Source organism: Panicum virgatum, chromosome 6N (assembly GCF_016808335.1).
Source record: "Panicum virgatum strain AP13 chromosome 6N, P.virgatum_v5, whole genome shotgun sequence".
Classification (NCBI taxonomy): domain Eukaryota; kingdom Viridiplantae; phylum Streptophyta; class Magnoliopsida; order Poales; family Poaceae; genus Panicum; species Panicum virgatum.
This window is the reverse complement of record NC_053150.1, coordinates 24,671,230-24,743,318: the sequence shown is the minus strand read 5'-3', so window position 1 is coordinate 24,743,318 and position 72,089 is coordinate 24,671,230. Positions and strand designations below refer to the sequence as shown.

Here is a 72,089-nt window from a genome sequence, read left to right as displayed (position 1 = left end):
TCACCTGTCATGGGCATGGTCGCACATTGGCAGAAGATGATCACGTGCAAATCTCCCATCGACATAACCTCACTGGTCACCCGCATTGCGTGGTATGTCGGTGTTTTGGAGAATGCACAAGTCACATATCTGCCCGCAATGGATGAGTACCGAACCTTCATTGGTCTGGACCACTTTGTTCACGCGCACATGATGCGTGAAGGTCCCGGGAACTCAGTCTTTATGTGCTATCTGGGGTATGAGAAGGAGTTCGAGCTGCCATGCCCGAAACTCTCGCTCTACTCCGTGAAACGTCTGACCCTCCAGATGGAAAAGAAAGAGCCAGCACGCCACAGCATAGCTGGTCCTATGACATGTGGCAGAACTCGGCGTGACGCACAGTTGGCCGAGGGTAGCACATCATGGCTGGCAGGAGTTTCCCGTCAGGAAGGCATATCCCGCCAGGCAAGAATTTCTCGCCAACCAGGAGCTTCACGGCAGGCCCGTGCTTCTCAGGAAGCCAGACCATCACACGCTGCACCCTCGCCAGATGCCTCAGCACAGCCTCACCCAGACACCACTCACATGAGCTTCGAGGAGGCCTACGGGTTTTACAACCAAGGTGGCCAGCCCTCGTACCAGCCTGAGGGTAGCACGGGGTATGGGCACGACTAGGGGTTTTACTATCCTCGGGTATGGGGACCTCCCATGGCCCACAGGTTGACCCATCTGCATCAGCACGCTTCGAGTATGACAACCCGCTCACACGAGAGTTGTCAGGCCTCACTGCCCGAATGGGCGCCTTAGAGTTACATCAGGAGGAGTTGGGACACAGCCTCGATCACAACACCAGTCTCACACAGGAGAGTTGAGGGATGTTATCCTCCTTGTCCTATGATTGGCACCATGGTGCATACTACCCCCGCCACATCCAGACCAGTAGCCCTGAGCTTCGTTGAAGCTTGGGGGAGAGATCGTCAGTACCCAGATAAGTCGTCATACCCGCTCGTTCAGTCCAGCTTAGTTAAAAAAAAAAGAGAATTGCCATGCTTAGAATAAATGTGTGGAAATCCGTGCAAACTCTTATCTTGGAAATGATGAATAGTTGCTCTGTTTAAGCATTGCATGTGCCCTGTTTACAGCTTTTTACCCATCTAGTGCCAGAGCTAGTTGGCACATAATAGACACAATTTAAATCTGCTTGTGTGGGAGCATTAACATGATTTCTAAGTCTAAGTTGTTGTGGGATTCGAGATGGCCTACATTGGAATTAAAGCTGTTTACCTCAGTAAGGGAAATTCTCGGAGTAATATTAAAATATGATAAAAGGTTTCCCTGTTGGTTTATATGTCCCATCCAGAGCCATAATGATATTTCATGCATGAGCTACCACAGGCTATCTTGATTTACTTTGAGCTTTGTCGAATGGTGAGTTCGCTTGAGAAAAGGTACTTGTCATCTGCCGGTCTTTCTCCTTTGCATACCCATCTCTTTGCTAGCCTCAAAAAGTATAGTACGACAATTACCTACTCTGGGTATTGTCATCCACTTTCATCCAGACAATTCCACCACAACTCAGCCCAAAATCTCCATTGTGTGCCTATCCACTTCAAAAAGGGTCAAAACAATTCTTCAAAAGCTCCCTCTGAAAATACTAAATTCAGGAAGGACATGGGGTGATCTTCTTTAAAAAAAAAGAAGAAGAAGAAGTGCCCATGATACTTAGCAAAAATGGTCCAAAAGAGGAGTTCAATAAAATGACCCAAAAACATTTCAAAAGTGTGAGTCCATTTCTCCCTCTCCCCTGAACATTTGTGATTCCATAAGATCGGAATTTGATCAAGTACCTACCTCTTGCGAACCACTCTTCGGCTTGGCAACATAGGTAATCAAGGTAAGTCACAATCTTCCAACCCATAGCTCCAGATATCAGCCTTAGATTAGGAAGAAGTTGGTCAAGTTCTTGACCTTGGTGAGGAATCATACACCTCGAGAAATTGAGAGTACCTCCAGGGAACCTTAATCATATGCATACTCAAGAAATATTCCAAGAATAAACCTGAACAGGGAAGACAGGAAAATATTCCGGTGAAGGTTGTTCAGTCCTCCAACCGCTCAAGACAAGGGATGAAATGTGAAATAAGCCCCATCATCCAGAACATATAGGTATGAGCCAACTTACTCAATGTACATACGGATAGAGTAATATGTTGTGCACAGGGTACTTGTAGAGGGCAAACATCAACGCAACTCCTGATCCACCGAGCCTCAGCATTAAGCTTTGCTCCAGGACGAGCAAAAGTTTAAGCTTGGGGGGGTGTTGACGGCCATTATCTCACGTTTTGACCGTCAACTTCTCGGGAATAAATTGAGTTTTGCACCATGTTCCATGCATATTTTATTTGATTCTAATAAGTTTCACAAGTTTTGGATGAGTTGCACTTGCAGGAATCCACTGTCCAAAGATGGTCAAAATTAGAGAAAATCCCGGCCGCCCGGCACATTCTGTGCCGACCGGCCTGACACCTCCACATACATGGGTCCAATACTTTCACTGGAGCAATGTGACACGTTCATAAGGTTCCAGAACAAGGCAAACATTTCATATCCTATCAGTGGACCTGGAAGGCACAAGGTTCAACTCAAAAGCCCATATGCTAGTGCCAAGATCATCAAATGGTGAAACCACCCATTCTAGAAGCAATGTGGAGTGCTGTTGTGCAACGTCGGCGAAGCGGAGGGCTGAGGGGCTCCGGAGGCAGGCCACCCAGCCCAAGATGGAAGCATCCGAGGAAACCACCCAGAGAACAGACGTTCAGGAGAGATCAGGAGGCGTCCACGGGAGGTCAGTGGCCAGATGGCACACCCCTAGGCCGGCTGGCCTAGGGAGGGCCGTCCGGCCCCACCTTGCAGAGACACAGCTCCCGACTTCGTGTGGATGTTAAGCACCACCTCTACAGTTGCGAGCACCAGCCGCTACCTGAATTACCGGCCTCCTACCGACCTTGGAAGCCTATAAATATTACTCTCCCCCTCACTTGTAAACACACACTCAAAGGAGCAATTCTCTCTTCTCAAGTCTAGAGTAGGTTAGTAGTTGGGAGTTAGAGTCGAGTCGAGCTTGTCTCGGAGATCCGGAGTCGTCATCGAAGCTCGGTAAAGCTCTTGTATCTTTTCCTTTGACTATTTTTAATATAAGTTATCTTCTTTATTTACTTGAGTCAGCTTTACTTTTCGCAAGTTTTTCCAAGTACTAGTACCTGTCTGTGGGAGTAAGTTTTACCTCTAGTTCAGTTTAAGTTCCCTTTCTTGCTTGTCGGAGTTAGTCTTTTGGATTTTCTCGCCCGTACTAGTGTAACTCAAGTTAATTCACTAGGTTGAGGGGGATTTCTCTTGAAGGCCTCTAGAGAAATCCTAGTACCGAGAGCAGACGTGGTGTCTGACTCAGTGGTAGTTAGAAAGTATTTTCCACCCCACAGTACCGCAGTGGTAGGCAGCAAGTGGTGACAGCCTTGTTCGTCCCTCGTAGTCCACCACGTTCGTGTGTTTTCATCGCAGTAGGATTGCCAAAAGTATGTTGGCCCCCTTCTCACCCCTGTATGCGCCCTTCGCTTAGGTCGCCGAAGTAAGCTCCTGGTTCCGACATCAAGATAAAAACTTAGATTAGTTCTAGTGAGGCAAGCTCAGTAGTTTAGATGTGTTTTAGGAGTCCTTTCTCGCTCGTTGTCCTCCCATCTGCTACCTCTCTAAGATATAGAATCTCCTGTGTGTCGCGCGGTCATAGTTTGGCCATTTATCTCATCAGTTATCTGGCTTTCCCCTGCTGAATTAGTCGGTCGATAATTTCAGTAAAGGTTGACACTACAATTTATGATACACTTTACCATAGTGCTTCCCTGAGGATTTCACGATATCCTGGAATACTCCAAGGTGAAGTGCTGCACTGGTGAATTCTGTGCGCTTGCAGAATACCTATTCAGATTAAGCATAAGAGACACCAACATCGGGCTTCTAGCTGGAGCCTCTCATCCTGATCTACTGAAGATCCTTTCTGCGCACAGCCGAATCCTGCGCGCCGAGTAGTCGTAGCCGAGTCACCAACCAGGGTAGTCTCCCGGGTTCGGGGACCCCACTCGGCAGGGAGGTACATAGATCTACCTCCGTCAGTTACTCCAAAGAAACACCCTACTCACTCGCTTGAGTAGTTTGTATATCGACTGCTTATCCTATGATTTCATATCAAGTTTCTTAAGATGCATCAACAGGATAAAACAGTGATTTATACAACAAAAACAAGACCGTAAAGATCTAAGGAGCTATTACAGGCAGATCATTCTACCAGGTTCTTCAGGATCTCCTCAGTAATTGTTTCTATTTCCTTACAATAGCCAAGGAAATCCTGATCTGAGCAATCAGCGGCAATTCCTTTTGCTATTGGAGCTAAATTATGCTGAGGCCAGTAAGACTTCACAACTGCAAGCATGTGTGACAGATAGTTCTTGGATGTCGCCGTCATGAAGTCAATAATCTTTCTGGAAGCTTCTTCTAAGTGCTCGACTAGAGATCTACTATTCGACGCTTCTCCTTCTTGAGGATCGACCACGTCCACAATCGCTTAAGCTGCGGCTACCAGCCGAACTTGTTCACTTGAGGGACCTGCCAATGGGCATTCTAGTGATTTTGCAAATAATGAGTAAAGACAATCAAGTGCAGTTCAAGTACTTACAGGCCTGGGCAGATTGCAGTTGCTCCTGAAGATTGGTTTTCTCTTCTTCAAGACTCTTGATCTGTTGTTTCATTTCATAAATTTCTCGCGTGTGCTTTCGGTTAGCTTCATAAATCTTGTTCCGAGCAGCGAGAGCTTGATCAAGACATTTGGCAATTTCGGCATTCTTTTGAGCCAAGGTGTTCCTGTTGTCCACGATCTTATACAAAGCATGAGACTTCAAGAAAGACCGGTTGGCAACATCCTATAAGACAAAATATGATATGTCAGAGCTCACAACTACTCGATATTGGGCAAGAACGCAAAGAAGAAGACTTACCTTGGTGAATTTGAAGCTCCACTACATGTAATCCGCAAGCTTTTGTACATTCTCCACAGTAAACAGAGGATCATCAAAGAGGATCTTGTGCCAGATTTACCCGACCCTCCAGCCTCTCCATCGCCAGTACCAGTAGCAGCAGTAGTGGCGACATCACTAGCAGCTGCAGATGGAGGAACTTGTTCAGCAAATGGGGAAGATTTCTCTACCCCAGGAGCATCTTCAGTTGATGTGCCAGAATTACCTACTTCCTGGCATGCTGCAGCTTCAGAGTTCTCGATCAACCCAATTATTGGTGAATGTTGGTGTCTCTTATGCTCAATCTGAATAGGTATTCTGCAAGCGCACAGAATTCACCGGTGTAGCACTTCACCTTGGAGTATTCCAGGGTATTGTGAAATCCTCAGGGAAGCACTATGGTAAAGTGTATGGTAAATTGTAGTGACAACCTTTACTGAAGTTATTGACCGACTAATTCAGTAGGGATAAGCCAGATAACTAATGAGGTAAATGGCCAGTCTATGACCGCATGACACACAGGAGATTCTATACCTTAGAGAGGTAGCAGCTGGGAGGACAATGAGCGAGAAAGGACACCTGAAACACTTCTAAACTACTGAACTAGCCTCACTAGAACTAATTTAAGCTTCTATCTTGAAGTCGGAACCAGGATGTAACACCCTAATTTTAAATTTCAGCATTTATTAATAAATTTAATTGGCTTTATTTAATTTTCTAAGGGTTATTGTGTTTAGTATGGCATTTAATTCAATTTTGTTCCTTAAGTAATTAAAATCTTATCATAGGTTTAAATTTTGGTGTTGCATTCATGCTGGTGCATTTTTCTTTTTTTACTCATTTGAGTGTGGTTTGAATTCAAATTTTATTTGAATTCAAATGTGTTTGATTGTTTTAGAATTAGAAAGAGAGAAATAGGAAACAAACCCAAAACCAAACTCAACCCAGCACCAGCCCAAACCTGGCGGCCCGATCTCTCCCCACGCCGGCCCAGTCTTCTCCCCGCACGGCCCACACCACAACCCGGCCTGCTCCCGCGCACCCTCTCTCCTGGGCCGACTCCACCCGCACACACTCGGCCCGCCCAGCGCGCAGCGGCCTAAACGCGCCCCGCCCCTGCCAACTGGGCCCCGCACATCAGCGCCTGCAGCCGCCCGCCTCGCGTCGCCCTCGCGCCCCTGACAAGCCGGCCCCCCTCGTCAGCGCCCCACCCCGCCTTCCTTTCTTCAACCTCCAGCCGCGATCTCCGCCCAAAGATATCGCCGGCCATCCCTATCGTGTGCGCATGCCGAGATCCCCGGTGCCGCCTTTAATTAGCCACCTCGCGGACCCCTGCACCCTCACTCTCACGCCAAAGGCTGCCCAAACCCTAGCACGCCGCTCCGTCACGCCATCGCCGCGCAGAGCCCCTGCGCCGCCGTGCCAGCGGTGCTCCGCCGCTCCACAGCCAGCCCGAGCCGCCGCAGAAGTTTCGCCTGTGCGCCAGGAACCCCCCCCCCCCCCCCCCCCCCCCCCCCCCCCCCCCCCCGAGGCCGCCATCTCCAACATCGGGCCCCACCTCACCGGATTTTCGCCCGGACGTTTTCCAGGTGCGTTCGGCCCGCCGCCTCATTTGCTCGCCGCCGGTGCGGATCGGCCCGAGCTGACCCCGAGTTTTGCTTCGTAGGGACATCGCTCGGCGACCCGTTCCCCCCCCCCCCCACGCGGCCCAGCCACTCCCTCTCTCCCCAACGGCCCACACCAGCCCAGCGCGGGCTCGTTCTCTCCCCTGCGGCCCACAGCAGCACGCGCCCGGCCCAGTCCAGCGCTCCGCTCCACCCCGGCCTGCCTCGCGTCGCTCTCCCCGCTCAGCCCGCGCCACGCGCGTGCGTCCCCGACCGACAAGGTGGGCCAACCCGTAAGCCACTCCGCCCGCGCCGCGCGCGCTCCGCCTGCTGATAGCCCGGGCCCGCATGGCAGTCCCGTCCCCTTCCTCCGCCTTCCCCGCGCTGCAACGGCCGCGCCGTGTCTCCCCGCGATCCCCGCCGTGATTCCGCCCGGGCTCGCACGCCGAAACCCCCGGACCCCTCCTATAATTGGCCCTCTCCAGCGCCCCACATCCCCCCACGCGCCGCCATAAACCCTAACAGCCGCCTCCACCAGCCCGCCCCACGCCGCTCCTCTGCGCCGCCGTGACCACGCCGCCCCGTTGCTCCAGAGCCCCGGCCAAACGGCGCGATAACTCCGCCTCGACGCCTGGAAACTCCCCGTAGTCTCCTTGCTCGACCTCGACCGGTGCAGCGCTGTAATTCCACCCCGACTCGCCGAGCCCCGCCGCCGCAGGTGAGGCCGCCTCCGAGCAATAGCTTGCCTCCGGTGATGCTCTGGCCCTCCTGACCCCATGTCCGCCTCCGCAGCACCTTCCGGAGTCAGCCCATGGGTCCAGGACGCAGGAACCGCACGTTTTCGACCGCGCCACCACCTCCGACCGGCCACCACCTTCGGGCTGCCTTTTTTGCTAAAGAGACCCCGTGGTTCTCTGAAATAAACCCGCCGTCCCTTGTAGTTCAAAAGTATTTCCAAATCCGCCCCTGATTTTATCGTTTTGGCCCCTGAGCTTTTCCCAATTAGCACCCGCGGTCCAGGCCCTGTGTTTTTGCACGCTAGCCCTTAGATTTAATGGTTAATTATGTTTAGGCCCTCGGTTTTTGCAGGAAACCCCCTAGAACTTAGTTTTTATCGCAGATAGGTCCCTGGAACTTGTTTTTAGCCTAGAAAATGCGTTTTAGCTCCGTTTTAAGCGTTCTTTATGTCCACGCGATCGTTGTAACGCGTAGAATAGTTTTAGACTAGTTTAGTGTGCTATTTTTATGTATTGATGTACTATTTCTTAGTTTTTGTTAGTATTTGCTTGTATGCTTATTGTTGTGCACTGTTTTGGCCATGTGTTCGTGAGTAGACGCTGATCCATCTGAGGAGCCCCAGTACCAGTACCCGGAGCAGCCGTCTTCTGACCACTTTGAGCAGGAGTAGTACGAGGAAGGCAAGTGTAACATGAACAACCTATCACTTTAAATACAATTTCATACTGCATTTTAATACTGTATGCCTATAAGGATTTCCTAGCCACTTTATATCCTTTTTATATACCTTTGGGTTGCATTTTGGTTAGTTGTGCTAGGTGCCGCGCTATAACACACTCTGGTCCTTTTTAATTAATTTGATTAATGGTTTACTTGAACTTAATTCTGAGAGTGGCCCTCTGTGTGGATGAGTGGCTCACGTCTCGTTAAAAGATGGTTTTTGTAGAAACATGGTTTAGGGGGCCAGCACGGTGCTTAGTGCTTGGTTGGCCACTCTCCATAAGGACCGGTTCATAGAGCGACAACCTGGGACAACAACGCTACCACAAGGCTAGAATGGGATAGACTTGGCTTACTAATTAGGTCTTTTGGTTTGGAGTAACTTACCTGCGGGGCAAGAGTAGTAAGCTTCAATGGTTCCTGCTCCTCTGGCTGGTCTGTGCTTGGTTTGCGCACCTGTGCTTGTACCCCCGTGAGGTGGGCCCCATCGTCGCTGACCTAACTCTCACGGTTACGCCTTACCAACGAGATTCTTTGTAACGGCCTCGTAGTGAGTCGCTAGCCATCTCACCTAAGGAAGTGTGATGAACCTCTAGCGTAACTCACGACTTGTGGGTAAAGATGTGCAACCTCTGCAGAGTGTAAAACTGGTATACTAGCCGTGCTCACGGTCATGAGCGGCCCAGATCCTCCTTTTGATTAGTGGGGTTATCTCCTTCCGACGAGGGAGGTGCCCCTCGGGGTTACCTTGGTGGTTTTGGTTTGGTTCTCAGTAGTAACATGTTTAATTTTGATTAATTGCTATGTAACTGGGTTTATGGTAATTCATCAACTTGTAGTAAATAGCTTTAATAAAATTTTGCCAAGACTTAAAAGCTAATGCAGTCGAGTCAGCCAACCTTAGAGCCTCATAGTTTGTGTTATACTTGTTGAGTACAAGTTGTGTACTCACTCTTGCCTCTTCTCTACTTTTTCCTCTTGGCTATGCTACTGCTGCTCAGTCCCTGCCGATGCGAGGGAGTTCGCTCTGCGCTTCCAGGACTACGAGGACTTCTAGGCGTTCGTCTCCCAGTCGACGTCCCTGTGGCGCCCTGCTCAGCTTCAGAGAGTTTTTATCGTATTTGTACTTCGCTTCCGCTGTATCAGACATTTATGTCATTAATGTAATAAATAACATTCGTAATTCGATTTATTATGTCTTATTCGTGATATGTGCTGTGATATACTGTTCATTCTGTTGTATATACGTGTGACTTGATCCTGGCACGTATATGATTGCTCGGTTTATGTTCTTTTATAAACCGGGTGTTACACAGGAGCTTATTTCGGCGGCCTAAGCGAAGTGCGCAGACAGGGTGAGAAGGAGCCCAATATACTTTTGGCAATCCTACTGCTTTGAAAACATCCGAACGTGGTGGACTACGAGGGACGGACAAGGTTGTCACCACTTGCCGTCTACCGCTACGGTACCGTGGCGTGGAACACACTTTCTAGCTAGCACTGAGTCTGACACCATGTCTGCTCTCAGTAGTAGGATTTCTCTTGAGGCCTTCAAGAGGAATCCCCCTCAACCTAGTGAACTAACTTGAGTTACACTAGTACGGGCGAGAAAACCCGTAATATTGACTCCGACAAGCAAGAAAGAGAACTTAAACTGAACTAGAGGTAAAACTTACTAACGCAGAGAAGTACTAGTACTTGGAAAGATAAATACTTGCAGAAAGTAAAGCTGACTCAAGTAAATAAATAAAATAACTTATATTAAAATAGTCAAAGGAAAAGATACAAGAGCTTATACCGAACTCCGATGACGACTCCGGATCCCCGAGACAAGCTCGACTCGACTCTAACTCCCAACTACTAACCTACTCCAGACTTGAGAAGAGAGAATTGCTCCTTTCAGATTGTGTTTACAAGTGAGGGGGAGAGTGCTATTTATAGGCTTCCAAAGTCGGTAGAAGGCCGGTAATTCAGGTAGCGCCCGATGTACGCAACTGTAGAGGCGGTGCATAACTTTCACGTGAAGCCGGGAGCCGAGTCTTTGCAACATGGGGCCGGGCGGCCCTTCCTAGGCCGGCCGGCCTAGGGGTGTGCCATCTGGCCACCGACCTACCGTGGACGGCTCCTGATTGCTCCTGGACATCGGTTCCCTGGTTAGTTTCCTTGGATGCCTCTTTCTTGGGCTGGGCGGCCTGAGGTAGGCTAGGCGTCCTGTCTCCGGGGGCCCTGAGTCCTCCGCTCCACCGACGTTGCATATCAACGCTCCACACTTCCTCTGGAATGGGTGGTTTCCCTATTTGACGATCTTGGCACTGGCATGTGGATCTTTGGGTTGAACCTTGTGCCTTCCGAGTCCACTGATAGGTCATGAGAGGTTCGCCTTGTTCTGGAACCTTATGAATGTGTCACATTGCTCCAGTAAAATTATTGGAACCATGTATGTGGAGGTGTCAGGCCGGTCGGCACGGAATGTGCCAGGCGGCCGGGATTTTCTCTGATTTCGACCATCCTTGGACAGTGAATTCCTGCAAGCACAACTCATCCAAAACTTGTGGAACTTATTAGAATCAAATAAAATATGCATGGAACATGGTGCAAAACTCAATTTATTTGCGAGAAGTTGACGGTCAAAATGTGAGATAATGGCCGTCAACAGTGAATCAGGGGCTGATCGATGAGTTGACTCTGCGTCGCTCTCCACCCAGTTATGGAAGTCTTGGAGCTGAGCCTTCTCGTGCTCAGGAAGGTATTGTATCCTAAACAAGTCGGAATCAGCACAAGATAATTAAAGATTAAAATGGATCTGATGGGGAAAGCAAGGCACATACTGGCCACTGTCGAGACGATATATTTTCCTCTGCAACAATGATCTAGGGGATGCCTTCTGCTTCTTATCATTATCGCCACTAGACTGGGCAGCATCAGTTGGAGATGGAGGCATACAGTACCATGTTTTGTAATTCTTTTGCAAAAGAGTGGTTTCATCAGAAAAGCAAAGTGAATTATGCGTACAAGTACTCGAATAGGCTTACTGAAACTTACCCAGAAATTCTCGGGCGGGTTGCCTGCCTAGAATAGCAATGGAAGAGTAAAAGACTTGTTGAAGTTGTCAAGTACTTTGCAACATCTTTTTATCACCTCAGAATGAGCAATTGGGTCAGGGGAGAATCTGGATGGATCTTTTGTGCCTTCATATCTGAAGGCAGGATGTGTCCGATGTTGAAGGAGTTGTACTCGACGACTCACAAAGGAAAATACTACATGATCTCCAGTGACTCCATTCTTCTTCAATCATGCAAGAGCACTGAGTAAGGTATCTACTTGCTTTCCACCAGGCCCTGCACTCATCCAATTTGCCTGGGCCTTGGGGGTGCCAGGAGTTCACTCAGGAAGTGGAGGTTCAAAGCTCCCGACATGAAACCAAAAACTTTTCCACTCGGCTCCTTTACCAGATGGCTGGTAGGATATGTACTCGTCTCAGTTTTCAGGACAGAGTACTAACTCACATCCACCGACGACGGTAGGCTTGCTAGCATCAGGGATTGGTACAAGGAAGAAGAAATGTTGGAAAAGATGAAAATGAGGGAGGATGCCAAGGAATGCTTCACACAAATTTGTGAATATAGAAAGATGCAAGATAGATTGTAGGGTCAAATGATGCAATTGGATTCCCTAGAATTGAAGGAGGGTGTGGAAGAATTCTGAGACAGGCACTGCAAGACCGCGTTCTACGAAATCGCGGAACATGACAGTCTCTAAAGTACCTTCGTATGGGCGACCTTCTCCTTCGGCTGCACGCCACTGAATCACAGCTTGACTCTGGAGCAGCTTCATGTTCTCCAATTCTTGCACGGCTGCTTCGGACATTTTACTCTTCCTCCATCCCGTGGCAAGATAAGGAATTTCCTCGACATCAAGCTTGGACTTGTTCTTCTTGGGAGCCATCTCAGCGTCACGAGAAAAAATCTTTGCTCGGGGGCTATGAGAGGGGCTAATGGAAGGCAAACTGAGCGAGAAAAAGCTTGAAAAAGTTTGGATCTAAAAATGGCGGCGGCCAGGAATCAAATGGGTAAAAACCCTAGAAGTTACTGCACGGTTAAATAAGATTGCGAATGGCAATTTTGTGAATACCTGGAAGTCCAACGGTCCTTATCTATTTTGAGCGGTTTCCAAAAATCATTAGAATATGGTCGTTTGTCACGAGTTTTGGATCCTTAAATCCAAATTGAAAGATTTAAATTCAAGGCTCGGGGGCTGCGGGATATGTGGCATCAGAGATTTATTTTTCAATTTTTTTGGAAAATAAAAGAAGAAAAAGACTGAAGTGACCCTCAGCCTGATTCTACGATTCAACAACCTAAGGCTCAGGGGCAACTCCATATGGAGCGCGAGTACTTCGCACACAATATATGATCAAGATTTCGGGGTTTGAGTACCTCATAGCCTCGGAACAACCGGAAGTACATGGAAGACTACTCGACATACCAAGGAAGGTCCGGAAGTAACCATGAGGGTATTGTCTACTTGAAGTACTCAAAGATGCCTCGCCAAGTACTCGACGCCTGCAGGACTCGGCTATGAAGAGCTCGGGGGCTTGTCAGAGCCGGGGCAACGAGACTGCTTATAGAATAGAATGTTCTAGAGTAAGGGATAGCACATGGATGTACCTTACCTCTCTTGTAACTACCCGAATAGGCATAGAACTAGCTGCAGTACAATGAAACTATCCGATCGTGTTGTAGTAGGACTCCAATTGTATTCGGCTAGGACTTTCCATGTAACCCTGTCCCCCCGGAATATATAAGGGCGGGCAGGGACCCCCTCAAAACACATCAACACCTAAGGCAATACAAGCAACCACACAAGACGTTGGGTATTACGCACCTCGCGGCCCGAACCTGTCTAAATCCTTGTTCCTTGCACCATCGAGTTCCAGAGCAGTCAATCCCTACCTACAATCCTACTGCTAAGGGTATCCCTGAGCAGGCTTGGCGGTAAACACCGACAGTGATGAAGGAGTACGGTATTGGTCCGAATGGTGCCATCCTCATCTCACTTAAAGTCATCGGTTCTTAACATCTCTCAAATCCATTCATAAATAAAAAAATCATGCTCATCCTCACTATTTCTAAAAATCACAATTTTCTCTTACTGTGGAGCATGAAACGAGGTATTAAGACCATCAAAGAAGAGAGGATGAAGTTGCAAACCTTTGGCGCACTTAGATGAGTGGAATCACCACAAAACTTGAAAAAATGGTGGTAGTTCCTCTCTAAAACGCCATGGTGAAGAAGAGGCCCGAGCTCTGTCAAATGTTTGGCTCGAGCTCGTGGAGGAAAAAGGTATGCTGATTTATAGTAAGAGTATTAGTACCAGCTGGTGGCTCCAACTAGTACTAAATCTCTATGTTTTGTACCAGCTGGAGCCTCTGGCCGATACTAAATGAACTCGGCACCATTTACTACCGGCTAGTGGCTCCAGCTGGTACGAAATGGTCGCTAGCCGTTGCAAGCCGGTGTTGGTGGCACTCTTTAGTGCTAGCTGGTGGCTCCAGCCGATACTAATCAGCTCCGAGGAGAACTGTAGCTTTAGCACGATACTAAATGGGCACATTAGTATTGAGCCAAAGCATGTCCGATACTAACAATCGCAGACGAATGAGCCGTCTTCTAGCAGTGGTTGTTATTTTCTGGGATGCAATTAGTTGGTCTTAAAGTGGTTATGTGCAACATTTTTTAAACAGTTCACAATATGTGCTCTAGTTCACTTTGGACTGCCAAATGGTTTGGATTGAGAATGCTGTGTTTGTGTCGCATGTGGTTGAAGGTCAATCACAAGTTGAAACATCCCAACATGGTTTGAGTTCAAAAGTCAATATGCCTAATTTGGCAAGAAACAAGGTAAATATGCCTTGCCATTCTTCACTAAATAATTAAACAAATTGTTACAAAATGGTTTGTTGGGTGGGCTCCCCCCCCCTAAAACATAGTACACATGCAAATATCCAAAAGCACGGACAGGACTCCCACTTGTGGGGCACACGTCAATGACCCAACTACAGTGAGAAGTATTGCAAAGGATGTGTGTCCGCATGCATAATCATTCCTATCCCTAGCCCAATTAAGTACTTATGAGATATTGCACATCTTGATTGATGATGAGCTCCTCGCTATCCATGAGCATATTATCTATCACCAAAACTTACGATGTTAATTTGTAAATGAGTGCGTCAAAATAAGAGTCTTTAACCTGTATGTCCTTATGTAAAGTGCATTTGACTTCCATACCCCTAAAAAACTAACTCGCACATTTATGCCCAAACGCCAAGTTTTCTTTATCTCTGTACCCTTTTGGAAGGAATGAGCACTAATGGTGGCTAACAAAGTTGGAAAAAGACAATTTTACCCTTATGTGGAGGAGGTGATTCCCTAGAGAGTTTTTAACCTGTATCCTCTTAAGAAAATTGATGTTAACCTGTATACTGATGAGGACATGATACCTTTGGATACGACCATTGCTTATAAGGTGAGCTTGCTCCTACTTTTCCATAGTGATTTTTGGCACAATTCACTTGGTTCCACATGTATATGTCATTATTTGCTTGTAGGTGCAAATGTTTCTCAAAGTGCAAGTCCATCAAAGTTGCTATGTCATCGTCACGGGCTTGTTATTCACAATTGGGACCCTGGCCCAAGTTGGAGCACACCCCATGAAGATGGAGAACACATCAAGAAAGTCTTTGGATGTCCTCCACCTTGGCCACCACCTTAGAAGACAAGCAAAGGTGTACAAGTCGAGTTGGAGGCCCAATCCAAGACGAGGTCGAGTCTGTTTGGGACTCCAGGAACAGCCCGCACTAAAATGGACGCCCAAGCCAAGACGCTTCCAATGGCACCGATATCAGGCCTAAATTACATCTGGAATAACAGGAATCGTCGAAACAAGATGACATCCAGAATCTATCTCGGTGTTGCATCACCATTTTTCGGTCTTTGGGCCATGTATCGAATTGAGCCCATTAGGGGTACGACTAGGGGCGTCTTGCATGACCTAAACCCTTTATTAGTTGCCACTGCTGCCATCATTAGACTTTGGGTTTTGCTTAGATTCATTCTGTCAAGAACAGGTGTCGCCGTTCATCAGTTTGTGAGACCCCAACATTGAGATTAATCATTCATCCGCAGAGTCACTTCATCTGAGCAGCGTTCTTTCAAGTTCTTGCTTGTGTTCTTCATTTTGCTTGCAAGGATTAGCCTTCTTGGCGAGGTCAACCGAGTTGTGACACAGTTGATAACCAGAGGAATTGTGGTGCTAAGATTGCTGGATTCGGATCTTAGGATCTGAAGCCGGATCGGTGTGTCGCGCTCCGCCTACAACGAGAATTATCCAGAACCTGACGGAAGATCGGGAACCCACGTCCCCATTATTTGGTATCAGAGCTTCAGGTATACCGTTAGGTTTACATCTATCCTTTAGTTTGAGTGTTTTCGCCTTCGTCCCATAGTCCACCGCCATATTTGTTTCCTACCTAAAACCATCCGCGCCATAGCCTTTGCATATTTCAGTTTCAGAGTTCGTAATATTGAGTTTTTGTCCTAGGTCAAGGTCTTGTTGCTGGTTTAGATCGTGCTTCAGTCTAATTTGTGTGATTCCCCTTTGTTTTCCATCAACCCTTGCCATCACCATCCACTAGATCCAGATCTTTTGTCCATATAACATCCTAATTCGAATGCCTTCCATTAAACAGTCATAACTTTTGCGTCCAAAATCGAAAAGGTACAAATTTTATATGTACAGAGAACTACAAAAAATCTTAGATCTATTTCATCCTAGACTTGCTAGGTTCAGAAAAATTAGAATTGCAAAATTCGATTAGGAAAACTGAGTTTCAGGGCCGACAAGTTTGACATGCATTTGAGAGCACAATTCTGATTCTGTATAGACCACATTTTTTATCCAACATATTTTTTTGTGGTTTGTTCTTGTGTGCGCCTTGCTGAAAAAAAATATATATCAAAATTATAAGAGCAAAAAAAAGGTTGAGACAAAAAGAAGAATAGTGAATGAAAGACAAGAAAAGAGGAGCACATAAGCAACAGCCAATAGCTCTATTTGTTTGTGGTGCCTTTTGCCTTGTCCTTGTTCATTGCTACCTTTCATACTTGTTTCCCTCTCTTGTTTATCACAAATTGGTGCTAGGAACTCGTATAGGCCAGCAACTAGGACAAGTGGTTTGGACATTTATTCAATATTGCTATCTGTGACTGACTTGTGTGCCACATACAAATATTCTTGTTCCTTTGTGTACCTTCCAAGCTCCACATATACACTTCAGATCAGTACACCCAGAGGATCTTACAATCTTAGTACCACTTCCTCACAGGTATCATAAACTAGCCACCGGTTGTACCATCCACTGCTCGCGCTAGTAAGAACTTTGTAAGAGCTTTGTAAGACACTTGAGAGTGTGTGTCTTTTGCATAACCACATCCTTGTAGATTATAGGAAAATATACATTTGTGAGTTTTCTTGTCTTCCACTAACAATTTATAGAAGGAAGAAAGATGACGACTCAAGGCCCTTCAAACATTACAACACCAAACCATGTAAAACGAGGTACAATTGATATTTCTATTCCTTCTTTTGATGGCGATTGCAATTATTTTGAATATGCTAAGTGGGAGCTTGAGGTAGAGAAGAAATTTCTTTCAACCAATAATGTTTCTGAACATGAACAAATTAGAGTCGTCACTAGTGCTTTCACAAGATATGCTTTAACGTGGTGGCATTTTCGTTGTGAAAATTATGAGACACCTAAAACATGGATGATGTTGAAACAACTTTTAAGATATGACTATGTGCCTATATACCACTCTATTTTGTGTGAAGAACTTCAGTTTCTCCAACAAGGTAGCAAATCAGTGAAGTAATATTAAGAAAAAATGCAATCATTAATGTTATGATGTGAAATAGATGAATGTGTAGAAGCAACTGAGAATATTTTTTGCATGGGTTTTAACCTGAGATTCAGAATGTTCTTATTGATCAGTATTACACTTCTCTTTCACAATTACTTGAACTTGCTTGTTTGACTGAGAAACAACTTTTAGGTGATGCTATAATACCATCTTCAAAATCTGAATTGTTACGAGACGAGCACTCTATTGCACCTCTGGTTGTGCCTAATATTTTGCAGGAGGGTGATGCCCAACAGGATAAAGAAAAGGTTAAAATTATAGAGAAAGATGAGATCACCGATGTTCCTTGCGAAGACGAAGAAGGTAATGATCACATTGAACAAGAAGATACTACTGAAAATGAGAAGAAAGGTAATGAATATCACCCTATATCCACAAAAGTTGAGAATCTTATTGATGGATTAAATCATTCTAGCAATCCTGCTATTGTAGAAAAACAATTTGTGGATCCTTTTGTTAGTTTACCTTTGTCACAAGATGATTTGTTTGCTGCTCCTTGTGATAAATATGAGTTGTATGATAATGCTTCAGTTATATCTTTGCCGCAATAAACGAATGAGATTTATGTTCCCAATTTTGATTCATATGTTAGTGCTGAAATTAAGCATTTGTTGCCCATTACTTTTTGAAAATGATGAGCTGAAATTGTTATCTTCCTTAAATACTTTGGGTTATATCGAATTTGATACTCTATGTGATCTCAGTAGTTTTCAAGAGAAATTTAAATGTGCTGAATTGCCTTGGTTGTCTAGATGTACATATTACTTTATTGGCAAATATAATTGTAAAGGAGACTACATGGTACACCGAGTTTATATGTGTTCAAATCTGAATTCTCCTTTTGGTGTGCATCAATATGACCAAATAGTGGGATGCAATATCGACAATAATGTCATGTGGAGATTCCCTAGTTTTGCTTTACATAAACAAGTTAAGTTTCAAGAAGGGGACCATTGTTGGCTACTACCCACAACATGTCCTCCAACTAAGCTCAAACCGAGGAAGGTTTGCTATCAAGAAGGGGAGGATGATGGGGACATGACACCTTTGGATACGACCATTGCTTATAAGGTGAGCTTGCTCCTACTTTTCCATAGTGATTTTTGGCACAATTCACTTGGTTCCACATGTACATGTCATTATTTGCTTGTAGGTGCAAATGTTTCTCAAAGTGAAAGTCCATCAAAGTTGTTATGTCATCGTCACGGGCTTGTTATTCACAATTAGGACCCTGGCTCAAGTTGGAGCACACCCCATGAAGATGGAGAACACATCAAAAAAGTCTTTGGACATCCTCCACCTTGGCCACCACCTTAGGAGACAAGCAAAGGCGTACAAGTCGAGTTGGAGGCCCAATCCAAGATGAGGTCGAGTCTGTTTCGGACTCCAGGAACAACCTGCACTAAAACAGATGCCCAGGCCGCATATGGAGGCGGATTTGGGCGCATTTGCTATGGCTGGAAAGATAATTTCAAGTCGCTTCCAATGGAACCAATATGAGGCCTAAATAACATCTGGATCAACAGGAATAGTCAAAACAAGATGACATCCAGAATCTATCTCGGTGTTGCATCACCGTTTTTCGGTCTTTGGGCCATGTATCGAGTTGAGCCCATTAGGGGTGTGACCAGGGGGTATTGCACGACCTAAACCCTTTATTAGCTGTCACCACCGCCATCGTTAGACTTTGGGTTTTGCTTAGATTCATTCTGTCAAGAACAGATATCGCCGTTCATCAGTTTGTGAGACCTTAACTTTGAGATTAATCATTCATCTGCAGAGTCACTTCATCTGAGCTGCGTTCTTTCGAATTCTTGCTTGTGTTCTTCGTTGCGCTTGCAGGGATTAGCCTTCTTGGCGAGGTCAACCGAGTTGTGACACGGTTGATAACCAGAGGAATTGTGGTGCTAAGATTGCTGGATTCGGGTCTTAGGATCTGAAGCCGGATCGGTGTGTCGCGCTCCGCCTACAACGAGAATTATACAGAACCTGACGGAAGATCGGAACCCACATCCCCATTATGTACCCTTGGGAGTCTTTAACCATTTGGAGGACCAGTTGGAGGTGCTGAAAAGATAGGCGTCCACCCGTGTATCCTTTTATTGTTTTTAGTTTCAGACACCTGGCAAGGTGGCCGGACAGTTTCAGTTTGGCCTGGGCTCATTACTGTGTAGTATCCCCCACCATGCCAGTCCTTTTCTGGATCATAATAATTCTGTTTTTACGAAGTTCATAACACAGAGCAATTCGTATGCTATCCAGATTGCATAGAATGAAAACATCATGCTAGCGATCCAAATCCAACATAAGTAGCCAAGAGGAGCCCGCTCATTGGGTACCAAAATTTGACATACCAAAATATGAATCTATCAATATCTTTTCATCGATACCTTAGCAATTTTATAATTAGGAACGTTATTCTTTAGATTCCAACTAAATGGGTAGTAAAATTTATGGATTTTTGGCTGGGCAGTTTTGAGTACCAACCGCTCAAAATATTTTCTTCTTGCTTACAAAAAAAAGAAAGAAAACTGAGTGTGGAGATCACGATAAATAGAATCATCTCTGTTAATGCCTTGCCTGTACAACCCGTGGTCTCAATCAGCGGCGACTGCCGAAAGAATTAGCAACAACTCAACACACGCACGCACGCAATCACACGCGCCGATCGACAGACGATCATCGATCGGCGAATCACCACCGTCGTCGTAGGCTGTGTAGGAGCCTTGCAGGATGGCGGAAAGAATGGTCACGCAGCCAATTACTGGCGGCGCCTCACCTCCGCGCACAGGGGGTGAGTGTAACACCCGGTTTATAAAAAGACATAAACCGAGCAATTATATACATGCCAGGATCAAGTCACACATATATACAACAGAATGAACAGTATATCAAAGCACATATCACGTAAAAAGATATAATAAAGCGAGTACGAAAGTTATTTTTTATATTAATGACAAAATGTCTGATACAGAGTATGCGGAAGCGTAGAATACATATATGAAGTCTCTCGGAAGCTGGGCGCCACAGGGACGTCGACTGGGAGACGAAACGCCTAGAAGTCCTCGTAGTCCTATTAGCTCCAGGTGAACTCCCTCGCGTCGGCAGGAACTGAGCAGCAGTAGAGTATCCCCAAGAGGAAAAAGAGTAGAGTAGGCAAGAGTGAGTACACAACTTATACTCAACAAGTATAACACAAACTATGAGGCTCTAAGGTTGGCTGACTCAACTGCATTAGCTTTTAAGACTTGGCAAAATTTTATTAAAGCTATTTACTACAAGTTGATGAATTACCGTAAACCCAGTTACATAGTAATTAATCAAAATTAATCATGTTACTACTGAGAACCATACCAAACCAAGCCACCCGGGGAAACCTGCCTTGTCAAAGGAAGATAACCCCACTAATCAAAAGGAGGATCTGGGCCGCTCATGACCATGAGCACGGCTAGTATACCAGTTTTACACTCTGCAGAGGTTGCACATCTTTACCCATAAGTCGTGAGCTACGCTAGTTGTTCATCACACTTCCTTAGGTGAGATGACTAGCAACCACACAACGAGGCCTTTACAAAGAATCTCGTTGGTAAGGAATAACTACGAGGGTTGGATCGGCAACTGTGGAGTAGGTCTAGTGGGCGTCAAGAATACCCCAGACGAGGCCACTCAGTACGAGGGCCATAGAAGCTTACCACCCTTGCCCCGCAGGTAAGTTAGTCCAAACCAAAAAGACCTAATTATTACGCCAAGACCGTCCCATTCCAGTCTTGTGGTAGCGCTGTTGTCCCAGGTTGTCGCTCTATGAACCGGTCCTTATGGAGAGTGGCCAACCCAGCAGTAAGCACCGTGCTGGCCCCCCTAAACCATGTTTCTAATAAAAACCAATTTAACGAGACGTGAACCCCTCAAACGGGCCACTCTCAGAATTAAGTTGCATATACCATTAATCAAATTAATTAAAAAGGACCAAGTGTCTTATAGCGCGGCACCTAGCATAACTAACTAAAATGCAACCCAAGGATATATATAAAAGATATAAAGGGGCTAGGAAAGTCCTTATAGGCATACAGTATTAAAATGCAGTATGAAATTGTAATTAAAGGTGATAGGTAGTGTTCATATTATACTTGCCTTCCTCAAACTGCTCCTGCTGCTGCTCAAACTGATCTGAAGATGGCTGCTCCGGGTACTGGTACTGGGGCTCCTCAGATGGATCAACGTCTACTCACGAACACATGGCCAGAAACAAGGCAACAACATAAACATACAAGCAAACAAGTGAAAATACTAAAAAACAGTACAACAATACATCAAAACCGCAAACTAAACTAAGCTAGAACTATTCTACGCATTACAACAATCGCGTGAGTGCAAGAACCAATAAAAACGGAGCTATAAATAAAAAGATATAAGCATTATAAGATACAAGGGTTTATCTGAAATACTGCGCAAATAACAGGGATTAAACTGTAATGTGCGTTCTGTAGCACGAAAAGTACCCGAAAATTAAACAAAACATGTACTGGGGTGTCTTGCATACAAGGTTTAGGGTCAAAACAGTGATTAACAAGGTATTCAGGGGCTAGAAGGCAATATTAGCATGACACAGAAAAGTTGTGCCACAATAACAACTAAGGGCAGGGACTGAAACGCAAAAGTGGCATGTGTACAGCAGCCTTCACGTGGGGATATGGTTGTGTACTGTGCTGTGAACTCGGTCTACGGAATCTATGGACCAAAGAGCTATAACTGCAGTCTACGGTGAACCGGGTCCACACGAAGGGGTATGAAACACATCTATTATGGACCATAGATTTCAGATCCAAGGGCTCATAGCCCTTCTACCTCTGGTCATCAGAACGTGATGAACAGGCGCATACTCCATGAACATGTGTACAGAGCTCCTTGCTACAACCCTAGATCGCTCTACGCTCCACAGAAAACGCCCGAAAGCGGCAAAACGAAAAGCTCTCGGCACAGGGATCTCACCTAGGGCACTGGGGAGAGCTGCGACGGCGCGGGCTGATCTCGGGACGTGGAGAGCTCGAACTGGGAACTTTCTGGAACGGCGACAATGAGCGACGTCGAGCAGCGGGGTTCCTTCTGGTGGCAAGGTCGACGCAGAGCTCGCGGAGGTGGTCGCTGCAGAGGCTTTCCTTTGTTGGCATTCAAGAGCACGAGAGATCATGGTGAGATGGGGAAAACAGAGAGGATGATGGGGGAAACTCGTTTTCGGGGCTAACCGGCGGCGGGGGTCCTCGGGATGGCCGGGATCGAGGCCGATGGCAGCGGTGGCGATCTGTTCCGTTGGCGACGACGTTCCGACACGGCACGACTGGTGATGGCTTCTGTTCCTGCTCCTGGGCGGTGGCGCTTGCTTTGGCGAGGTGTTGTACCGGTGGCCGGGATGGCTTGTTTCTGTTCGTGGTCATGCAAACAGGACTGGGCGGCGGTAGTGATCTGATCGGCAACGTGAGGCATCGAGAAGCCAGCAATAGGCGGAGTGCATGCAAGGCCAAGGGCACGCAGGGCTTGCCGGCCTCGGGTAGATGGGGGCGCAGGTCTGTATTGGCGGTTCCTGGGGGCGTTTAAAGAGGTGGTGCCGGAATCTCGGCGTGCGTGATTAGCGGGCTGCAGTGGAGATCACGGCGGCGAGTTCGAACTGGGCCGGTGCAAGGGGAGCGCGTCCACGCAGGGCTTGCTGGCTGCCAGGTGGGGTTAGGCCGGCTGGGTAAAGGGCGCGCGCGGTGGCCAAGCCGCTGGCAGGTGGGCCTGGTCGGTTGGGTGAAGGGTGCGCTCGCTGGTTTCTGGTGCTCGTCGACTACCGGTGGACCAAGGGTGCGTGGGACACTGAGTTGTGGGGCCAAAAGGGACGCGGGTAGTGAAGTTCGCGTGCGGTTGCTGCTGCGTCCGCGGGGAGGGGCGCTAACAGGTGGAGCCACTCGGTCAGGGAAGCAGGGCGCGCTGCGCGGGGGAAAGAAAGTGAGTAGCTGCAATTGGGACCGGCCGTAGGGAGGAGGGCGCTGCGCGTGCGCTTGCTGGGCTGGCACCAGGGAGTGGAACGGGCCGCGGGGAGAGAGAGTGAGCTGGGCCCGCGTCGTCTGCTGGTGGACTTGCGCCGACGAGTGGGCCTGGAATGCACGGGGTCGGTCGCTGGAGCGTGGGCCTCTGAGTGCGGGGCGCGGGCGCTGAGGTGAGTGGGGGAGCGACGCGCGAGCGGAGCCACTGGCGTGCGGGACCGGGCAGGGAAACAGGGCGCGGGGCCGCAGGCTGAGGCGGGAGCTGGGCCTGGGCCGGCCTGGGCTGAGGGCGCGGAGGAAGAAGGTGGGCCATGGGCCGATGCGGGATTAGGGCTGGATTGGTTTTGCCCTTTTCCTTCTTCTATTTCCTTTCCTTTTCTAAACTCACTCAAATCTAAATGAATTCAAATCAAATTTGAATTCAAGCCCTATGCACTCAACCAAATAAAACTTATGCACCAGCATGAATGCACAAACAAGTTTGCCCTAAACTAAATTTTAATTACTTTATGAAGCAAAAATAAATTATAAATGCGAGGCTAAGTAAATTAATTCCTAGAAAATTAAATAAAGCCAATTAAATTTATTATTAATTACTGAAATTTGAATTAGGGTGTTACAAATCCTACCCCCTTACAGGAATCTCGTCCCGAGATTATGGTGGGATGGCTAGCAAAGAGACCAGGATAGGTCTTCCGCAGCTCACCTTCTCGGTATGGTGACTCCATTGCATTCTGCACATCTTTGTCTTCTTGTCCTGAGTAACTCTCTCAGATGTCTCCAAAAAAAATTTCACCGGGTGCTCGTTGTAAGTCAGATCTGCTTGCGCATCCAACCCTTTCAACGGTGCTTGTTCTTCTGGCACTCTCAAGCACTTGTTCAACTCAGATCTACATAACTCTTCCGCCTCGTCCGAGTAATCCTCAAATTCTCATGTACTATCTTTATGCCGGGGTGTCACATTGAGGGAGAGCTAGTGTGACACAATGGTCTTGAAGCAGACGATCCTATCGACTGGAGCTGCGGCTCGGCGCTTGGGAGGCCGCGCCAGCCCCTGCCCCGCCGCTTGGGTGGCCACGGGCCCATGCAGCCCAGTGCTTGGGTGGCTGCGCTGCCCCTGTGGCCCGGCGATCGGATGGCCGCGCGCCCCTGTGGCAGCTGCCCGGCACGCGGGTGGCTGGAGATCTGCTACCGGCGGCGGTGGCCAGAGAACCGATGGCCGGCGGGGGTAGGGTTTCGGCGGCAGGCGGTGGAGCAGAGGAGAGGTTAGGGGCGGTCGGTGGGGAGGAGGAACTGGTCACAGATGAGGGGTGAGGAACGAGAGTTGGGATGGATGGATAAAGGGCAAAACGGTCATTTTCGATCCTAGAACCCACCCGTCAGAGCTCCTCCACCGTTAACTAATAGATTGTGAATGGTAGGATATTGAGGTAAACAAAACTTGGTGTTTGGAACTTGACCCGAATGGGAAGGTCAACTAGCCAAACAACAATAAATTTGTTTTTGACTCATGCCTTTGATTATTAACATTTCTGTATCTATTACGTATGTATATGCCACGCTATGCACAATAATGCTAGCACAGTTGCGTGATTATGAAGAGTCACTTGATAGATATTTGGCTGAGTTTGGTGCCAAAAAATAACTGGTGATAGATTGTGTTGACACAAAATTGCGCCAATCACACTTGAATGGGCTAGAACGCGCGAACGATCGTCAAAACGATCAACACCAGCAAAACCCTGGGGAACCGGTCTGATCGGTTGTGCCGACCGGTCTGACTGGTCTGTGCAGAGCTTCACATCGAACCTAGAAACACAAGCTCGGGAGGGACCCCGTCAGAGCTCGCGTAGCTAGGGTTGCTCTGAGGTCGGCAGGCCACTCAGAACGCCTTCAAACGTCGTCGACACGCAGGAAGGACAGCAAATTAGGGTTTTGGAAAGCTCGGGTTTTAGAGAACAAAAAGTAGATGTAAATTGTATTGATTTGATTGGGAATAACCTCAATAGGCCTTAGCCTTTATACTTATAGGCCGGGGAAGTCGTACCCCTTCCAAATCGGTTTACACAAGGATTCCAAAAATAAAACAAATCCTACTCGGATTACAATTGGGTAGACTGGCCTGACCGTTCGGCCTGACCGGTTAGACCAGTCGGCCTCTGACTCTGCCAAATTTGGCTGTCAACATATGCCCCCCTGCTTTTTGTTGAGTTTCGCAATCCAAAAAGCAAGTATCAAAATCTAGGCTGATATACATGCTTTACACAGATTACATAGGCCTAAAAACAAAACTAAGGGCGATATTCAATACCGGCCGTCTTCGTCTTCATGCATTTTCCCACACGCTGGGATAAAATTTCTTCAAGTATCTCCCATTGATAGCTCTAGGTAGACGCTCCTCTTGCACCATCTCCACCATATATGAATTTCCAGAGATAACCTTGATAATCTTGTATGGACCCTCCCAACTTGGCGACCATTTGCCAAACTTATTGCTTTTCATCCCAAGAGGCAGAATTGTCTTCCAAACCAGATCTCCAACCTGAAAAGATTTAATCTTTGCATTCTTGTTGTAAGCTTTGGCCACCCGAAGCTTGTCCTTCTCAATCTCCATTAGAGCCCTCAAACACTTGTTGGTTAGATCATCAATATTTTCTATCATCAAGTCATAATAATCAACAGCGGAGAGATCATTTTGTTTAGCCAATCTATAAGCGTCCAGATTTACCTCAACGGGTAAAACAGCCTTTTAACCACACACAAGCTCAAAAGGAGTAACTTTAGTAGCACCATGTTGAAATATACGATGTGCCCATAATGCTTCGAATACCACTTCATGCCACCTCCTAGGATTTTCTTCTATCTTTTTCTTGATAAGATTGATCAAAATCTTATTACTTGACTCGGTCTGCCCATTGGCCTGAGCATAATATGGAAATGAATTGAGCAATTTAATCTAGTAAGATTTAGTTAAAAAACACACCTCCTTTGATATAAATGAAGAACCTTGATCCGTTGTCAAAGTTTGTGTAATGCCGAATCTATGAATAATATTCTCAGTAACACCCCTTATAATATTTGAAGCAATCGAACATCATAGTGGGCCAATAGAAACCGGCCCTTCTAAGTAACCACTTCATCTTGGGAGCCGATTGATGAGTACCACAAATGACTTCATGAACTTCACCCATAGCAACTTTGGCCTGATCCGAGTCTAAACATTTGAGAAGTAAATCTTCGGCAGTTCAACGATAAAGTTCATCGTCAATCAAAACACATTTGAAAGCCAAACGCCAAATACTTCTCTCTACACCACAACCAGGATCTTTTAAATAAGTTATAAGAGGAACTCTCCAATCCTGGTCTTCGGCATTGATTACTGAACCATCTCCTATAGCCGAATTGGTGTCATCATCAATGCTACCGGTCAGACCGGTGTTGCCAACCGGTCAAACCGGCTCGTCTTGAATGAAGAACTCGGCTTTTGCTTGCATCAGCATGCGAATGTTAAAATATTATTTTCGTAACATTATAGCAAGATGCTTGCTGAGCCAGAGAATTTGCCTTTTCATTCTCTTTCCTCGGGATATGTTTTATAACAAATTCATCAAAGGAAGAAATAATATCAAGGCACTTATCAAGATATACATTTAAGGAACAATTATAGCATTGGCATACCTTGGATACTTGCTGCAGCACCAAAAGAGAATCTCCAAAAGCTTCGACATACCAAAAGAGAATCTCCAAAAGCTTCGACATACTTCACGCTCATGGATTGCAAGAATTCCAAGCCAAATAGAAGTGCTTCATACTCAACTTGGTTATTCGTGCACTCTTCCTCTAATCGGTTTCTAAACTCCAAAACAGCACCATTCGACTTAATAAGAACAGCACCAATTCCTTGAACATCATCACACACTGATCCATCAAACTACAACTTTCATGGTGTGCGAGTAACATAGCCGACTTCTAGATTATGCTCATCATTAATCGGATGTTCCACAATGAAATATGCTACAATTTGACCTCTCATAGATTTTAAAGGTTCACAAGCCAAATCAAGTTCAACTAAAGCATAAGCCCACATTCTGATCCTACCACTCAAAATCGGATTTTGAAACATATGCTTGATCACATCAGTTTGGCACACCACTATGCAAGTACTAGATAATAGATAATGCCACAACTTGGTACAAGCATAGTAGAGAGACAAGCACAACTTCTCAATGAAAGTATACCTTGTCTCCGCATCAATAAGTCGTTGGCTTAAATATGTAATGATGTACTCCTTGCCTTCGGTCTCTTGAGTCAAAACAACCCCAATAACCTTGTCTTCAGCAGCCACATATAAAGCCTGAAAGGTACTCCTCTCCTAGGCGCCTTAAGTATAGGTGGTGAAGACAAATAAATCTTGATCTTCTCAAACGCTTCTTGCTATTTTGCCCACCAAGTAAATTTGGTTTCATCTTTTAACTAAAGAATAGGGGTGAAAGCATCGATCTTCCCAGACAAGTTGGATATAAATCTTAAGAAATTTACCTTCCCCAAGAACTTCTGCAAGTCCTTCTTGTAAGTAGGAGCCTCAACTTTCTTCATGGCTTCAATTCTTTTAAGATCAATCTCTATGCCCTTCTCATGAATAATGAATCCAAGGAACTTCTCAGCCGATACATCAAAAGTACACTTGAGTGGATTCATCTTCAAATCATACCGACGCATCCTTTCAAGAGCAAGTCTCAAATCGGTTAAATGATGATCCAAACCAGCCGATTTAATGACAATATAATTAGTGTACACTTCCAAGATGACACCAAGTAAATCATGGAAGATTAAATTCATAGCTCTTTGATAAGTTGCACCCACATTCTTCAAACCAAAAGTCATGACAACCCACTCAAACAAACCAACAACTCCAGGACATCTAAAAGCCGTTTTAGACGTATCTTCTTCGGCCATAAATATTTGATTATAACCGGTGTTACCATCAAGAAAGCTAATAACACATTGCCTGGAAGCCTCGTTAATCAACATATCGACTATAGGCACAGGATATTCATCTTTGGGAGTAGCTTTATTAAGATCTCTAAAATCAGTACACACTCTAATTTTCCCAGAATCCTTTTCTCAACGGGCACAATATTAGAGATCCAATTAGCATAATAACAAGACCGAATAAATCCAGCACAATTTAAGTTTTAATTCAGTCATACATAATAGGATTGAAATGAATAGCCGGTTGCTTATAAGGTATAAAACCGGCTTTTATCGGTAAACGATACTCAACAAGATCACGACTCAAACCAGGAATTTCATGATACTCCCAAGTAAAGCAATCAATATATTCTTTCAATAAATTAATCAAATCGGCTTTATATTTAACTGATAAATTTTTGTTTACAAAAGTCGGCCTAGGAATAGTCCCATCACAAATATCTAACTTTTCTAAAGGATCAGCCGATGTAAACCCTTGGCCCAGCTTGTCTAGATCATCAAAATCTTCAATGGCTTCACACATATCGTTCGTACGCGCCCGATATTGATCTAGCCTTCGCTGCAGCCACTCTGAACTGGACCAGTCTGACCGGTCGGGGTATCTGGTCTGACCAGTTGCCTCTGTGCGCCGACCTGGGTTAGACTAGTCTGACCGGTCGGTGCTGGCGGTCTGACAGATCGCCACTGATGCTACTACTGAGCTCATTTGATTCACATTAAATGATTTAGGTGATTGTCCATCGGCTTTAGCACAGCAGAAACAAAACCATCCTTGGTGCAGCTGATCAAATCATAATCGGACAGATCCACGCCCGATAAACACTTGACATTGTCATACGCACCAATAGAATCGGAATCGGCCATAGCAACAAAAGATGAAGTGTCTCCATGGACCACCTCAACCTCGTCGCCGATCCACTGAATAAGAAGCTGATGCAAGGTAGAGGGAACACACTTGTTTGCATGAATCCAATCTCTCTCAATAATTAAATTGAAGTTACCTTGCACTTCTGAGATGAAGAAATCTATAGCAAGCGTCTTACTCTCGATGGTAACCTCCATGGAAGCAACTCCTTTGGCACCAATGGGCTCACTCCCACCAATGCCACTGATCCTCGTATTTGTCTTGATCAGTTCTTCATCTTGGCCACCAAGCTTCTTATACAAAGAGTAGGGCATAAGATTTACAATGGCCACACAATCCACCAACATGCCAGTAACCGGCTTCCCGTTGATATGTCCCCTCATGTAGAGAGCATTCAGATGGTTATCTTTCTCACTAGGCTTCTAGAACACAGCCTCACGGGGTCCAAACTGAAGATGAACCATGTCCTCCTCCGGAACCACAAAGTAATCTGAAGACAAATGCACCACATTGATTTCCATGTTGGTGCGTGTTGGCAGTCCTTAGCCTAATAGAATTAATCCGCAAGCATACGGATACCGATGTAGCTTTCACCTTGGAGTATTCCAGGGTATCGAATCCACGAGGAACGAGAAGTGTACGAACTAGTGAATCTTGTTTATCCAGGGGATATGACAGGAGTGAAGAGGTCCAGATAAGACAGATTGAGGTGTTCTAACGTCGTCTTGCTAACTACTCCTATCAAAATACTTGACTTATACTCTAGTTGCTTCGGCAGTCTATGAGAAGGACTTAGACTGGGGTGAGAAGGGAGTCCAATGTCTGTCGGCAACTACTGCTATGAAAGCACCCGAACGTGGTGGACTACGAAGGACAGACAGGGCTGTCACCACCTGCCGCCTACCACTACGGTTCTGTGGGGTGGAACAAAACCCAAGGTAACTAACCAAGCCTAGGCATCGCGCCTACACTATCAAGTTACTGACTTCTGCCACACGCTAAGGCTAGAAGAAACCCCAAATGGATAGAACTTGCTACCCACGACAAGGGATAACTTTTCCGTTCGGACTCCAAATTGGATGATCCAAGTGTCCATTTTGATCATCTCGATGAGCTCTTCAACATGGTGCTGTCTAATTTGGCATTTGAGAATGTTTGCATTGGTGTCATATTATATTCATGTTTCACCATAATTGCATATGCTCCATTTAGTGATGTTTCTTGCATATTTTCAGCATAGTCCTGCAAAATATCTCAAACCACCAAAACTCGTGGAACTCATTAGTTTAAATAAACTTTATATCTCAAATACTTCAAGTTCCTTCATTATTTGCAATGGTTGATGGCCATAATGGCGGTATAATGGCCGTCAATAGTGCACTCTAGAGATGCTTCATAATTCACCAATTCCTCATCCTCTGGCACTGGAGGAACTGTTGGGGCTTCATCAACAGAAGGGACCGAAACAGGCACTATTGATTCGGCCATTGGCTCTGCACTGGGCTCGACCGGTCTGACCGGTTGCTTAGGGCGGTCAGACCAGTCTGACTCACCGGTCTGATCGGTCGGTGGTAGCGGTCCGACTGGTCCTGCTGGATGGTCATCTAACTTGACCTGCCAAACTTTGCCTTGAGGGATCATAGGTCTGTACTTGTTGAAGTGCTCATCCCTCATCTTTTCTGTCTCCTGTTCCTTCTTCTCCTTGTTACGAAGGCGCTACAACTTCCTCTTTTGTGTGAGTTAAACCTGGAGGACACCACCTAGGTTGGTGATACTTGTCCGCTACACTCTTGCTGCTACCGGCCTCATGATCATTAGCCTTGACCAGCCTTTGCATAGGAACATCAACTGACGTTTCAATAACCATCAGTTCTTTGCCCACATCCTTTGTACCAACCTTGATATCGTCGATCTGAGCAATAGTATCGGCTTTACGCTTCTCTGCATCAACAGTGGGCTTCAGCTCTTCCTTTTTTTCCTTCATGCGTTACTCCATCCTCAAAACAGGGGCTTTGTCCGGCCTCTAATGAGACCTATCTGACCGGTCGGCGGTGACTGGTCTGACCGGTGCTGCCTGTTGCACTGGACCTGATTGGTGCGGTCCCAATCGGTCATGCACGGGTCTCTTGGAACTTTCCCCTTGATGGTGTGGAGAATAAGGCATGGGGAAACACTGCATCCAAATCCCTTCATGCTCCCATATAGGGTTTATAGCATTCGACACTGGAGGCACCCATGGCAGGGTAGCATACACCATCTGGGGAGGAAACAGTGTGGCAACCTTTGGCAGAACCGCCTGAATTAATCTGGCTCAAATGCGCTAACCATCACCATAAAGGTAATCCCGGCTAACACGCACTTCAAACGGAGTAATCCGACAGTCCAGTCAGGTAGAGTCCCGATAAAACCACCTGAGCTGCATTCGAAACCCAAAGCTTACATGCAACTCACACGAAGGTGAGTCCGGAGAGTACAACATTTCACAAATTCTTACATCACAGAGTCTTAACTTAAATATTACAAACCGAGTTTTAAATCTTAAAAAGGTACTTGAAATTCAAATTGAAAGTAGTTCAGAGTTCAACTGCAGCGGAAATAAAGCAAGTTCTAAACGACGATACAAGATGTCATGATGAAGCCCGTACATGACATCACTCGGCATTGTCATCGTCGGCCGGAGTCGGATCCCACTCCACCGACCAATTAGGAGGTAAAGTACATGGCCAAGTCAAGCTAGCTATTTGATCTTCAAACGTATCACCTGAAAACAAAGTTGAGCCACAAGCAAGGCTGAGTATACTAATACTCAGCAAGGCTGACCCAACTATGGATATAATTAGCCCACTACCTAGACATACAAGGCTTTTGGCTGGAGGGGTTTGTTTCGCCGAAAGCAACTAAGAGTAAATCCTTAATTTCCAATTTTAGCTTCAAAATTCTAGTTCAATTAATACTTATAAGTGAGCATCTATCCAATAGCATACATGGTGGAAAACAATTATTTTTCATCATTCAACCATATTCATCATCATCATCATTGTTCCACTTCTTACTCTATGTGGCAAAAGGTTAAGTAGTCTCAATAACTGCGAGAAATGGACGATTCGAATCGAGTTTGTTAACCTGGCCAAGCAGACCTAAACACACGCATGGGAATAGAGTCACCCACGCAACAGTTCCCTTCAATTCCCGCTTCACGGAACAGGCCCACCGCCCTCAAGTACAGCAGTACGATGACTCTGTACTCACCATTAGCTAGATGTGAACGAGTTCAAGACAGTGGGGAGTATGTTCCGGCCTCGGTTCAATCCAGTACTTAAGCTTACCGATTATCATATTCTCGGCATGTGGTTAGTACGTTCAAACGCTTAACCACCACTACCACACACTGCGACCTTAGCCATTTTCACTACCCAGACGGGGCCTCAACCAGTAACATGAATATCGTATCACAGCCCCACCCGTCGACCTTATGGTTTCAACATAAAATTAAACAATCAACTCCTAATTTTCTCGCGAGTGACAGGGAATCACTCGACTTCTACCGAACCCTTAAGCATAGCCAACTAGCGACCTACACATACTAGTGTTCAAACATAGGTACCTAGAATCATGCAACTAAGGTTTCAATCAACTCCTGTAAACTTAAATGCACAAGTATATAGAAACAATAAGTTGTATAAAGTTGAAAGTAATAGGTCATGCTCCGGGGCTTGCCTTCCTGAGTGTAGCTAGCCTTGGGCTCTTCCGAAACTTGGTTCGGGTCTTTAGTGGCATCAGTTAGATTCACTTGAGCTTCACGCTGCTCACTCTCGGACTCGGGCACCAGCTCGTATGTACCATCGGCGAGAGTAGTCGAATCTACACGAGATGCATATGCATGAGTTTACGTGATGATCTCAATTCATGATTTAATTCACTATAAAGTTGTAAACCAACACAACTCCAGTTAAGTTGGAGATTATGTTCTCTTTATTGGGCAATCGTTTATAGAGTACTATCTAATATGATTTTATTCATAAAAGGACTAGGAGTTTGTTGTCTTTCATTTTCTTGACATGTAGAAATGGTATTTTTCTTAATTAACACTATACTAACCTATAACACCATAACTAGGGTTACATATAGTTTCTGGTACTGAAATTTTTATGCAAGGTACATATCTGAGTAACATGCCTACTGTGAAATTTTTAGCTAATTTCATTGAGCATATTAATTATTAAAAAGACATTAAACAGCTACTACTAGGATCAAGATTCATTTATACAGAACAAACCATACAAGTAAAGATGCTACAATTTTTACTGAGACTTCCTACTCTTATGTGGCGTCTACTTTTAAATTTCTTCAGATTTTATGGAGCAGTAAACAGAGAATGAAAAATAGAGAAACATATAGTTGTATGGATTAAAACTAATTTCCATAGACTGTTATACTAATTTCTAGAGGCTCAAACTTTACCAGAAGGATTTAGTACTCTAATAAAAGCTCTAGTAAAAATATGAGATTTTTCTATACAGAGAAACTATTTGTCTTTATTTAGTACATTTCTTCCTACCATAAATTATTTGGATCAGTTTGACTTAATTAAAAATTTCCAAACTTTTTCTGAGGAATACATGAATCACAATAGAGCAACTATAAAAGTTTCAGCTAATTAATATTAGCATAACAATTTGTATAAATAAAACTATTTATCCTAGGCATAAAGCAAGGTCTATTAAAATGTATAGCTAGATTTGTCCTATGGTCATGAAACTTTTACACCGAGCTACACTATCTCTTACTATACTACTATCCAAAAATCAGAATCAGAACATGCATACAACATGAGATACAAATAAAAGCTTCTTATTTTTGTATTTTAAATAGAGCAAAAAAATATTGAGAAAATGAAAAAGTACATGTAACAAAAGTTGTATATCTAGTCAGAAGGATTCCAGAATAGTTGAGTTTGCATTTTTCCAATTTTTCTACGAATTTATATCGATTTTACAAGTTCGCTGTTTTTAAAACAAAAAGAAAAAGAAAACGAGATCTTGCATCTAGGCCCCTGGAAAGATTTGGGCGATTACATATAGGTCCCTGGCCGGACTTGGAGCAGGGGAGACGTCAGGGTGCCGGATTCCGGCGAGGAAACTCGCCGGCACCGTGGGGTAGGTGGGGGAAAAGGAAGAGGGCGTCGAGGCGCACCTGTGGGTGGCCTCGGAACTCGCGGGGATGGCCGGACAGGGCTCGCCAGCGGCACAGTGGAGGGGCGGCGGTGGCTAGCGGCGGCAGCGGCGCTCCGGCGAGAGAAAGGGGGTGAGCTTGAGCCAGTGAGCACCAGTGGAGGGTGGAGATGCCGTTCCCGGGCTCGGCTGGGGCGGAGGGAGGCCGGAGGGTGGGGTTCACCGTGGAGGGGTGGCGGCCATGGCGGGCACCGGTGGTGGTGCTCGTGTTCCGGCGAGGGGAGGGGCCTGAGTGGCTGTCCAGCGGCTTGGGAAGGTAGATTGTGTGGTGGCCAACACACCTAGGTGGTTGTTCGGGGTCGAAGCGGTGCGAGAGTGGGGCTCAGCATGGAGGGCGAGCTCGGCGGCGTTAATGGCGGCGGCTGTGGCTCGCGGGCGCGTGAGTAGAGGCTGGCGTTGGATTTTATAGGCGGCATGGTGAAGGAGGAGGGGATTGGCACGGGCAGGGAGGCCGGTAGCTCGGGCAGCGGCCGCGGCGCTCGGCCGGACGCAGCTGTCGCTGAGCGGCCGTCGGAGCGTGGCGTGCGCGGGCGGAGTGGAGCGTCAGCGATGGCAATGGCGCGGCGCGTGCTCGAGTGGGGTGGTGATGGCGCTCAGCAGGGCAGCAGCAGGGCGGCAGCAAGGCGGCAGCACGGGCGGTGCAGCAGCGCAGCGAGCGCGGGCGTTCGAGTGCTCTGCCGCGCGCAGGGAGGAAAGGGGGAGAGAGAGTAAGGGTTGAAAAGTCAACTGTTTGACTCGAATCAAATTCAAAATTTTCAATTTAAACTCGAAAAACTTTGAATACGAAAGTTGTTCAAAATGTCGAAATCTACAACTTTTGTTTCAGGCATTTTCCCATTTGAAGTTTCGTTTGAAAGTTACAATTTCAAATTTAAATGCAAAAGAAATTACCCTATACACATTGTTTTTCGAATTTTTCTCCAAATTTTGTGTGCTAACTTGAAAAACTTTGAACATGAAAGTTGTTTGTTATATGAAACTCTACAACTTTTGTTTTGGGCAAAAATTAATTTAAGCTATGGTTTGTACTTTGTATTTTCGGATCTTTTCAGCATTTTCTGAAATTAATTATGGGAGAAAAATGTAATGTGGATCGACTTATCATTTCATGTGCAAAAACTCACTTTCTTCCCATGGCTTCAACTAGACTTTGGTTTATTATGATTTTAGTGAGGTGCCTATGAAATTTCATAAGCAAACTTGCATCAGTTTAAAAACTATTTAAAGTTTTCGACCTATGCACATATACACCTGGACACACAGACATTCAGGCATTTGTTTCAAAGTTTTCTGATTAATAAAGCATGATTTGGTGCTAACACCCTTAGATTAGCTAATTAGAAACCTGGGCTATCACAGCCTACCCCCCTAAATAGAATCTCGTCCCGAGATTCGGGTGAGTAAAATTAGAGGGGAACGTGCGTGTGCCTGGGAGTGAGATTGGGGAAACACGAAAATTTTGGTTTAGATAACTTTCGGTGTCCCACGTGACTTCAACTTCGGTATGGTGACTCCTAAGGATCTTATACGTATATAATCGAATAGTTGCACTGGCACATGCGTAGCATGGAAAACAACAGGATCAACTCTAGTACTATTTGAGGCATTTTTAACCCGAGATCTTATTATGTGGCATAAGCAAGGTTTTCTCAAGACATTCTTGCTCAAAGTTGCTTTTATTTTAATGGAGTTGATATTTATTTTGAGAAAAATAATGTATTATGGAAATGCCAACATGCCAGGAGATCGATGATACAATGCATGGATGCGATGACCGAAGCATTTATGAAATTATGCACATGGCGTGTTGCATTGGTTATGATGTGCCGGTCATGATGCATGACTGATGGTGCACGTGTTGGAATGCATGTTAGCAACCGTGGGAGTCATGCCGGTACTCCTTATTATTTTTATTTTGACCCGAATTAGAACCCAAGTCATCACATTATGCAGGTTGCGAAAAATAGTATGTCGCGGAGTTGCTATCGCGGACTATGATACCAGCGCGCACCTAGTGACACAAGCGTATGGCTGTAGCGCATACGAGGCCCTAGGTTCTGTCGCGGCACCATATGTCAGTGACAAACACCACGACAAGATGAAAATATAGCAACCCAAATAATGTGCATGGCTAGGAAGGAAGATAGAGCTAGGTGATAATCAGAAGTCCTTCCTAGATGCATATGATGTTAATGGAGACGGAGCCCCAAAAATACAGGTGATTTGGCATTGGCAATGCCACAACCATGCATGTAATGATCCTATATGATATTCTCGTATTTGTATGCACCATTTTTAGTTTTCAACAGAATTATATGAGCAAGAAGAGCAACTGAGATTTCCTGTAACTCATCCGAGGGAAGCACCTTTACTCATCTTCGAAATACTAACTAAGGAGCTAGGTGGGTTGGATAGGAGAACGTACCCTTCCTTTCTGGTGTACCTTCAGGAAGATCGGCAAGTGTGGTGACTTTGACCCTTCGTTGTAGAATAGTCTGTCTCATGTCCTTATTCTTGTTGCTCTGTATAGAATCTTGACCCTGTTTTGGTCGTCTGGGCTGGGAGCAGTCTCGAGCAAAGTGGTTAGGATTCCCACAATTGAAGCAACATTTCATCTTGCTTGAATCACCAGGCGGTTTGTTAACTAAGGATGTACTGGCAGGCACACCTACTGAACCTTTCTTGGGCGTAGTGCACCTGGCAAGGTCCATCGTTTCCCGGACAGGCGAGCGAGTTCTTGCTCTTAGGACGGTGTTGGCGTTAATAGTGTTGCTAGTCTGCCGTCTACCACGTGGAACGAATTCTATGCATGTAATTTCCCATCCAGCCAAGTCTATGTCGCTTGGGCCATGCTTGAGAGTCCGACACGTTAGTTGGTGATCCTTAAGCTTCATCGGAAGTCATGATGGTGGCATTAGAGAGTCGGAGAAAACATCCTTTGTCTCTGTTATCTCCTCATTGAGCTCTTGATAGCCTACAACCTGAGGTTGGTGGACATTGTGCTCATCCGGTTGAAAGTGTTGTTGCAGCAGGAATTGACCAATTGCTACCTGTCCCTGGACAAGCTGTCAAAGCAGAATAGTCTGGACATCCATGAATTCAGCCAGGTTGCACGGTGGTGGTGGCGGTGTGGGCTGTTCACTACCACTAGCACTTCCTAAGCCTTCATGGGTATCGTGTATCCCTGGATCTATCTGCAATGTGCAAATTTTTCCTTTAATTTGGGATCCACAATAATTCCATGCTGAATAGGATAAGTGTGGAAAAATGTCGAACTCAAACGGTCACAGACACACTGGGGGCAGAATACTGGTCTTTACCAAAAAATTCATATCTCCCGCTCTCTTCCCCAAAAATTCTCAAATTTCACCCGAACATGCCTAAGATAGTTGTGCACAACTTTGCTAGTCAACCCTTGGGCTATATCAGACTCTAAGATGGTCATATCTTTAGGTTTTCCAGTGACTGTCCACCCAGAAATTCCAGCAAATAAGGAGCTAGTGAACTGAGTGTGGTAAGCCAAAAATTACCAAATTTTAACAGTAGCTAGATGAGTAAATTTGCTACAAGTTTGGTGTTGAACATTTCTGCAAAATACTTCTCTCGGATGGCCTAAAAATTTTGCAACCGAAGTGCTCAAAACTAACAGAAAATAGGGTGTCAAAGTTTCTAGTGTACCCCTCTGTATACTAGTCGAAAAATTCTCAAATTTTAACAACAGGTAGTAGAAAAATTTTGGAGTAAATTTCTCCTTGTGCACTTCAGCATATAAGGTCCTTGATATATCCAATAAGTCCCATCTCTCTAGTTACGGCAGAAAAGACAGATTTCTAAATAGACCTTGATCGAGAGAAATGAACCGTGCTCAGGTGCAAGCCTTAATATTCCCAACTAACCCACATCCATTTTTATTGGCTTTCAATTTATGATCATGATGCATGCAGGTCCTATTCGTCCTCACAAACTAAAACAATTGCCAAATAATTTTGGACTTACGGGGTTAGCACCGGTGGCATGGCACAATTCACGGCTCTCCCTATATATATCTAGTCGCATATCTAACCGTTTCTTAACTTACGTAATCGTGGTTAGTGTACCTGCAAAAAATTGACAGATATATATTCATTGAACCTTTCATGCCAGGACCCATGAAAGCGTTCCCATACATTACCGCTCACTATAGAAGCGGCATCCATGCGTCCAACACTGCATGGACAGCTCTCATACGCTACCGAGGTGACGTATTCACGGTTTCTTTTACTCCCAATATGATCGACCGATGGTTGGTATATTGGCAGCAGCTCCAGTAGGCCACTGCTTGAGCGCAGCGTTCGGTTCGCATCACCGACGGGAAGGTCAGACTCCCTCAGCTGACTGAGTATACTTTACTACCAATATAGTCAACTAATAGTAGGTATATTGGCAGCACCTCAAGTAAGCCACTGCTTGAGGGCAGCGTTCGGCTCGCATCACCGACGGGAAGGTCAAGCTCTCTCAGTTGACTGAGGATCCTTACCGTCTTACCTTAGCGTAGGCGCGTCGTTACATAATGTAAAGTACTGAATTTAAAGTACAGAAAGAAATGTGCTGGAAGTCAGTCATAAATAAACCAAAAGTTAGATAGCCACCTAGTAACTCCCATAATTTTCCCTAGGGCTTTACGTACTATGCACGATCCTTAGCGAACCAACGTATTTTCCAAACGCGATTGTGTGGCTAAGTTTTAAGGAAAACTTTTGAAATCTTGTCGCACTATCAGGTGTGCGCTTTGTTCGGCTCTGATACCAGCTGTGGCAGAACCGCCCGAATTAATCTGGCTCAAGTGCGCTAACCATCACCATAAAGGTAATCCCGGCTAACACGCACTTCAAACGGAGTAATCCGACAGTCCAGTTGGGTAGAGTCCCGATAAAACCACCTGAGCTGCATTCGAAACCCAAATCTTACATGCAACTCACACGAAGGTGAGTCTGGAGAGTACAACATTTCACAAATTCTTACATCACAGAGTCTTAACTTAAATATTACAAACCGAGTTTGAAATCTTAAAAAGGTACTTGAAATTCAAATTGAAAGTAGTTCAGAGTTCAACTGCAGCGGAAATAAAGCAAGTTCTAAACGACGATACAAGATGTCATGACGAAGCCCGTACATGACATCACTCGGCATTGTCATCATCGGCCGGAGTCGGATCCCACTCCACCGACCAATCAGGAGGTAAAGTACACGGCCAAGTCAAGCTAGCTATCTGATCTTCAAACGTATCACCTGAAAACAAAGTTGAGCCACAAGCAAGGCTGAGTATACTAATACTCAGCAAGGCTGACCCGACTATGGGTATATTTAGCCCACTACCTAGACATACAAGGCTTTTGGCTGGAGGGGTTTGTTTCGCCGAAAGCAACTAAGAGTAAATCCTTAATTTCCAATTTTAGCTTCAAAATTCTAGTTCAATTAATCCTTCTAAGTGAGCATCTATCCAATAGCATACATGGTGGAAAACAATTATTTTTCATCATTCAACCATATTCATCATCATCATCATTGTTCCACTTCTTACTCTATGTGGCAAAAGGTTAAGTAGTCTCAATAACCTTATGGTTTCAACATAAAATTAAACAATCAACTCCTAATTTTCTCGCGAGTGATAGGGAATCACTCGACTTCTACCGAACCCTTAAGCATAGCCAACTAGAGACCTACACATACTAGTGTTCAAACATAGGTACCTAGAATCATGCAACTAAGGTTTCAATCAACTCCTGTAAACTTAAATGCACAAGTATATAGAAACAATAAGTTGTATAAAGTTGAAAGTAATAGGTCATGCTCCGGGGCTTGCCTTCCTGAGTGTAGCTAGCCTTGGGCTCTTCCGAAACTTGGTTCTGGTCTTTAGTGGCTTCAGTTAGATTCACTTGAGCTTCACGCTGCTTACTCTCGGACTCGGGCACCAGCTCGTACGTACCGTCGGCGAGAGTAGTCGAATCTACACGAGATGCATATGCATGAGTTTACGTGATGATCTCAATTCATGATTTAATTCACTATAAAGTTGTAAACCAACACAACTCCAGTTAATTTGGAGATTATGTTCTCTTTATTGGGCAATCATTTATAAAGTACTATCTAACATGATTTTATTCATAAAAGGACTAGGAGTTTGTTGTCTTTCATTTTCTTGACATGTAGAAATGGTATTTTTCTTAATTAACACTATACTAACCTGTAACGCCATAACTAGGGTTACATATACTTTCTGGTACTGAAATTTTTATGCAAGGTACATATCCGAGTAACATGCCTACTGTGAAATTTTTAGCTAATTTCATTGAGCATATTAATTATTAAAAAGACATTAAACAGCTATTACTAGGAGCAAGATTCATTTATACAGAACAAACCATACAAGTAAAGATGCTACAATTTTTACTGAGGCTTCCTACTCTTATGTGGCGTCTACTGTTAAAATTTTTTAGATTTTATGGAGTAGTAAACAGAGCATGAAAAATAGAGAAACATATAGTTGTATGGATCAAAACTAATTTCCCTAGACTGTTACACTAATTTCTAGAGGCTCAAACTTTACCAGAAGGATGTAGTAATCTAATAAAATCTCTAGCAAAAATATGAGATTTTTCTATATAGATAAACTATTTGTCTTTATTTAGTACATTTCTTTGTACCATAAATTATTTGGATCAGTTTGACTTAACTAAAAATTTCCATACTTTTTCTGAGGAATACATGAATCACAATAGAGAAACTGTAAAACTTTCAGTTATTAAATATTAGCAAAATAATTTGTATAAATAAAACTATTTATCCTAGGCATAAAGCAAGGTCTATTAAAATCTATAGCTAGATTTGTCCTATGGTCATGAAACTTTTACACCGAGCTACGCTATTTGCTACTATACCACTATCCAAAAAACAGAATCAGAACATGCATACAACATGAGATACAAATAAAAGCTACTTATTTTTGTATTTTAAATAGAGCAAAAAATATTGAGAAAATGAAAAAGTGCATGTAACAAAAATTGTAGATCTAGTCAGAAGGATTCCAGAACAGTTGAGTTTGCATTTTTATGATTTTTCTACGAATTTATATCGATTTTACAAGTTTGCTGTTTTTGAAAAGAAAAAGAAAAAGAAAACAAGATCTTACATCTAGGCCCCTGGAAAGATTTGGGCGATTACAAATAGGTCCCTGGCCGGACTTGGAGCAGGGGAGACGTCGGTGTGCCGGATTCCGGCGAGGAAACTCGCCGGCGGCGTGGAGTAGGTGGGGGAAAAGGAAGAGGGTGTCGAGGCGCACCTGTGGGTGGTCTCGGGGCTCGCGGGGATGGTCGGGCGGGGCTCGCTGGCGGCACAGTGGAGGGGGAGGCGGTGGCTAGCAGTGGCGGCGGCGCTCCGGCGAGAGAAAGGGGGCGAGCTTGAACCGGTGAGCACCAGTGGAGGGTGGAGATGCCATTCCCGGGCTCAGCTGGGGCGGAGGGAGGCCGGAGGGTGGGGTTCACCGTGGAGGGGTGGCGGCCATGGTGGGCACCGGTGGTGGTGCTCGTGTTCCGGCGAGGGGAGGGGCCTGAGTGGCTGTCCAGCGGCTTGGGAAGGTAGATTGGGTGGTGGCCAACACACCTAGGTGGTTGTTCGGGGTCGAGGCGGTGCGAGAGTGGGGCTCAGCGTGGAGGGCGAGCTCAGCGGCGTTAATGGCGGCGGCTGTGGCTCGCGGGCGCGCGAGCAGAGGCTGGCGTTGGCTTTTATAGGCGGCATGGTGAAGGAGGAGAGGATGGGCGCGGGCAGGGAGGCCGGTAGCTCGGGCAGCTCGGGCAGCGGCCGCAGCGCTCGGCCGGACACAGCTGTCGCCGAGCGGCCATCGGAGCGTGGCGTGCGCGGGCGGAGCAGAGCGTCAGCGACGGCAAGGGTGCGGTGCGTGCTCGAGTGGGGTGGTGGTGGCGCTCGGCAGGGCAGCAGCAGGGCAGCAAGCGCGGGCGCTCGAATGCTCTGCCGCGCGCGCAGGGAGGAGGAAAGGGGGAGAGAGAGTAAGGGTTGAAAAGTCAACTGTTTGACTCGAATCAAATTCAAAATTTTCAATTGAAACTCGAAAAACTTTGAATACGAAAGTTGTTCAAAATTTTCGAAATCTACAACTTTTGTTTCAGGCATTTTCCCATTTGGGGTTTCATTTGAAAGTTACAATTTCAAATTTAAATGCAAAAGAAATTACCCTATACACATTGTTTTTCGAATTTTTCTCCAAATTTTGTGTGCTAACTTGAAAAACTTTGAACATGAAAGTTGTTTGTTATATGAAACTCTACAACTTTTGTTTTGGGCAAAAATTAATTTAAGCTATGGTTTGCACTTTGTATTTTCGGATCTTTTCAGCATTTTCTGAAATTAATTATGGGAGAAAAATATAATGTGGATCGACTTATCATTTCATGTGCAAAAACTCACTTTCTTCCCATGGCTTCAACTAGACTTTGGTTTATTATGATTTTAGTGAGGTGCCTATGAAATTTCATAAGCAAACTTGCATTAGTTTAAAAACTATTTAAAGTTTTCGACCTATGCACATATACACCTGGACACACAGACATTCAGGCATTTGTTTCAAAGTTTTCTGATTAATAAAGCATGATTTGGTGCTAACAACCTTGGAAATATTGGCCTACCTTGGCGCGGTGGTGATCGCGGTCTCTTTTTTAACGGCCGATCCTTCTGAATGACCTTTGTGTACTTGCTCAACAACTGGTTAAACGTGGGCTTCTAATTAGCAGCTCTTCCCTGCACCTTTGCCTCGTTGGTTTTCCAAGTACCAACTTCCGAACACTTTGGCTTGAAAGTTCGGGGACGGTCACTGGACCGGTCTGATCGGCTCGAGGAACTGGTCTGACGGGTCGGACCGGTCTGACCGGTCGGAGGAACTGGTCTGACCCGTCGTGCCTGGGCGGCAGACCGACTGTCTGGTGGAGATCTCCCTTGCCCCCCAAGCCTTGGAGCTCTAGAGGTGATCTTTAGAGTGTCTTTGACATCATCAGTTTTGTCCTTAACAACCTCTCTGGCCAAAATTTTGTCATTAGCACATCGGCCTTGGATCACCAATGACAACGTTCTTCCCCTTCGCTCCTTCGGCTTTTTCTGGCTGAATGAGTACCTTTGGATTGTTCAATTCCAACGTATAAACAGGGAAAGGAGCCTTGTCAATCTGTATCTCAGAAAGTACCAATCGTCCTTCATTAATGGCCGATTGTACCTATCGACGAAAAACATTACAATCATTAGTCGCAGGAGATGTAGAGTTGTGCCACTTACAATATGCATGTCGTCTAAGCTCCTCAGGCGACGGTATAGCATGTGATAATCAGATGTTCCCATTTTTAAGCAATTCATCAAAAATCCAATCACACTTAGAAACATCAAAATTAAATTTCAGCTCCTCGTGCCAATTCTTTTGAATTGGCTTGAGAGACAGAACTAAACCGGGTTGGCTTTGATGGCCAAACAAATGCAGCTGCATATACTTCCTGCTCTCATCATCCGAACTATCAGAATCATGATCAAGAAGATGAGTGTTGGACCGATGAGGCTTGTAAGTGTCTTTGGCATTCTTAAGCATAAACTCCAAACACAAGACTTTCATTTGCAAATAATTGACGGTATGATATTCAAAGCCTTCGAGTTTTTCTTTCAAATAAGAACGTAAGCCATTAAACGCCAAATCCGCCAAATCTTTTTTAGAAATTGTCAAACTAAAACATCAGTTTTTAATTTCTTTAAATCTTTTGAAATAATCAGAGGCAGGCTCATCCCGGCCTTGCCTAACCGATGTCAAGTCCGACAATTTTGCTTCAGTTTCCCCACTAAAGAAGTGCTCATGAAACTTATGCTCCAACTCATTCCAATTGCGAATAGAATTTGGAGCAAGCGAGGAAAACCAAGAGAAAGTTGTTACAGTCAAAAATAAGAAAAACAAACACACGCGCAAAGCATCATTGAAACCAGCTTCTCCCAATTGCAAAATATATTGACTCACATGTTCCCAAGTCGTGCGAGAATCATCACCATTAAACTTAGTAAACTCAGGAACATGCCAAATAGCATGATAAGAAACAAAATAAAATTCAGGAGGATAAGGCTTTTGATACAAACGTGAACAACCCATATCCACCACAAGTTTACTTTTAATCACATTAGCCAGATCCTCTTTGAACTTAAGGAGATCGGCTTGATAATGAGCATGGTATAAAAGTCAGAATAAGGATGATGTGCATTAGTATTTGTATGTGTCATCGTCTGTGTAGAGGTCGGGAACGGTCCTTGGTAAGGCCCAGATCCTCGTGGCGCGCCCGCTACAGTGGTGGTGCGAGGCGGTGTGTACATAGACAACTCATTGGTTTGGCTAGAGGCAGCCGAACCTGGAATCATCTCGTGTGATGTGGGTGACGGTGTCATCCATGCGTCACCGGTCTGACCGGTTGGGTAACCGGTCGGATCGGTCTGACCGGTCGATGAGACCAATCCAATCGGTGTTGCATACACGGACGACGGTGGTGGAGTTTGCCCTGGAAACGAGTTCGGCGGCATGTCATAGATCGGCTCAGATGTGAACTCAGGAGTAGCCGAACTTGACGATTGAGATTCAACCACGGGTTTTTTTACCTTTAAGTGCATCAATCTCACTATTCATCTTAGCAAATATATTGCCCACAGCATGTTGTGCAGCAACAAGTTTTTGATCTACCATGAGCAATAATTTTTCAAACATGTCAGAGGAAGAGGTGCTTACATTGGGGATCTCCTCAATCTTAGCTTTGTTAAACTTGTGAGATGCCAGTACGAACTCCTCAACCCTCTTGACAAGGCCACCACGATCCTTCTTGAAGCCCTTCAAAAATTGCTCCTTGACGTGCTCCTCAACCCTCTTGACAAGGCCACCACGATCCTTCTTGAAGCCCTTCAAAAATTGCTCCTTGACGTGTTCTTCAAGAAGCAAGTACGCCTTGCGCTCCTCCTCGCTGAGCTCCTTGATTGTAGCCGTGATGATGTTGTCCTTGTTGATCTCGGAAGAGCCCATCTTCTTTGAGAACTAGATTATATCGGTTAAAAACCAGATTAATCTGTCCCCAGCGGAGCCGCCAAAAAGTGTGTTGACACAGAATTGAGCCAATCACACTTGAATGCGCTAGAACGCGCGAACGATCGTCAAAACGATCAACACCAGCAAAACCCTGGGTGAACCGATCTGATCGGTTGTGCCGACCGGTCTGTGCAGAGCTTCACGTCGAACCTAGAAACACGAGCTCGGGAGGGACCCCGTCGGAGCTCGCGCAGGTAGGGTTGCTCTGAGGTCGGCAGGCCACTCAGAACGCCTTCAAACGCCGTCGAGATGGAGGAAGAACAGCAAATTAGGGTTTGGAAAAGGTAGGATTTGAGAGAATAAAAAGTAGATGTTAATTGTATTGATTCGATTGGGAATAATCTCAATCGGCTTTAGCCTTTATATTTATAGGCCGAGAAAGTCGTACCCCTTCCAAATCGCTTTACACAAGGATTCCAAAAATAAAACAAAGTCTACTCGGATTATAACTGGGCAGACCGGCCTGACCGGTCGGCCTCTGACTCTGCCAAATTTGGCTGTCAACAGATTGCAAAAGGTCAACTCGCGCATGATGTCTGATTGTACATGTACTATCTGGGCGTGGAGTAATTCAATATCATTACTCAATTTGTGCATATTTTTCAAGATTAGGAACTTGGTGCAAAAAAAATTATCATTATTATACACCTATACAGCTAACAGAAGGTCAAGCACAACCTACATAAGATAAGTTAGTTTTTGCAACGTATATTCGGTATATATGGATACGGAAACCACCTCTTAGCGATGTGATGGAGACGGTGATGATAGACCATCTACTAAGAGTCAAAATTCTTATTTAGCGCACGCTACTCACGACTGGTAGTTATCCATAGTTTCCACACAAGCCTCTCAGCTCAGCAGTTCGAAAGGTGGTGCCACCTCGTTTCGTTCATAAGCAAGGTGGAAATGCCAAATGTATAAAATTACACAAATATCGGTGCACAGTATCATCACATAGTTTCAAAAATTACCACATCAGCTTGACACTGGAATAAAACCTTCCCTTCAATGTATAATCATTGCATAGTTTCATAGATAAGTTATCACATTTAATTGTTGGTGTTGTGATCAAATATGCTATGTGACTGATAGAAGTTGATTAATGTGTGTAGATTAAACTCAAAACCTCTCAATGGAGTTTCATTCTAATTTTATGGCTCTCAATGTAGCTTATTTCTAATTTTATGGCTGTTGCTTGACACTAGAATGAACCCCTCATTGTGTAATCATTGCACAGTTTCATATATAAGTTATCAAATTTAATTGTTGGTGTTGTGATTAAATATGCTATGTGACTAATAGAAGTTGCTGAATGTGTAGATGAAATTCAAAACCTCACAATGGAGTTTCGTTCTAATTTTATTGCTATTAGTGTAGTTTCATTCTATTTCATGGCTGTTGGTAACTGTATACCCTAAGTTTCATCAGTATGAAACTCTATTTTTCTTTTTTTTCATAAATTGTTTGTTATATCATCACTTTTACCCATATAGCATGTCATTTAATGAGAATGAAATTAGCATCGAGAATAACCTTAGAAATTGACAATTAATGGATCAGCAACATGCAAGTGCGTTTCACGGCTGTCTGTAAACGCTGAAGCTCTTTAGTGGAAAAAGCAACATGATAATGTTCACTATCTGCAGGCACGCTTTAAACCTTTTGGGGACTTTGATGAAGGCAGTTCTCTCAAGACACGAGAATAAAAGCAAGACTAATGGCTACGCCAGCTGCTGGCTACAAGCAGTTGCAGACCCTACAGCTATTTATTGCACAACAGAGAATCCAGCCATTAGCAATCGTCGCAGCAGCGTTTCGCCAGCTGGAGCGAGCGTTTCGCTAGACGTCGCTCCACTCTCCTATTCTCTCTCCACCCCATATGATTTCGCCAGCTTCTTACCTCCTTATAATACTTGCTCTAACTATTTAAAAGACAGTGAAAAGGTCCACATGCAATTTTTGCCACTTGCAAGACTTCATAAAGCCCGTAAGTTTACAAAACGGTGACACAATACAGTGGAATCGAACATGATGAAGTCGGACCTCGCCAAGATAATAAATAAGAGGTGTATACCGTATATAGACTACCATAGCAAATAAGATCGTCACAAATGTTGAAAAGCAGGAACCCAGAAACAAGCATTCGGTACTGATTTTCATTCTGACATCAAATCAACAGGATAGCCCAAATTGAAATTCTGTACAACCAGACCAGGGATTGATCTCATGATGCTCATTTATAAGGAACAAGAAGTCTCCACTATGAAATGCAGGCACAAACCAAACCAAACCATATCATACGAATTTTACAACAATGTTTATGTTAGGTCATCCTCATCGTCTTCCTTTTTCTTCAGCTCATTCTTTGCCCTGAGAAGCAGGGTGGTTTTCCAAGGATCCTGAGACAATATATTATACATTAGAGGCAGGGTAGAAAGGATCAAATGAAGTAAACATGTTGTGCAACAATCCCTTTTGGAGCATTTTCTAAGTTAACAATGTTATCGCAGAAAGATCTGTGACACCATGTGTTGCAGGAGCAGCTCATGATCTAGCAAGTTCAAAGGTTGAAAATCCTACAAAACCCTGGCCCCAAAAATTGCTGAGCTAGGCTGACCAGCCAGGGCAAGTGAAAACTACCACAAAAAATTGTCATTCTTCAGCTGCTGGTGATCAGGGGAACAGTAGAATTAATATGTGGTAGAGACATTTCCATGTTTGCTGCTATTTTTCCACCAAAATTAAGATACAATTTATATGGCCAAAATTGTACACTTTAGTTAACCCACCTTACATACAATACAATTACAAAGCATAAAGTTACAGATACACAGGTTACCAACAAAGACTTGTAAAAACACCCACTAACAGCTTGAAGTTACAGAATAAAACTTAGGGGTCAGACTTAACATACCAGACGTGTCATGCTATCAAATTCTTTGATGGCATCAGTGAATTTGACAATATCTCCTTCATCCATTGATGCAGCAAGATCCTGAAATAAAAATACCTGACTGTATAAGCTCCATTGGAAACATCCTAGAATTGGATGATCAATTTTGACTAAACAGTTTAAAATTTAGGGCTCGCACTAGAGAAAATGTTATATTCAAGGCAGGCATGCATAGAAGAAGAATCAAGAATAAAGGGTAAATAAGTATTCGTACAGCTAAAAGCTTGTATTCACGTGTCCCAGAGAAAGTTGGGTCAATTTCCTGCAAAAGAGCAACAGAAAATCTTAATAAAGATGACAACGAACACTAACTCTTTAGGATCTGAATAGAATAGTACACACCTGGTATCGCTCCAATGAATTTGTGATAGCAACAGGATCACCTCTACATAGTTGGCAAATGCCAGCGTTAAGGAGAATGCCTCTGACACCATACTTAAGAAGATTATTATTGATTGACTGACGGGCAATCCCTTCAAAAATCTCAGTTGCCTTTGGGTACCTAGAAAATAAATTTGTATGAGAAATATCAGAGTTGTAATGATGTAATTCTGCAATTACTATGATAATGTATGCATGACCCACATAAGTCAATAATGATGGAAACAATTAGATAGACGATGCTACCACCTTGAACAAGGATATAACATGTTGACTACATAATGCCAGTTTGAACAGGAAATAGGTAGAATAGAGAAGAACAAAAACAAAGCAACCGAAATCAAAGCACGATAATTGGCAAATCAATAGGGCTGAATTACTTCTGAGCCCACTAGCAACAGCACTTGCTTCAAGATTTGAAATTTTTTTATTCTGGATACATAAAGTAGCTGATAGATAATCTCTGTAACTGAAGCAAGTATATGAAATTAATGAACGAACGAATTACTGAGGCAAGTGAATATCACCTTCAAAAGCACTGAAATAATCTTAATAGGAATTCTTGTAGCTCAGATGTCAGAACACATTTTGCTGCAACCCATTATCTAATTTAACTATTGAATATAACATATACATTCTCCAGTAAGAATAATATTGATATTATAGTCACCAACAAAAAGGAACACATAAAAAATAAAAGTATAACAACAACAACAACAACAACAACAACAACAACAATAATAATAATAATAATAATAATAATAATAATATAATAATAATAATAATAATAATAATAATAATGATGATGATGATGATGTTACTAGGGGAGGGGTGCACCAAGTTCATGCACAGTGACATGGATTGCTGATGCCATGCAAGTAAAGACCCCAACAAAATACTACTACCTCCAATTCCAAATGCAGGATCATAGATTGTTTAACATTTTTAACTTAACCCATCAACTTATAAAAGCATTACATAGACTGACAGCACATGGTTGATGTTACATTCATCGTGAAAAGACTGTCATATTATATAATTCTCTATTTAGAAATAGTAACTGCTACAGAGTGCAAGCCAAGGTATCATATTGGAGACCAGTCAATGACATAAATGACTTACATATGGGACCAAAGGGAGTAAGAGATAATCTTACTGTTCCAACTGAGCAGCAATTTCTGCTACTTTCTGCTTGATGGTGTTTGCTTGGGATGACTGCCCCTCGCTGTCAAAAAGGTCAGCCGCTCTTTCCAGGTAGTCTGTAGCCTTCTCTAAATCTTGTTCTTGCTGATATATCTCACCAATGTCCTGGAAATACATCAAATTTGCACCAATATAAATAAATATTTCCTTTTGAAACAAATCATCCTTCTTTTTGAACATGACATCATTCAAAGATACTGATAAGTTGCATTGTAACAAAAGACAAAGAAAAAGGGTGCTGGTTAGTATCTCAATCATCAATCAAAATGCCTGAGATAAAAATAAGACAGTAGCATGTAGTAACATTTTTTAGAACAAAAAAAAACTTTATTCACCTTACTGTATCTTGCGGCCATGTTCAACCTACCAATTTCCAAGAAAAGATTAACAGCTTGATTTAGTGCCTGCGCAGCTTCTGCATTAAAGCGGGTAGTGTACACAATGAGTTAGCTACTTAACCAAACATGTTCAGAAAAAGAAATTAAGAATAAAATCGTAGAGAAGAGTGAGAGGCTATGCATGGTAAATTATATGTGATAATAATAAACTTCACGGATAAATGCACATGTAAAAATCTACTACCTCTGTTTCAAAATATAAGACATTTTAGTTTGTCCTAAAACAAACTTCTTTAACTTTGACAAAGTTCATTCTAAGATCTACACTATAAAATGAATGTACTATCAAGGCATATTTTATGGTGGATTTAATGGAACTAATTTGTATAAACTTGAGCAAAGTTAAAGGAGTCTGACTTAGGACAAAACTAAAATGTCTTACATTTTGGAACAGAGCAAGTAATGAATGATAAGTTCTTAACATTTGAGATTTCAATACAAATTCCTGGTTGTTTAGAACTAAGATAGTAACAAAAGTGGAAGAAGATTATTGATCACAGATATAGAGTACGTAGTCCTAATGAATTTGATTCCCAGCTGCACACGAATCACAGTTTTGGATGAGGGTCAGATGGGCCAGTAAAACATCTAAAATGGATATAAATGGCCGGAAATTTAATTTTGGGGCAGACAAATTGGTAAGGAACTCAAGTTTAGCTATTGTGTTTAGGACTTGTAGGTGGATTGTCAATAAACAAAATGCTGAATTGCAGACTTTTAGTATAGTGTGAATTTAATGTGTACATTTAGAGTAGATGTCTGAATCCTTCACTCAAATGTACGCAGTTATTGATGGAAATATGCCAGATAGCTCTGATGACCAGGACTGCTTAGTTGGCAAAAAAATTTTGGTATTCACAGTTCTTACATTTTAGTTGCATATTTAATCATGATGAAGGGGGTTATTCCCTCCTCCCATCACATTTTCCGATATCAGGACATTGTTTCCATGTTTGAAAATTTTTGGCAATGTAAAGGAATTAGCAGCAATGTTTCTGCTACTACTTCTAAAACTCAAAAACAACAAGTTCCTGGAGAAATTACAGAGACAGGAATTCTAGCACATTTCCAAGGTAATCAGGATGATTCACATTGAATGAAACTTCAAGTCAGTGGTTTTGTTTTCAATGTTAGTAGAGACTTAGATGATGGTAACAAAATACAGAAGTAGAATGCTTAAAGAACCAATAGGTGACCAACAATGGAGAAAAAAAACAGTCAACATTAAGCAAGCAGAAGTGCAGCACAAAATACCAGAATTACTTATTTCCTGGTTGCCACAAGACAACTCACAAAACAGGTGCATTATACGAATTATAGCGAATAGAGAATTACAAATTGACAGACAATTAGTGGTGGAGTATGCATGATGCTCAGAAAGTGGATGTACCCTGAGGTGAGAATTTTTTGTAACAATTTGCAGCCTCAACGTATGCTGAGGCAGCCTCATGCTTGCTATCTCCCTGTTCAGAAAAGTGATATGCACAATAAGCATCATACCATTTCAACAGCATGATTTGTCAAGATGACAAAATAATAATTCCAAAGATAAGCAAAGCAATGAACCAACCTTTAAATGGCAGTTAGCAATCTTGATGTACACTGATGCAGCTCTGCTCCCTGAACACCAAATTAATTATTTTAGTGAAAACAATAAAATCATGGCACACTGACATATCTAGGTCAGTTTACTATCAATCTCTTGAACAGAACTTTATTCTACTATAATGATGAAATTCAGCGAGTACACCCAACAAAATAAAATGAAACCTCTCTCTCCCATTCAACCATATGGGTCAACAAAACCCTCATCAAAGAACATAATTGGATCCAATACACAGGATACGCAGATGAAACAACCTGATCTGGCATAGAACGAGGGGGCGGGATACGACAGGCACACAACTCTATTTCAGAAGAAGCCACTTAGACAAGACGCCAAAGGTTGAGTATCCTTCTACAGCAGTCGGAAACAAACAAGCACAATCTTTGTGCTCATGGAATCAATTCATGCAGCACTAGCTAGCATCCTCAGACGAAACCTAGCGCATCTAAGATCAGGCGGCGCGGCCGTAGATCCGCGGCCCAAGATCCCACTTCCCGTCCTAACCGCTCCGCTACTGCGCCAAACCAAACACCGCGGCAGCGATCCCGGGCCCCGATCGGGCGGCAGATCTAGCGGCTGGAGGCAGCAGCGACAATCGAAACGAACAGATTGGAGGCTGAAGTAAATTGGGGAGAGGGCGAGGCGAGAGGGGGATCTGCGCAGCCAGGAGCGCTCACAGTTCTTGGCGAGCTTTAAGGAGTTAGCAGCCTTGTCGAAGAGGTCGGCGGCGTCCTCGTACTTGGAGCCGAAAATGCCCCAGCCCGTGAGCTTCTTCTCCGCCTTCTTCTCGAAGTCGTCCCCACGAGCCTCGTGGTCGCCCATCGTCGCCGCCGCCGCGACCGGTGTTTCTGCCCCGCCTACTCCTCCGCGGCGGTCGCCGGCGAGGGGAGAGGCCGGAAGAGGAAAAAGGGGAGGGGAGGGGAGGGGAACGGCGCACACCCACGCGGAGGGGTGGGATGTGTGTAGTCTGTTGGGGGGTCGGGCGTCTCTGTTTGCTTCGTCGTGCGGTCTGTTGACGGGGTCGGGGTGCTGGGCCTAGGGATGGATCTAAACATCCGAATTTTTAGAACAAATTTGATATTTTAAAATAGATATACTTAAAATTTTATGCTAATCTTTTTTTATATTATCAAGTATATTATTACACATAAGAATAAAATTTTGTATAAATTTTTTTATGTATTATTTGCTCCCTACAATTAAAAAGGTGAAAAAAGATTCGTATCCGTATCCGATCCGTATTCGAATTTTTATATCTATTATTTGAGAATATATATGATGAATTTAAGGTTTAGTTTTTATGAATCTTTACAAGATCAATGTTAAATACAAGGCTATGAATTTACTATGTAAATTCTATATCTTATTTGTCCATAATCGAAGAAAAATGACAAAAAATCTGAGATTCGAATAGACATCCGAATCCATCCTTAGCTGGGCCGCTCGGGTGTGTGCTGGGTGCCCTCGGTGGGGCCCGCCGCGCAGTCGAGTTTTCTGCATGTGACACGGCGACAGAGGGATACACGCGGCGGATGAACAGCGTCATGTTTGGTTTGGTTCTTCCGCCGTGTTGAACGTGGATTTCGCTACTACAATCTATATCTATATCTATACTATAAATCTATAGCGCCCGGCCTTACCCGCCCGCTTGTACCCGCCGGCGCTTTCTTTTTTTTGTCCTTCGTCCTTCCTCTTGCGCCGTCCTCCCGTGTGCCTCAGGACGCCACAATCTTCCGCCCTGTCTTCCTCCTTCCGCCGCGGCCACAATCTCCGCGGCGACGGGGTGCCGCGCCGGCGCACGCCCACCGCCACCAGCCCTGCCTCCCTATTTCTCCCTCCCTTCCTCCACCCCATCTGAGTTGAGTCCACGCCACCAACCCCAACCGAGCCAGACCAACCCTCTCCGGCCCCTCCCCGCGCGCCACCTACCCACCACCCGTCCCGCCAATGGCGACCATGGCGTCCAGGGCAGCGACCACCGTCTCGCTCGACCTCTCGAGCCTCACGATCTGCGAGATCTCCGCCGCGATCGGGGGTGCCGCGCCACGCCGCCCGCCGCCGTACCGAACCACGCCGCCTGCCGCATCTCCACGACGCCACGCCGCCCGCCGCCCGCCGCCGTGCCACGATCCCACGCCGGTGCGCCACCCCCACGATGACGCACACTCTGACATCCCAGGTGGGCCACGGATGCCGGCCCCGCCTCCTCGTCAACGCCACGTGGGGCGACTGTCTGCTGCTCCGCGCGAGGACGCGACCGCCTGCAGCCTGCCAGGCAGGCCGCCATGCCGCCCCCGCCTGTTCGCGCTTCCTCGTCGGCGTCGCGTGAGGCCACAGTCCGGCGAGGACGCGGCCGCCGACGGCCTCCTCGGCAGGCCGCGGGCGCCACCCCCGCTACACGGCCGCCTCCCACTCCGGCATCCCAGGTCTGCACCGTTCACAGTTTATTGCAGTTTGTTTGATTGATCACTGATCAGGCATCAAAAGCTGTTAAAAAGACATAATTTTGTTGGAAAGCTGGGTGCTTATTATAGATGTGTCAATTGTCAATCTGCTGTAGAGATCTATATATCTCTGGTCTTACTATTCAGAGATGTTTTGCAGGTTGCATTTTTGGCCTCTGAAGTAGGACAGGGTTGCAGCAGCATGTGCAAGTGCTGTGTTATTGGTTTTGATAAGAGATGATTCCAGGTGAGCCATCCGTTCATCAATAAAGGGTTGTCCAGTGTTATCCGTTTTTTTATGTACGATAGAATTTCTCTGGTTCTTTTCATAGGTCAATACAGAATTGTTTTTTTTTTGAATTCTTGGTGCATAAGGCAAATTAGATGATTGTGGTTGCATTGTTTAATGTTTGGAACTAATCATTCAAATTAATCTTGGGGTGGCTTCTGCAGTAGAGAATGATTGAATAGCCGTCCATTCAACAATAGAAAGGCTTTGCATTTTAAAAAAAGCATATGTTCTACTTCCTGTGATACATGGGTAAAACACATCCATGTGGTTTTCAGCAAATATATCCTCATCTTGATCTCAGATTTCTTGTGCTGACATAGTTTTAACATAAACTCCTATTCAGAAGAACATAATGATTAGTTTTTTCACTGGCAGCTCAAGATATTATTTCATTCTCAAATAGTCCGTCATGTCATCACCTTGATCAGGCGTGGGTTCCCCTTGTGATTGATTGTTGGTAAGGATGCAATCACTAGCCTCGACTCATACAGATACCAAACTTACTTACTGGTTCTGCTACAATATAAAAGGTATATATATATATGTATATATATGTATATATATGTATATATACATACACACACACACACACACACATATATATATATATATATATATATATATATATATATATATATATATATATATATATATATATATATATATATATATATATATGCTACAACAGCTAGCTTGTGGTTGCAGTGGTAGCCTACTGTGCCCTTACTCACATGGCTCTTGTTATGCTTGCTGACGGTACTTGCATCTGCTGTCTGATGTGAATCAAAATGATCTTCTCTTGCCTGGCCTAATCACCCAACTGTTTGCTCAAATTTTATCTCGGCAATGCATATTTGTTTGGGATTGAGACGTGTTGTCTGGCCTTGGGTATTCTAACAGTAGGTATGAGGGTTTCAGCCTCTCAGGAAGGCATTATGGGCCTCTGCATTTTATTCAAATGCATTTGACATTTGCCATTCTCAGTTTCTGCTCATAACCTCTTTTCAACGACCTCAGTTTCTCCCTTCTGTAAATAACAAAGAATAGCTATGAACTGGTGATATATGGAAGATTGTTCTTTGCGATTAGCTTGCTGAAAGAACAAAATAATCATTCAGTTTCAGATTGTGGTTTATATGATTTTTTTCTCTACAGATTAATTTGAGATATGCATTGAAAATTAGGATGTTCTGTATCATTGCTAAACTGAATTGGGGAACTGTTGTTTTTCCGCACAGATTTGCAAATATCCTGGTGCCATTTTGGGACAGTCACTACAAAAGGTTTTCTGCAGGATCTTGTCAATGTGTTATTAGAACCTACAACTCACATCCTCAAAACATATTTCAAGTAGAGAAGAGCTCGTCAAGGATAAGGTGAGTCACTCCTTTTCTCTTGATGCTTTTTAAGTGAGATTCTTTTGAGTTTTAGATATCGATAGACAAGCTCAGTACTTTCATGATAAATGTAATGTATTATTTGCCTACACTGAATAGTGTTAGATCAGTTGGAAAGAAAAATGAATGCTGATCCTTTGAGAATATGTAGAATTATCTTTCCTCTTATTTTTTTGGGCTATGAGAATCTCTTATATCCACTTCTTCTGAATTATGGAAATTTGTTATTTTTACTTCCTACCTTCAAATGCAGATGGATTCTCACTTGAGGTGTATCTGCTGCATTAGAGATGCTTGCTGACAAGGTATACACAAAAGTCTTTTTTTGCAAGTAGTGATACTAGGATCTGTGTGGAATGCATGAACTTAGTAGTCACATAGATTTGATTGTCATTTAAAAACAAATGGTAATTTAAATAACCACTTTTTCCTGAAGCTTGCTTTCTCAGAATGTGTAGCAAATTTGATGAGGCCATGTAGAGGTTTCAATAAGAGTCCAGAAGACATTCTCCCTTTTCCTTTTATTTCCGAATCCAATGCTTGTTTGATGTGAAACTGTACATGCATGGCTAAAGCAGTGTTCAGTGTTGCGAACACCTTGATCACAGTTATGGAGTGCCATAATTTAGATTGCATCATTATATTTCACTGTGCCATCTCTACCAACAAATACCTCTGAGGGAAGCAAATATCAGAGCAAAAGGTAAAAATGATATAGCTTTCAATGAACAATTTGTTGGTGTCATGTTAACCAATATATCGGTTGTTTAGTTTTCTTTGCATCATGTGAGTGCATTGGTCTATAGATATGCTACACACTCATGTTAGATCATAGTTAACAAGCGCTTTATATAAAAGTTATCTGTGTTGTATTTTTACTGTTTGTTGAATTCAATGATGGACAAAAAATCGTACAATTGGATTGCAGTTATAACAAACTAGGAACATCGTGTTGACGCACTTCTATCAGAAATTCGACGAGAAGGTAAGTTGTGTTCAATCGAGGCTATATAGATCACATGACTATGGAATCTAACCATCTATACTTAAATCCTGTCCTAAACACTAGCTGAGGCCAAAAAGAGCAGCTCGAGGCCAACTCGCTCTGGAAGCCAGTCAAAGCAGGAAGCTGAACCACAGCCGATGCTCTGGAGAACAGTGGACGGTCATTCTCCTCTTGGTGACATCACAAACACATACGACAGTCGGAAGCAATTTAATCATTTATGGTCTAATATCCTAGATAACAAATATATGTTATGCCATCAACAGTTTTGGTTTTCTATTACAGATATCACAGTTGGCATATCTACAGACCCTATTTTGCGTGATGGTATCAAATGTGCTGTTCTCGCTCGAGCTGAAAAGATAAAGGGTGCTAAAGGCTATAAATCCGCATTGAAATATGTGTACGAGTACGTGAAATGCCGTGAGAATCATCAAGAATTCGAAACTGAAGAAACTTTTTACGAGAACCTAGATTATATTAGATTTAGAATGGAGTCGATTGTTACATTTTTTATAAAAAATAATTTAGTTGTTTTAGCAGAATTTAATTGTTTTAGTAGTCGTTCGATTCGATGTAATCCAACTTTAATTTATTATATCAATTTTGAATCTCATGTTATTTTTTAAATATAATTATTCTTTAAACATGTGATATGTTTAAATATAAATATTTTTTAAACACGTACTTGTGGCACGTGCATCTCCACTTTTATACTATAAATGATAAAAGAATTAAATACAATTCTCACCCACTCTAACCCACCTATCTTCTCACAAAATACCTCTTTTAGACCCATGTGGAAGAGGTTAGTGCTCGACCAAATTAGGTAAGAGGCAAAAACACCATCAAAGAAAATGTTTACCTAAAATGAATTTTTTTTTGTTACCGTGATCTCCTCTACCCACGCGCGTAAACCCACTCTCACCATCCGCGCCTCACTCCATCGCCCACGGATTGCATTCATTTCTCACCCGCGTCAGTCACGGTTTCCTTCCTTCCTCTACATCGCTGCGCCGCCTTCCCGCCCGTCGCGCCTCCCTGCCCCCGTCGCACCTACCCCGCCGCACCACGCCTCCCCCGCCTCCGACGCCGCCTCCCCCCCCCCCCCCACACCCCCGACGTGGCGCCTGCCTCCGACGCCACCGTGGTGCGCGACTGCGTGTGGAGGGAAGGGACCTCGCAGTGCTGGCTCCGCCCGCCAACATCGCCGCCACGCCTCCCCCGCCAGTGCGCCTCCGACGCCGCCTCCCCCCCCCCCCCACATACCCCCGACGTGGCACCTGCCTCCGACGCCGCCGTGGTGCGCGACTGCGTGTGGAGGGAAGGGACCTCGCCGTGCTGGCTCCGCCCGCCAACATCGCCTCCACGCCTCCCCCGCAGGCACGCCTCCGACGCCCCCCCCCCCCCCCCCCCCCCGACGTGGCACCTGCCTCCGACGCCGCCGTAGTGCGCGACTGCACCCTCACTGGTTCGTCGCGTGCTTGACGGCGCATCGCCGCCGCCGCTCGGCTGACCGGGGCAGGACGACTCACTGGCGACGGCGCCGCTGCCTCTGCTCGGCTGACCAGGGCAGGACGACTCCTTCCCCTCCGGCGACCTCACCCTCCACCGCACCTCAACTTCGCCCGGTCCCTGCTCACCCGTCGCCTGTTCCCTTTGGTGAGTCTGCTTCGCTTTCCTCGCTGATGCTTCTTCCTCTTGCCATTTGGTGAGTCTTGCCGGATTCAATTTGTCAGCCAAGCGGGGTCGCCTCTCCTTTGCCCTGGCAGTCGCCGCCAAATGGCTCCTTGAGTACAAACTCAGTCCATGAGAGGTGATATAATCAAATTTGTTTGGGTATATTGATTGGTCTATTGAAATATCAAAAAATAGGAGAATGTCATGTTACCTAGCTTGAGTGAATATATAGGTTATTGTCCTCAGAAATACTGGCACCCATCTGGAATATTGGTTCAGTTATCTCAGAGACCCAGAAGCACCTAAAGATGCAATAAAAGCTCTTATTTTGTACCCCCTAGAATTGTGAAATAATCTCCCTAAACCTAGAGCTTGTGTGATGAGCCTTCACTCCTGTCTTAACATCATCACGATTAGGCAACACAAGGTGCTTCTTTGGTGTTACATAACAAAGAAGTGCAGTGCCAAGAGCTACAATGTTGGCAGCACCAATAGGTGAGGTAATGTGATCATAACAGGTGCAATATCAGCACCAATTAGAAGACAATGCTCTGCATGTTTAGAAGACCATGTGGCCGCCGGTGTGCTCCACTGGGACGCAGTGTCGTGGGCTCTTGCGGCCACGACGCTCCTCGCCTCTGCATCGGCCGCTGTGCGTCTCTCTGCCTCCCCGATTCCTCCCAGCCCTTCCTTCGTGATGTTTCATCTTACCCCGTTCTTCTGTTCCTCGGCGTAGGGAGAGGGGGACTGGGCCATCACCTCCGTCCTGCACGACGCCATCACCATTCACCGTGGTAACCACGGGATCCCTCCCTCCCTCTCTTGATGTGCTGATTAGATCCCTCCCCGCCATGCCGCTGCCGCCCACCACACGCGCGGCGGTCACCAGGGCTACATCCTCTTCGCTCGCGCCACCGGACCCCTGTTGGTCTGTATTTCTTCAAATAAATTTCACCTTGTGTTTTATTTGGCTCATTAATTTCATTTTTTATGGCCTTGTAAATTTCCTGTATATGCAGCTTGGGATTATTCTTCATGGGTTCGCACATACGGTTTGTTTTTTGAGGAAAAACTTGAATGGTTGAGGGTCTTGAAGTATGACATTCAAGCTGAGCGTTTGCCCAAACAAGGTCAAGGACCTGAAAAAGGTCTGGACACTAACATGGCCATTTGGTATTTTTATTTTTGCTACCACGAATTAAATTAGCGAAACAGATGTATTCTATAAACATCTTCATATTTTCTGGTTCGTATTTATCTTAACAAAGGCAAAGTGGCACTGATCCCCCCCCCCCCCCCCAGCCAGAAGGAGCCGCAAATAACAATTATCTGGTGCAATATGCTCTAGCTCTGGTAAGCTTTAATCTTGAATCATTTTTTCCTTCAACGTTTTCAAGGTGATCTCTATATTTTTTTAAACAGCAACCTGATCATTTGTGAATCTGTTTGGTTTTGCCTTGCATTTTATTACCCATTCAGTGGAGGGTTATTTTTGTTGTTACCATTGTCGAGCAGTTCAATTCCTCATATGGACTGGTTTTCTCTTAGAATTGGACATGTTTTATGCAATTTGAGTGGATCTCCTGGTTCTGTACAGGTTCTTAAAGAGAGCTTCAAAATTTACTGTACAATAAATGATGGAATTATCAACCTTGTTGATAAGGTATATTAATTTTCAATTTTTTTAAGGCAGTAGTGATTTTTTTTCTATGTTGCATTTAGCTATGTTCACTTATGCTCCTTGTTTCCTGTTAGTTTTTCGAGATGCCAAGGCACGAAGCACTCAAAGTGTTGACATTTACAAGAGGACTGAGCAGCAGGTAAACTCTACAGAGATAGCATATTTTAACATTATTTTCTGGTAATTATGTCTTCAGTTTGAATGTCGCATGTTTTTTTGGGAGATAAATAATTATCAAATTTGTACCACTTAAGCATTCTACTGGTTGTAGAATGGATTCTTAGACACAGGCTATCCTTCTTATCTCATCAGGAGCTTCCTGAGCGACTTCTTCTGACATATAAAACAGAAGAAGCAGAAAAAGGTCCTGAGCCTGTTCAAATTGTAGAGGAAAAAGAAAAACCACAATCTGTTGAAGAACCGCGCGAGAAGAAGCTGCTCGCGGTCGCCGGCTCGCTCTGCTGCTTCTTGCAAAGTCTGTTTCCCTTCACGTCATTTGTTTACTTGAGTGTTGGTATTCCATTGCTTGGATTTACTGCCGGATTTAAAATTTGCCTCAGATTTAGATGATTAATTATTTTTGTCATCAGATTCCTGCGGTAAAAGTGTCGCTGGCATTGATGCTTTGTGATTAAGCAAATTGCCATGGTCAGTACTCTGTTGCAGCCTTTCTGGGTGGTTTTTCTTACTTTTTAGCCATGTCTCTTCACTTTTACGCTTTGTGCTCTTGTCATTGACTCCACAAACGGACAGTTCATAAAGACAGTACATGGTAAATTACCTGGTTGGTTAAGTTGTTAGCTCCAACACTTTTCAGAGCATCTTCTTGCTGCGTAAGATCATGGGTTTACATCTGGTAAGCTTACTCCATTTCGATTTTCAATAGCATAGCACTTTCAAGCTTTTAATTGTTGCTTTTATAAAATAGGTGATGCAAGTCCTCTAGCAAATCAAGGCTTGGAGGAAAGTCGTTCCTTTTCAGGCATACTTAATAGTTCTTTCTCATCTTTGCATAACGATAATTTTCAGTAACGAAACTTGGTACTTGGTTTTTTTAGTGCACGTTCAAAGTTTCTGGTAGCAATTGGTTTATTCTAGAAAAATAGGTGGCAGCACTATGTAGGATGTGTGGTTCTTGGAAAAAAGTTCGAGTATCTGATTAGCTTTGCATTTGTTTTTTATCAGTAGACCTATAAAGCTACTGATTTATCATTCCAAGTAATTCCACCTTTGCTCATGTTAGTAGTCTAAATTTTATTAGAATGTGCTTATGTTCGAGTTCACAACAGATCGAGGTGCTTGCTTGTTCAAATTTCTCATACATGAACTACTACTGACAATGTTTCCATGTGTGTTGAGTCACCATTTTATTGCCACCCTGCATATTTGAGTACCGGAACATCTATGGTCTAAGCTGGTCAATTGTTGGTTCTGTTACAACCAACAGCGATGCCCCCCTCCTCCTCATCCATTTTGCCTAGCTTCATCCAGGTACTTCATTTTGGCACATAATCGTCTTTGCTAATTTTCCATACTATAAAAGTTGGAGTGGAGGTGCTTGGTGGGTTGTCCTAATCCAGAAGCTGGTTACAGGTATGATGGTTTCTGTTAAGAATTTGAGTTGCCGCTTAGACTTCTCAGTGCCATTTATGCGAGTGTGTCCTAGAAAAGCACTAGGAGTTTCGGCAATTGGGCATGAGAGGGAAGTGTCTGTGTGGCTGGCACACCCATGTAGTAAGCTTGTTTCAAGAAACTAAAAGAGAAAGTTGGTGTGCCTGAGCAATTACTGCATACGCCTTAATATTGGTGGAACATAGAGGTGGTAGCCTGATAGGTAAAATTTAAAAATCCAATAGCTGCATGGACGGCAAGGACTTTGTATCTATAATGGCTTGCACTTTGAAGGCATCTGCTGGTTATCCTCTTGTCTAACCTCCAGTTTTTGTTTCAGAGGTGACAATGCAATTGTTTAATTAGACTATGGCTATAATAGTACATCGATGAATTTGTTTTACCATTCTTCCCTACATTATTTTTTTAAGTGATCACCAGGTCTTAATATTCCTTTTTTAAGTGATGGACATGTTCTGTTTGAAGCAACAAATCCCACTATCATGGTTGTTGCGCAACACACATCGCCTACATTTTCTTGAAATCAATATTGCACCAGCAATGTTGGTTCCGGATTTGGCTCCTGCAAGATCATTAAGAGAGGCTATACAAGAAGTCAAAATGGTCCAGGTATGTTTCCTTCTTTCATGAATAATGAGTTTAATTCATGGCATTTCCAGCTTGTCTGCAACCTGCACACAATTTCCCTGATATTGTTCTTGAATCTCTATTTTTCTCAGACCCTGATATGCTGGAGGTAGGGAATGGTGGCATGGCTTTTTCAGAGTATCGCTCACATTTTAGCATCTAGGCTCTCATGAAGTGTTCATGAAGATTGGATCAATTTTGTCAGTCACATTCGGTTACTACTTCATCAGTCATTAATGGGGTATACTTGGGTAGAGCCGTAGAGGAATAAACTGAGCAGTCTTGTAAAATAAAAAAAACACTAATTTTATTGCTCAAAATCTGTCTTTTTATATCTGATTGATGACTAATGTCTTGTGTGACTGCTCTCCTGAATCAATGTACATTTATTGTAAACTTGCTTATGACCCATGTTTTTAGTGCTCAAACCACAGCATTGGTAATACAACAACAACAACAAAGCCTTTTGTCCCAAGCGAGTTGGGGTAGGCTAGAGATGAAACCCAAAATACACAAAGGTCATGGTTTAGGCACGTTAATAGCTAGTCTCCAAGCGCTCCTATCCAAAGCTAACTCCTCAGAGATATCCCAATCTTTAAGGTCCCTATTAACCGTCTCGTCCTAAGTCAGCTTAGGTCTACCTCTACCCCTCTTTACCTTATCAACATGCTTTAGCACCCCACTACGCACCGGCGTCTCCGGAGGCCTCCGTTGGACATGTCCAAACCATCTCAACCGATGTTGGATAAGTTTCTCCTCAATTGGTGCCACCCCTACCCTTTCCCGAATAGCTTCGTTCCAGACTCTATCCCTCCTTGTGTGCCCGTAAAACCACCGTAACATCCGCATCTCTGCTACACTCAGTTGCTGGACATGTCGACTTTTTGTAGGCCAACATTCAGCACCGTATAACATCGCTGGGCGAATCGCTGTCCTATAGAACTTACCTTTTATCTTTTGTGGCACCCTCCTGTCACAGAAGACACCAGAAGCTTGACGCCATTTCAACCAACCAGCTGAGATTCTATGCCTAACATCTTCATCAATATCGCCATCCTTTTGTAGCATCGAAACTAAATACCGAAAAGTGTCTTTATAGGCCACCACTTGCCCATCGAGACTAACATCACCACCCTCATGCCTAGATGCGTTGAAATCGCACATCATGTACTCGGTCTTGGTCCTACTAAGTCTGAACCCTTTTGACTCTAACGTGCGTCTCCACAGCTCTAACTTCCTATTTACCCATGCTCTACTCTCATCCACTAGCACCACATCATCAGCAAAAGAGCATACACCAAGGGATATCACCTTATATGTCCCTTGTGACCTCATCCATCACCAAAGCAAATAAATAAGGGCTCAATGCCGACCCCTGATGAAGGCCTCTGTTAATAGGAAAGTCAGTGGTGTCGCCACCACACGTCCGGACAAACGTCATCGCATTCTTGTACATATCTTTGATAAGGGTAATGTACTTAGTTGGGACTTTGTGCTTCTCCAAGGCCCACCACATGACATTTCTCGGTACTTTGTCATACGCCTTCTCGAGGTCAATAAAGACCATGTGCAAGTCCTTCTTCTGCTCCCTATATCTCTCCATCAATTGTCGTATTAGGAAAATCGCCTCCATGGTCGACCTTCCAGGCATGAACCCAAATTGGTTTTGGGTCACACTTGTCACTCTTCTTATGCGGTGCTCGATAACCCTCTCCCAGAGCTTCATCGTATGGCTCATCAGCTTAATCCCACAGTAGTTAGTACAACTCTGAACATCTCCCTTGTTTTTGAAGATCGGTACTAATATACTTCTTCTCCATTCTTCAGGCATCTTGTTTGACCGAAAAATAAGGTTAAAAAGCTTAGTTAACCATACTATCACTCTGTCACCTAGTCATCTCCACACCTCAATGGGGATACTATCGGGGCCCATCGTTTTACCGCCCTTCATCCTCTTCAAAGCCTCCCCGATCTCTGCCTCCTGAAATCTCCTCACAAAACGTCTGTTGGTATCGTCAAAAGAGTCATCTAGCTCAAAGGTAGTGCTCTCATTCTCCCCATTAAACAGCTTGTCGAAGTACTCTCTCCATCTGCCATTGATCTCGTCATCCTTCACTAGAAGTCGATCTGTCCCATCCTTGATGCATTTGATTTGGTTGATGTCCCGTGTCTTCCGCTCGCGGATCCTAGCCATCCTATAAATGTCATTCTCCCCTTCCTTCGTGCCTAGTCGCTGATACAGGTCATCGTACGCTTTACCATTTGCTACACTCACCGCTCGTTTTGCAGCACTTTTCGCTAATTTATAGCCCTCGATCTAACAAATTATGATAAAGATAATAAATGCTATATAAGTCTTTAAGAAAAACTAGATCAGAGGGAGAAGAGCCTCTCTGGGACTAGAAGAGTCCTGAAGTTCGGCTTGACACCCGTGAAAGTTTTAAATACCTTTTCTTTAAACACATCTGTAGCACGTGAATCACCATTCTATTTATTAACAGAAAATAATATAGATCAAATGAACCTAGAGGACTATGGACCGGATGGTATATAAGACGACGAAGCACGTGTATTTCATCACTGTGTTGGCTGCTAATCCATTTGAACTGACTAACAGTAATAACTTTTGCTTCATAAATAATTAATTCTGTTCAGTATGATTGTATGAATATGCTGGAGATCCAGATATTGGCTCCAAACATGTACAAGGATCCCATTGGTGCGATGGATATGAACACATGCAGTGCGTGGAGCCAGATGTATATATGGGCCATATTCGCTGGAGTGGTGTTGCGTTCATGGGCCGGTGAACGAACAACCCAATTTTTTCTTTTTATTTACTTGCATTTTATAATGTTTTTCTTAGTGGAGTTCAGTGATGTAGCATGTTTGGATTCTAAAGGAGCCAAATCTACAGTGAAGTACTTGTATGACTACGATGGGCGGCTCGAGTCATTACGAAATGCAGTCTGCAAATTCTTACAAGTTGCTCAATTAGGTTTTATTTATATTGCATTGCTATGATGTACTAATAAATAAAGTAAATGTTAGTAGTACTGATGCAATTCAATCATTTTTAAATAATTGGTCTTTTAAACACGTGTCTGTGCCACGAGCAGTCGAGGCAGACCCGAGCGCCCGACCCGACCCGAGCAGAAAGCAACCGTAGCTTCCTATCGCCGGCGGCAAAGCATCGCTGCGTCCGCGCCGATGAGCTTCGCCACAACACCGGCGCCTAGGGAGTGGGGACTTCGCCCCATCCCTAAGCTTCCGTCCTTCATCGGCACACGAGAGGTCCTGGTGCCTGGAGCGAACCGCGGTGGATAGCTGCTTTCATCGTTGGTCGGCTTCGGCAGCTTCTTGGCCAGTAACGCCCGCGCTGCTCGGAGGTCGAGATGGCCGTGAATGACAGCACGAGCAGGTGCCAATGTAATAATGTTGGGTTACAGGTCCTTGAGGGCAAATACAATGGTGAGACGACCCCGTAGACATGCAGAACTTTTTTTGCAAAAAAACCCCAGCAGCAAGCAATCAGTGAAGAGAGAGAACGGTGCCATCGTCTCGTTTGTCGCTGGCTCCCTCGAGTGCTCCGAGGCGAATCAACTACGAGTACCACTGTTATATGTGATCCAAATTCATGGTACAAGAAAAAGACCAACTTCCGACGGAGCGGAGGCCCGTCGCCGGGAGGCTTGGGCCGGAGCGCAGCGGTTTTGCTTGCTGATTAGGGTTTTGCTCCACAGTTCATTTATTTCTCTTGTAAGCCGCCTCTAGGCGTTGTAAACACACACCCGATATAGTGAAGTTCTCGCTGGCTGGCGCCCGTGGTTTTTACCCTTCGCATTGGAGGGGTTTTCCACGTAAAATCCTCGTGTCTTCCTGCGGTTTGATTCCTTTGTTCTTCATCGATTTCTCGCCGTCGCTTCCAACAACCACCGCTGTACGACTTGTTGTGGCTTGTCGACAGAGGGGGTGGATCCGCTGTGCGCGTGGGGGAATCCGTTCACGCCATCTCCCTCCTCCTCCCTTGATAAAATGTCTCCACGCTCTGCTTTCTCTCCTACTTGTGACGGCCACCATGTCGCGGCAAGCAAAGGAGGCGGCGGCGGCGACGGCGCGAGATCTGCTCAAGCAGAGGGCTCGTGCCCCCTCACTCCCCCTCTTTTCTTTACCCCCGGCCCCTGGCAGAGCAGCAATAGCAGGCGGGCAGGCGGACGGCCAAGAGCAGCATCAGCACTGGCGGATGGCGGGGGCACCGTGGCCGCAGAGGCTGGAGTAGATCTGGTGTTGCGGGCGAGGCTATGGAGATGGATAGGGGTCCTAGCTCGGATGCCACTACGGGACACAGGCTATTTGCCATGTGCCTAAAACACACGGCAAAGCCCGGTTTGCACACGGCAAAGGCTTTGCCGTGTGTAGCACACGGCAAAAGCCTCACGGCAACCATGCATCGGCAAAGCCGTGTGCAATACTCGACACTCGGCAAAAAAAAAAAAAGGCGACGACGACAGCTGACGGTGGCACGGCGCCTTTGCCGTGTGCCAACACACGGCAAAGAATGGATCCTTTGCCGTGTGCCCTGGATTTAGCACACGGCAAAGGTGTTTTCCAGCCAGGCCCATGGCCATTCTTTGCCGTGTGCTTTGGTTTTTGCACACGACAAAAAATGGTTTTTTTTGTCTGTTTTTTTTGTTTTATCGTGAATATGGAACCCATAAGATTTTAGCAAAGTATATATATCAAAGTATTCATAACACACATTTTATATAACACAACTAGAACATATATATAACACAATCAAGCGCGAATCCAAATACAGTGGGAATATCGTTCGTCCACAACCACAACTACACCACAAATAGTGCATACAAGTTTCTGAATATGTCCATAGAAGTCAATACAGTAAAGGTAGCATAGAGAGACAAATTAGAACCACTCAAGGGGCTGGCGGTGGGGGTGGCGGCGGGGGCACGTGCGGCCACGAGTGCTGCTGCGCGTACAGCTGCATGTAAGCCACCCAGTGAGGAGGTGGCCACACCGAAGGCTGAGACGTCGGGGGAGGCGATGCATGCGTCGGGGGAGGCGATATGTCTGGATTGACTGACCCGTCACTGGATGCCGCCGATTGATTCTGCACATAAGTGACGATATTGCATTTGCGAGGATGTATTATATCAGAAATCAAATTCTGAGCATTATCCTAAGTTCAGAGTCGTAGTTGGTTGTATTCTAAGTCATTCAATGTGCTAAGTCTCTATGTTAAATGAAAAAGCATTGATTGTTAAGTTTCTCACCGGAATAAGCTGAACTGGCATAGGTGGTGCTGGAGTCGGAATCACTACTGGCGGCGAAAGACCTATCGCCGAGCCCACAGTTCACATGTAGCCAAGAGCCGTATCCAATGAAGCTTGCAAGTGGTCACGCTCGGTCCGCCACCTCGCCTCCTGGGGCTCCTGCCGTGCTTGGAAGTCTGCTTCCATCTGGGCCTGCAAAATTTGATTCCAAGGTTATAATACATAACATAGCGTACGTAAAAATCAAGGAACGCTAGATGAAACGGAAAATAACCCTGAGTGCCGCCATCCGAACGTTTGTACTGTCTGGGCGGGAGCGTATCGCCGGGATGGAGCTGGTGCTTCTAGCTCGAATCTGCGATAGACTGGGAGTGGTGGTCGGATTGATTGAGCTATCGGCTATGTAGTAGCGGCCATGCTTCTTGCCTCCTCCAACCCTCATGACGACTTCTGCATCAATGGGCGCCGTGTATGGATCGAAATCGAGCCCGTTGACCTCCCTTGCCATCGAGGTGTAGTCATTGAGGCGGCTGTGATGCTCTGGTTGCTGTACGCACTGGGCGGGTCCTTCGGGTTGAAGGTGACATCTGATGTCGCCCTCCCCTTATGGGACAAAGCGTACGCCTGTAGCTGGGATAAAAGCTAGCCACCATGTGACGCCGACTGCGAAAAAGAGCAAGGTGATTTGAAATTAGAAATATCGAAAGCTAGAGTAAAATAACAAATTCACGTACCCATCTAGACGAAAACTCGCCAAGGTGACGGTTGCCCTGATGGTGCGGTGCACCTGGCATCCTCAGACGCCGCTCCCGGGCAGCTTCGTTGGCCTCATGTCTAGGTTTGGTCTATCGCATAATGTTTCTTGGTCCACTCTTGCCTTAACATTGTCCTTTGTCTTATCTGATATGTCCATGATTGTTCCAAACAGTGCCTCGGCGATATTCTTTTCCGAGTGCATCATATCAATGTTATGTGGAAGAAGAAGATCCTGCATATAGGGTAGTCTCCATAAGCCCGACTTCTGTGCCCATGAGTGTAACTCACCATATCCGACAAAACCACCACCTTCCGCATTGACCACGAGACCATCTAACTGAGCACGAATCTCGGCACCAGTCATCATATGCGGTGGAGAGTCTCTTACTTCAACACCTTAAAGTTCTTCTTATCTCGTCAGAATGGATGGTCAAGAGGGAGGAATTGTCGATACTTGTCAAACAAAGAATACTTGCCACCCTTTTCGCAACCAAATGAACATCAGAGCTGCCTTGTACACTGGGCAAGGAAACTTCCCGTGAACACACCAGCCACAGAATAGCCCATACGCCGGCATGTCATGCAGGGAGTAGTGGTACCAAACATACATTCTGAAGTTTGTCTTTGTAGCTCGGTCGTATGTCCATACCCCTTCCTCCCAAGCACGGAGCAAATCATCGATCAGAGGCTCCATGTACACACTCATATTGTTACCCGGGTGTCCAGGAATTATCAACGACAAGAATATGTTCTGTCATTGGAAGATGACGCGGGATAACGAAAACGGGCCAACAAGTGTAGGGGGCACTCGACATTCCATATGGATTGAAGCCATCTGTAGCCAGCGCAACACGTACTTTACGAGCCTCCTCAGCTTTCTGACGATGAATCCCGTCGAAATGGGTCCACAATTCAGCATCAGATGGATGTACAAGATTCTGAGGATTGTATCGAGTACCCATTTTGTGCCATGTCATCTGTTTCGCGGATTCCTCAGTCATGAACAGCCGTTGGATCCTCGGAATCGGCAGAAGGTATCATAGAATTTTCACGGGGACCGCGAGCTGCCTCTTCTGCCCATCACCAGAGTCTACTTCCACGAACCGAGAGGCTTCACACTTTGGACAGTACTTTGCTTCTGCATATTCTTTCCTATATAAGATGCATCCGTTGGGACACGCATGTATCATCTCATATGGCATCTTCAGTGCCCGAAGGAGTTTCTTTGCCTCATACAAGTTCTTTGGAAGAATGTGACCTTCCGGAAGCAGACTGCCAATAACTGTCAACATAACGTCGAAGGCATCTCGACTTAGGGAAAACTGGGACTTCACTGCCATTAGACGCGCAATGGCATCCAGTTTTGAAACCTTGGTATGCCCGTGAAGGGGTTCCTGTGCTGCAGCCAACATGTCGTATGCCTTCGCGGTTGCCTCTGGCTCCTCCTCCGTGCGTCCTTCGTCGAAGTGTGCCTCATGAAAATCATCTAACATTTCTACGACCCCGGCATCAGAATCAAGATCATCGATGCGTTGCCTAACGACCTCATCTCTCATACGATTGGCTTCACCATGGTAGGTCCGCCGGGTATAGTCTCTCGTAAATCCATGATTTAAAAGATGACGTGTCATCTCTCCCCGTGTCTGTCTACGTGTGTTTCCACATCTACTACAGGGACACCAGGTGCTTTTTCCTCCTTTGAGCTTTGAAAATGCCCTATTCAAGAATGTCTCGGTCTTCTCAATCCAATCTGCAGTCACGTCACCCCCATGATTCCATCCCATGTACATCCACGCACGGTCATCCATTCTCTATCATGTCAATGAGTTTTATAATATAAAATACCCGAGTGCATCTACACGGTGTATATAGTTTCTAATAGGTAAAGATAAGTCCTAATCTGGGCCAGAATTTCGACAGCACCTCCCCACTGTTCTCCAAATATACGTCTCGAAAGGGAGATTGTGTATCCGGAGAACAATTGGGACGTGCTGCCAAAAGTCTGTCCTCGATCGGAGTACAGCATGGAAATCGACCCCATTACGCATCCTCGGGCTGTCCAAAGAACGAGGACAATTCGAAACAGATACGGTTATAGATATGCACCGATTTGTATATCTCCATCCGTATTTGTTCCGGACGGGAGATGCCTAACTGGTTTAAGTTAACTAAACTAAACTTACTAATTGAGTAAACTAAACTAAATTAACAAACAAACTAAACAATTAAACTAATTTAACTGATAACTAATTAACAAACTAAGTAAGTAATTAAACTAAATAACATACTAACCAATTAAACTAACCATTTAAACTAAACAATAAATCTAACTAATTAAACAAAACACTTAAACTAACTAATTCATTAAAGTAGCTACAATAACTAAGTAACTAAAAAAAATTACCGAAAGGCCGCGGCACTGCAGCCGTGGGGGAGTGGGGGTGGGGGGGGGGGGGGGCTCGGCCGCAAGATGGCCGCCGCAGCGCCGGAGCTCGGGCCGAGCCGCTGCCGCCGCTCGGGCCGGCGCCGCGGCGGTGGGGGAAGCAAGGAGGCGGCGCCGAGCTCGGGACCGGCGGTCGGGCGGTCGGGAGCGGGCTTCGGGGAGGTCGGCGAGGCGCGCGGCGGTCGGGGCGACGAGGTGCGCGGTGCGGCGATCGGGGCGGCGAGGAGCGCGGCGCGACGGCCTGGGTGGGCGGTGCGGGCAGGCGGGCAGCCCGCGATGACTGACGAGTGAGTGCTGAGAGTGAGTGAGAGGCGCAGCGTTTTTGGATAAGGCCCGGGTCAGGCCTTTGCTGTGTGCACTGGATCTGGGCACACGACAAACGGCAAAGCCAGTCTTTGCCGTGTGCCGTCGAGTTGGCCCACGGCAAAGTATTTTTCCACACTTTTTTAAAAACCAATAACTCTAATGTAACAATTACACATATTGATGTTAGTATAAATTGTCAGTTTACGTAACATTTCCAAAATGACTACCCAAACAAAAAAACTATTATTTTATGCGATTCAAATGTTAATTTGATTAAGATCAACAAATAAATCGTTTCCTTTTAGGTTGTTCCAATATTTCATGTTATTTAACTTTTTCAAATTTTGTACAAACCGTGGTCATCTGACTAAACACTTTTTGATTGTATTGGAAAAGAACTATTATTTTATGCAGTTAAAGCTCAAGTTCAATAGATATGTGATATTGATTACTTGAAAAAAAATTATAATTAGCAAAATGATCCAAAAATTAACCAAATTAGGGCATGAAACAACATAAGCTGTGTTTTGCAGATAGAAAAAGTTTCGAAGTGAACCGCCAATTTGTTCGTAACATTGAGTAGAAACCTGTACGACTCCTTCTCAACTCTACGGATCTTCTCTGTAGATGTTTCGATTCATAACGACTGTACGG

The 72,089-nt window shown here is 44.7% G+C and overlaps 1 protein-coding gene and 1 long non-coding RNA gene across 2 annotated transcripts; one reads left to right on the top strand and one right to left on the bottom strand.

The window, feature by feature from the left end:
- Positions 1 to 47,403: 47,403 nt before the first annotated feature.
- LOC120678511 (alpha-soluble NSF attachment protein 2-like) lies at positions 47,404 to 52,889 on the bottom strand. Its single transcript, XM_039959744.1, has 9 exons — positions 52,555 to 52,889; positions 51,842 to 51,891; positions 51,662 to 51,734; positions 50,209 to 50,288; positions 49,827 to 49,978; positions 48,632 to 48,791; positions 48,504 to 48,551; positions 48,251 to 48,331; positions 47,404 to 47,735 (listed from the first exon to the last, which is right to left on the bottom strand). Exons 1-9 carry the CDS (start codon positions 52,697 to 52,699, stop codon positions 47,655 to 47,657), a joined length of 870 nt encoding a protein of 289 aa, XP_039815678.1. The 5' UTR covers positions 52,700 to 52,889; the 3' UTR covers positions 47,404 to 47,654.
- A 2,656-nt stretch (positions 52,890 to 55,545) lies between these two features.
- Positions 55,546 to 57,392, top strand: LOC120680285. Its single transcript, XR_005677569.1, has 4 exons — positions 55,546 to 55,989; positions 56,264 to 56,315; positions 56,939 to 56,995; positions 57,080 to 57,392. It is a non-coding gene; the product is annotated as an uncharacterized LOC120680285 (long non-coding RNA).
- Positions 57,393 to 72,089: the final 14,697 nt, after the last annotated feature.

Excerpts from the sequence above, each read along its gene's own strand:
- LOC120678511 (XM_039959744.1), bottom strand. The coding sequence starts at position 52,699 with ATGGGCGACCACGAGGCTCGTGGGGACGACTTCGAGAAGAAGGCGGAG. Across the intron at positions 51,892-52,554 it reads CTTAAAGCTCGCCAAGAACT|GGAGCAGAGCTGCATCAGTG; the intron begins GTGAGCGCTCCT and ends TTTGGTGTTCAG. Across the intron at positions 50,289-51,661 it reads CAAAAAATTCTCACCTCAGG|AAGCTGCGCAGGCACTAAAT; the intron begins GTACATCCACTT and ends GCTTTAATGCAG.